This window comes from Populus alba, chromosome 18 (genome assembly GCF_005239225.2).
Source record: "Populus alba chromosome 18, ASM523922v2, whole genome shotgun sequence".
In the NCBI taxonomy this organism is placed as follows: Eukaryota; Viridiplantae; Streptophyta; class Magnoliopsida; order Malpighiales; family Salicaceae; genus Populus; species Populus alba.
The window spans coordinates 5,070,560-5,142,648 of NC_133301.1; the positions used below are offsets into that span (position 1 = coordinate 5,070,560).

Below are 72,089 nucleotides of genomic sequence, written 5' to 3' on the forward strand. Positions count from 1 at the left end.
AACAAGGTCACAATCCATGCATTCTATCATTTCATCTCACATTTCATACAAGTTCATTAATCACATATGCAAGGTCAAGACATTAACTTCATCATAGATTCTAATTTATTTTAAGAATGTTCTTAGGGCTTCAACAAGATCATAATTTAGGCATTTCATCATTTTATTCCACGTTCCATTCATTCTTTCAATTTGGTCGGCCCCTCTTTTAGGTTTACACACTTAAAGTCACTCATATTCACATATTTCTTTTGTAAGAGTCTGTCCTTGTGTTTTTCTATTCATTATTCTACTTAGAGCTTCACATTTTATCATTCCCAAAAGCATAAGTGCATGAACCCTAAGCCTTCTACTTTGGGGTTTCATCGTCTTCTTGTCCTAAAATCATGAGGTAATAACTAGTCAAGGAAGTAATATTCCTCTTACCTCACATTTTTAACAACTCTAGGGAAGGTTTAATGATATTATTCTTCTCTTCCACTTGTTTTCTTCTTTTTTTTTCCTACTGCAGCTGCCGGTCCTCTAGGCTCCCTTTTTTTCATGGTTTCATTTGCCTCTCTTCTCTCTAACTCTCCCTTCACTCAAACATTCAAGGAAGAAAACATGCAACTGGGTTTGGTAGGTTTTTCATTAGGGAAGAGAGATTGTTACAGCTGGAGCTATAACCAATTTTTTAAGAGAAAAAGAGTCGGTCGATTTTTGTGGAGAAGAAGAGACATCTCTTTTTCTCCCTCTTTTATTTATATCACTTATAAATGTGATGAGGGTGTTAGGGGGTTTGATTATTCATATTCTTATCCCTCTTTTCGGTTATCTTAGAGCTGGTTGCTACCCCATAATTCCCACCTAGGATAGGCTAGTTTTCCTTCCTCATTTTCCACTTAGAGTAGGTCGGTTTGTTCTCCTTAATTCTTACTTGGCTTAGGCTAGCCTTTTACATAAATTTTTTTTCAGGTTTTACATGGCCCATGATGCAATGCTGACCACCAATCTAGTTCAAACTATATAGGTTACTTTATGACTACGTTGTTTAAAATGATAGTTCAAGAATGTAATCAGAACACTACATCATTAAGCAATTTAACCAATGGATTCATTTTGTCGGTGTGAGACACGCAAACCGTCAGTAAATTTTTTACTGACAGCCTCACCGATGGAATACATTCATCGAAAATTTCCCATTCCTTCGCTAATTCTGTGGGTAATTAAAAAAACCAAACACCGAGGAACACTGACTATTTTAAAGACGGAGAAGCAAGCAAAAAAAAATTCCCACGTGAACTTTACTGATGGAATCATTTCGTCTGTATATTCAACGGTAATCACGAACGAAATATTTGTCGGTGATTGTGGCATGGGCAATAAATATTTCAAAAATCTCTGTCAAATATCGACAGATATATTCTATCTGTAATAGTAATGGTAAACACTGACGGAATATATTCGTCGGTAATTGTGGCATGGGTGGTAATGTTTTTGGAACTCTCTGTAAAATACTGACAGCCGGGTTTCGTCTAGAAAGCTGTTGGTATTTATTTAAAATATTTTTTTAAAAAATATTTATTAATAGTAAAAAAAACTTAATAACCAAATAAATTTGTTTTAAACATTAAAAATGTAAAAATAATGTTAACTAATATTCATCCAAATATTCATTACAAATTTAATGTGTTTAAAAAACAAAATTAAATTAAAATAGTGGCAGAGGAGGAGGAGGAGGAGGAGGAGGAGGCTAGTTGTTCCCGGGACCGTATGGCTAAAAAAGAGCTGCATATGTATCATTACACATCCTTGATCTAATCTCTATGACCATTTGATGGAGTTGATCATAATTCATCGAGGCTATAAACTCCTCAGACTGGGTGCTTAATACTGATGGAGAGCTCCTAACGGTTAAGACACTACGGGATGACCGGAAGTTTTTGGCCGTAGTGTTGGAGAGCCTGTAGACCTAATTTTTATTGAGTCCACCAAACGATCCTACCCTCATTCGCAAATCCAGATCAAAATCCGGATAGGTCGAAGGATCATCCTCATATCTCTCCCTCAACCGACTATTATAGGCCTCCTGATTCAAAAAAAAATCATCATATTCAATTCAAGAAAATAATAACTTACAAAATAAAATGATTGAACGAAGACACCACGGAGTGTTGAGCACGGTTGTCCACGAACTGTTGCACCTTCTTTTGGTGGTCTTGACTCCACATGTGCGTCTTAACAAACAACTCCATTAGACTCGACTCACGTCCAAGAGATGTAGTCTATAAGGAAAAAAATGGTTACAAGTTAAATATATTTATAAGCAACAACAAATTAATTAACAATATATTTCATTTAAATTAATCTTACCATTCGCTTCGCATGTGCATTGAACGGGATGGAGCTGTCGGTGTGCGTGGTCAATGAATTTATCGGTCTGGCTATCGACACCAGACTATGAGCGCCGTGAAAACCGCTCAGATGTCACGTGCTCAATATATGTCGCCCCTATATCTCCCGAGATGAATGGCGATTTGAATTCCTGCCAAACCGCCACCTCATTCCATCCTTCAAGACTGTTATCCCTCGTATATCTTTTTGCTTTTTTTTTGGTGTCATACCAAAAATCACACAACCTACTTCCATAGTAATGAATTAGAATTTAGAACATAAAATTATAAATAAAAAATAAATATTATTTTCGATGTTACCTAGTTGCCGCATGATTCTTCCATACCCTCCTCATAACATTGTTATCGTACTATCCCACTCAAATTTATGTTATGTATATAAATAATTCATTTAAAATAAAAATAGTACAAGATATAAAATTATAAAAATAAGCTGGAAACTAAAAGTTAACACCTACCTGAAATCACTGAAACCATGTATCGATATTAGTTTTACACTCAGGATGTTTGGAAACCTGACTCCATTGAAACAATGGAATCTCCATCGACAATTTAAATGCCGATGTAATTGTCCTGACAGCCTCAATGTTTGTGAACCTGAAATTAAATAAAATTAATAAAATATTAATTAGTTGTTCATAAATTATGTTATATATATATGTATGTGTATATATATATATATATATATATATATATAATAACTAAAACTAAACAAACTTACATTGAGAGGCCATCCTTTCATTATGCCTGGTACTTGCGGGTGAATTGACCCTGCTGTGAAAGCACACCACCTCTTCACTTTGAAACCGCGCAAGAAGAAGGCAGCATCACAAATTGGCGTAGATGCCTCGCCATGATCAGCACCTAAGGATAAGTCCTCCTCGCTATTAGAAGAACTACCTGCAACCTTTTGCTGACAACGTGTTGTAGATTTCATTCTACGCATCTACATAAATTTCTACGAATAATTACATAATTAACTTTGATTATTTTTTTAAAAATTCGGCAGCACCTCCTATATACTAAAGACTACCCACAGTTTTCAAACATGCAGATCTTTACAATAACCATAACCCAATTGACTCCATTGGAATATCTTATATATAACCTAACATCTATAAAAATTCAACATCTATATATTTTAAACTAACATTTATAGAAATGCATAAATGACAATTAAAATTAATGGAATAATAAAAAACATAACAATCAATAATAGAATAAAATTGAGATAAAACAATGAAATGTAATTCTTCATTTCCAATTAACATTTCAATGGAAAATTCAATAATAACAATTAAAAGAGAGTAAATTATCAAATAATTATTACAATACAAACAATAAAATAATTAAATTTTCATTCAACACATCTACACAAATTTATACGAATAATTAAATAATTAAATTCAATTATTAAAAAAATTCACTAGCATCTCTCCTATATTAGAGACTACCCACAGTTTTTATACCTACAAATATTGATAATTATACAAATATTGCAAAATCAACTCTATACAACCTAACATCTATAGAAAATCATTTATATATTTTCAAGTAACATCAATACAAATTCATAAATAACAATTAAAATTAATCAAAATAATAAAAAACATAACAAACAATAATAACATAAAATTAAGATAAACTAATTAAATTTAATTCTATATTTGAATTAACATTTTAAAGGTAAATTCAACAATAACAATTCAAATTTAACAAAATTTTCAAGGTATTATGGCAATACAAACAATAAAATAAATTTAACAAATAAAAAGAAAAAACTAAAGAACACTACACTAAACAAACAATACACAAAACTAAAGAACACTACATAAATTAAAAATAAATTTAGGAATGAAAAATATTTACCTTTATAGTGTGTTGATTTCAAGATTTTATCTACAAACAATACAAAAAACAAAGAACACAACAAAAATAATCATAATTAAAATAAAAAAAGTAAAAAAAATACAAAGATAAAGAAAGAAGAATACATACCTTTTAATATGTTGAAAACTACCAACAAAACAATAAAATCTCTTGCAAAAACTTAATACAAACAAAATGGAGAAGATAAGATAAAATAAGGAATGGAGAAAAAATAAACCAGGGAGGGGGTAGTGTTTTATACTATAATTTTTCTAATGGAATTACCGACGAAAAATAGAATAATATTTTTTGGGCAGTGGCATTAAATTCCGTTGGTTATTTCCATCGATATTTAATTGATGTTCACGCCAAAAATTTTGAATATCCCTCCAAATGTTTTGTGTCCATCAAAAAATCCATTGGTAATTGTGCCAACCGACCAAGCAGTTTGACAGGCATGCGTTTTTTAGTTGATTTCAACGAGACCATTGTGAGGATCTACTCTTATTTCTCTATTAGTTGTGTCATACCAATAGCATTTTAATAAAAACACTATATTCTGCTTGCTATGATATTGTAGTTCGATGACCTCTTCCAATCTACCGTAGTAGTCAACTTCAAACTCACTAGATGTCGATCCCTTAATACAAACACCGTTGTTGCGTGTCTTTCTTACATTCCCATATTCTTCAATATGAAAGACATATCCATTAACAAAATACCCGTTATAACACTTTACTTTTCTTTTAGGACCCAAGCTTAGTAAAGACAGTGAAATAGCAGCACTACCTCCAATTTGATAAACCTTGTATATCAAATACAATAATAATCAATAAATGGATATTATGTACTAATTGACGTACAATTAATTACATTGCAAAAGATAATGAGTTTGTGATATGACTTACATGTGTTCTAAACCACGTAGCAAATTGTTCATCGTGTAATTAAAAGATCTGGGATTCGGTCAGCTTTGAGTTATTGGACAGTAAGTATCGTCGATGTTGCCTGAAAGATTGTGCCAAATTATATGATTTTATGGTATCACAACATATAAATAGTACACTCTTGACAAAGTTTAAGTCCAACATCTACTTAATAAAAGGTTTGAGCTCATCACAGTTAAATATGATATAATTGTGTGCTTGTCTAAACTCTATTTTAGACAAATACCTTCCCATCACGGCATTTTTAGGTGTGGGTCATCAATGATTGGACAATATTGACAAGTTCCCACTTGAAGGCACTTCACAACCACCATTATGTTGTTGAATATGATTGATCATTGTTCTTAAATGAGGTTCGAAATAGTATGAGATAAATGTTGAGATCTCCTCAACAATATAGGCCTCACATATTGACGCCTCAACATGCGCCTTGTTTTTAACCTTTTTTTTTTAGATTGAACAAGTACCTGCATATAAAGAATTAATAAAAATTATTAATTAAAAAATGAAAAAATGTTTAATTATGAATTACATAGCAACTGTAATATCTAACCTCTTGAATGGATACATCCATTTCTACTAGACCGGTCCTCTAACTTTTACCTTAAACGGTAAATGTACAAGTAGATGCTCCATTGAGTCAAAAAAATGATGGCAGGAATATCATCTCAAGGTTGCATATTATCTCATCAATATTCATTTCAAGCCTTTTAATGTGATCAACATTCAACTTGTTGGAGCATATATCTCATAAAAAATAATTGATCTCTGTGAGTGCATCTTATATCCCCTTTAGCAACAAATCACGAAAAACTAATTAGATGAGTGTTTGCATAAACACATGGTAGTCATGACTCTTCATTCCATATAATCTGCATCCCTCCGTATTAACCAGCCTTGATATGTTCAAGGTTTGTCCATCGGGGGGAAACGCAGACTCTTAAGCCATTTATAGACTAATAGTTATGCTCTTTTCTCTAACACGAAGCTTGCTCTTGGTTTTGCACCCGTGACCCATCACAAACCAACTCCATATTTTTACAGTTATAGAACAACAATACATCTAATCTAGCCTTGATGTTGTCATTTGTCTTCCCCTTCACATCCATGACGGTGTTGAAAATATTCTCAAACACATTCTTTACAATGTGCATGATGTTAAGGTTATGGCGGACGAGATTGGTCTTTCAATAAGAAAGCTCCCAAAAGATACTTCACTTTACCTAATTATGGGTTAAACCAAAACCAGAAAACTTCTGTTTACCTGATTGGAGACCAAACACAATGTTACTATACTCTGACACAACATCATACAATTCTTCACTAAAAAGATGCGGGGGTGCAACATTCTTTTCAACTCTGCCAACAAAGAAATCCTTTATGTTCTTTTTATACCTATGATTTTGTGGAAAGAAACGACGATGACAGTGAAAAAAAAAAAGTTTTACCCCTTTTTTGTTAGTGTGAATGCCTTGTTGTTCTCCATGCAATATGGACATGCTAGTTTTTCATATGTGCTCCAACCAGAAGCCATTCCATAAGCTAGGAAATCATTGATAGTCCACATCAAATCCGCTCTCATAACAAAATTTTGTTTCCTTGAGATATCATAAGTCAAAGCTCTAGAGGACCACAACTACATCAACTCATCAATCAACGATCAAAGACAAACATCTATATTCCGCCCCGGATTGCTTAGACCTGGTATGACCATAGATAAAAATATGAACTCCAACCCCATACACATCCCTGGTGGCAAGTTATAAATTGTTAGTATGACCGGCCAACAAGAATAAGGAGAAGCAAATGACCCGAATGGGTTGAATCTATCTGTACATAACACAAGATGCATGTTCCTTGATTCAGCTAAAAAGTGAGGATATATATTGTCAAAGTGTTTACATGCTTCACCATCAGAAGAATGCACCATCACTCCATCAACCGCATGATGTGATTGGTGCCATCTTATGTGCTTTGCAGTCCTCAGTGACATGAATAACCTTTGTAATCTAGGTGTGATTGGGAAGTATCTAAGTTTTTTATATGCCACGAGAGTCTTTCCCCTATCAATTCTGGGTTTGTAACGGGAATGCCCACATGTCATGCACTCGATCAGCTTAGCATTTTCAAGGTAGTATAACATGTAGAAGTTAGGGCACATGTTAATTTTCTGGTATCCTAAACCGAGGGGTTTCATTATGGACTTAGCAGCATAGAAGTTCTCTTTTAGCCTGCTCCCTTCAGGTAAAATCCTTGTCGCCCATTCGATAATTTTATCATAACCGACCTTACTCAACCCGTGATCTAACTTGATAGTGAACACCTGTGCTACGACCGATAATTTATTGTGGTTCGTGCAGCCATCCTATAATGGTTCGTCACAATTTACAAACAAATATAATTTGACAAAATATAAAATAAACTATAACAACTACAAAAATTTTATACATTCATACTATAAGTTTCTTTGACAAATAACAATCAAATAAGTACATACATTAACAAAAAAAACATATACTAAAAAAAAACAATAAAATTCACATTTAATTGTCAAAACTAAAAAGGATAGATTTACTTACAAAAAATTATAAAATCCATAAGAACAAATGTTGTGACCACATATAAAAGTATAAGAAACTTGAGTTTCTCTTGAAGGGGCTTTGAAGGAGTCTATTCCCCTAGCCTTGTTGCTTTTGTGGGAAGCCTTTTCTCAGTTTGCTTGTTGGTTCGTTGGTTGTTGAGCAGGCTTTGCTGCTGTTAGAATTTTGTTGTTTATGATTTTGGTTGTATGTTTGTTCGAGGGAGCTTGTTCCTTTATACATGCCTTTTCTTATACTAGACTACTTGTAGTCTATGTTGGAGTTTCCCCTCTATGTTTAAGGGAGCTTGTTCCCTTACTTTGTTTCTATTAGTAAATATTCTATAACTTGCTGGTTCTCCAGCTTTGTTTTTATCTATATATTTATTATATTTGATAAAAAAAAAAAAACTTGAGTGCTTGTTGATTAGTACTTAAAAGTGTATTTTTTATCAAGGTTTTATATCATCATTTTGCACTTAAAGTATCAATAACTCCTTAACTAAAGCATGTTTTATAATAACATATATAATAATATAAGATACCTTTAATTTATGGTAAATGTTCATCTTAAATGTAGGCCTATCATATAAATGAAAGGACTGATTGATGAGTTTAAGTGCTGAAATTGAAAGGACAAAGAGGGGGCCAAACTTAAAAAAGAGATGTTGGTTCAGTCCAAACTAGAACACTGTTCGGTAATTAGGTTTGCTTTATATGTTTGGAAAGATAAGACATAGGCCTAAAACTTTCATGTGAAGTCCAAGATTTAAAAAGGTAGTTTTCAAGTCCATATTATAGCAACAACGGAGAAGTCTAAGTCTGTCCTGCAACCTAGACATTGTTCAATGTTGAGCCCATATCTCGAGTTCTAGAAGTCCAAATGACCTCAATTTTTTTTCCTGGTAAGATGAGATAATTTCCTAGAACTTTCATGGTACAGGTGGTTCCAATTTGGACGTTATCAATGATGTTTTGATCAGACAAGAAGATAAGGATTGTCACCAAGTCAAGATCTAGCCACCCACTCAATAATTAGTCATCAAATCAATAGCTCTAAATTTTAGCCTATAAAATGAGGCATTTGCCATGCATTTAGTCATCTTTGTTGTTTAGATCAAGATCATGCTCTTTATTTCTCTCTTTATATTTTTTGTAATTCTTAAGTTTTGCTTTTATTAATATCTTGTTTATGCTTTTCATTTCCCTTCCTTTACTTTGTTAACTTGTATCTTATTTATGTTCTTATTTTGTTTATTTATGTTTCTCTCTTTCATTATGTTTAGCTAAGTTTATTATGTCAAGGTGAAAAGGTTACACTAATGATGTAACAATAAGTATAGTGTAAACTCAACATGGACCTTAATGTTTAATATTAACATGTCTTATCTTTTTATCTTACTAATTCTTAATACCTTGCTTGTTAAATGGTTAATCTAGATTTGTGTTGTATAACACTTGGTACAACAAATGCTTGGCACTTTCATGGCTTAACCGTATGGTATAACCTGCACATGTACTATGAAAGGAACTTGATTTGTTGTTAACATAAGTTATAATCATGAATACCTAACAATATTTACAAGTATTAACATTATTCGAATAAGATAACTAATGTAATCATGTTAACAATTTATAATCCGATTGGAACCTTCTTTGTGTGTGGTTTCTAGTTGAGTAATAAGAGTTTATACTATACTTGTTTGAAATACCATTAGTGGATCCTCTAACCTTAACACTTGTTTTTATCATTGTTTAATTCTCACATTGATCTTCCATCTCAAAATTCTCATCAACTTCTTTCTTCTTCTTTATTATTATTATTATTATTATTATTATTATTAATTATTATATTAATATTACTACTACCACTATTATTATTACCATTAATGTTAGTGTTAGTATTATTATTATTATTATTATTACTATTAATATTACTACTACTACTACTACTACTACTACTACTAGTATTATTATTAGGATTACTATTATTGTTATTATTGTTGTTATTATTGTTGTTGTTATATTATTGTTATTTATAATTTATACAATTAAACTCCCTGTCGTTCAACCCCAATTTTGCCGGATTATTTATTACTTCGACACTCCTGCACTTAAGAAAATACATCAATCTTTTGGTTGTGTCAAGTTTTTGGCACCGTTGCCAAGAAGGTAAATTTTTGTACAAATTATAAATTTTGATATATTTTTCTCCTTTCACTTTTCTTTTATCTAACTTTTGTTTCTTGTGTTTTTTCTCCTTTTCTTTTTCTTTTTATTCTCTTTCTACACGTGTATGAGAGTTTGGTCACGTACATTAAATGATATACTTTGTATGGTATCCTCATCTTTTTTAAAAAATATGGCTAAAGAAGATAACCAGTCACTTCATAATGAGAATAAGGAGAATAACCATGTTAGAACACTTAGAGACCACATGAATCCCACAAGAACAAGTGCACCCTCATACATAGTTTTTCCTCTCGATGCATCTCATTTTAATTTTAAGCCAAGCATTATTCAACTTTTACCTTCTTTTCATGGCTTAGATCTAGAAAATCCATATTTACATTTGAGAGAATTTGAAGAAGTTTGTAACACCTATAATAACTTAAATTGTAGCATGACTACCATTAGATTAATGGAAGTTTAATGATGAATGCCTTGCTTTGTGGAATTTACAAATTTTTTTTCTATTTAAAGCTTTGATTACTAAGAACTAGTAATAAGCTGGTTGGGGGATGTGATTAGTACTTAAAAGTGCATTTTTATCAAGGTTTTATATCATCATTTTTCACTTGAAGTATCAATAATTCCTTAACTAAAGCATGTTTTATAATAACATACCTAATAATATAAGATACCTTTAATTTATGATAAATGTTCATCTTAAATACAGGCCTATCACATAAATGAAATGATTGATTGATGAGTTTAAGTATTGAAATTGAAAGGATAAAGAAAGGGCCAAACTTAGAAAATAGATGTTGGTGCAGTCCAAACTAGAACACTGTTCGGTAATTGGGTCATATCTCGAGTTCTAGATGTCCAAATGACCTTAATTTTTTGGACAGATTTGGTAAGACATAGGCCTACAACATTTTGATGTGGAGTCCAAGATTTAAAAAGGCCGTTTTCAAGTCCAAATTATAGCAACAAAAAAGAAGTCTGAATTTGTCATAATAGCCAGACATTATTCAGTGTTCAAACCCATATCTCGAGTTCTAGAAGTCTAAATGACCTCAATTTTTTTTCCTGAAAAGATAAGACAATTTCCTATAACTTTCATGAGCATAGGTGGTGTTGTCTTGGGTGTTGTCTTGAGACAAAGAAAAGATAAGAAACCTTATGTGATTTATTATACAAGTAAAACTTTAAATAGTGCTCAAATGAATTACACTACCACTAAAAAAGAATTACTTGCAGTAGTATTTTCATGTGACAAGTTTAGATCTTATCTTGTTGGCTCATCTGTTGTCGTTTTTAGTGATCATACAACATTGAAATAACTTCTCTCTAAGAAAGATTCTAAGGCTAGATTAGTGCGGTGGATTTTGTTACTTCAAGAATTTGATATCACAATCAAAGAAAAGAAATGCACTGAAAATGTTGTCACAGATCATTTGTCAAGATTGACAACTGATTCGAGATCTGACATCACACCAATTGATGACTACTTTCCTGATGAATCTTTATTTTCTGTCTCTACAATGCCTTGGTTTGCTAATATTGTTAATTTTCTTTTTTCAAGACAATTTCCAGCTTATTGGAGTACCCAAGAAAAATAAAGTTCTTGAACAAAGTGAAGAACTTTTATTGGGATGACCCTTATTTATTCAAATATTTCGAAGATGCATTCCTCACAATGAGATAAGTGGTGTCATTAAATTTTTTCATTCTAGGCACGTGGGGGTCATTTCTCATCAAGAAAGACAATTGCAAAAATCTTACAAAGTGGATTTTACTAGCCCACCATGTTCAAAGACTCACATACATTCTGTAAGACTTGTGAAAATTTTCAAAAGTTGGGATCTATTTCAAAACGTCACATGATGCCTTTACATCCTATTCTTGTCATTGAGATCTTTGATTGTTGAGGTATAGATTTCATGGGTCCATTTCCTCCATCATTTGGTTTCTTGTATATATTAGTCGCAATAGATTATGTTTCAAAATGGATAGAGGGAATTCCAAGTCAAAATAATGATCACAAAACAGTGATAAAGTTTTTGAAAGAAAATATTTTAAGTCGATTTGGAATTCCTCGATCCATGATAAGTGATGGTGGAACATAATTTTGCAACAAGCCATTTGAGTCTTAATTAATCTAGACAACATAATTGTTCATAGTTCATGTTTGATTTGTTTGAAAGTTCTCTCTAAGATTAATAATGTAGATCCGTCATAATTACTAAACTCAGTTGCTTCACAAGTTTATATACCATAACTCTGGTTTTGATAGCAAATTTAGCAATAAATTATTCACAATAATAGCTTAAAGTCCGCTCTAGCAATTAAAATAAACAATCATAGGAAATAAGTGTAGGAGAAAAACATATTCATTCACCATATAAACTGAAAAGAAAAGGTAAAATAAATCTCACAGTTCTTGAAATTTGAATGTTTTTGTGTCCTTGCAACCAAGAAAAAGAGTTTAGCCTTGCATATTTATTAAGCAACTCATCAAAAAGAAAGATAAATGCATGATTTCGGGTTTTTTAGAGGAAGGTGTATTTTTTTCTCTCTTCGCTGCCACTCCCCTTTCCTTTCTCTCTTTCTTTTTATACCCTAGGAAACCCTAATCCCTTTTCTACAAAAATAGTCCTTTTCTAAGTAGACAATTTACGTTTAAGTAGTTCAACAACTATTTTCCTAAAAAAAGAGAAATAGCCTTGCATAAATCCTTAAAATTTGACTTTGGACTTATAAGAGTTAAATTGTTGAAATAAAGACATGGATGTCAGTTTGGATGCTTTGGGAAGTAATTTGGACTTGTTTCTTCACAAAACCTATTTATTGACAAAATTCATATGGCATTTAGAAAAATCATATCTCTCTCACATGAGCTCCTTTTCTGCTTAAATTTGGTAGCTAATAGGTCTTCGAGTCAGAAATCCAAACCAATTGAGTTTGCATCAAATAGACTTATGTAAATCAAGATATTCAAGTCGGAATGGCCGAATGTTAACATTGACAGAATGTGAGATTGACTTTGAAGGCTGCAATTTCCATGCTCTTTCTTTTTGTATTTTTCTTGCCATATATTTATAGAAAGGTATGGATGTTAGCTTTCTAATTTAACTAGAATCACTTCGTTTCAACTTATAAAGCTCAAGCTCTATACAAAACATCGATCAGAGGTCAAATCTGCCAATCATCTCCAATTTAGTTTTTTTCAAAATCATATATCCAAAAGTACCTTCAAAACATAAAACAAAGAATATCAAGGCATTTTATATATAAAATATAAGCAAAATACTATGTAAATGTGGGTAAAATTATCAAATAATATGGTTGCATCGGTCAAAGTTGTTAATTTCATTCTGTTTCACCTGGAATTACCAGTATATCTCGTACCATTTTAAAATGGAAAAACCAGGAACAAATTACATCTCGCTTTATATCGGTCCATTCTAGATTTCTCGGCCAAATTCTGGCTGAGATGTTCTAGTTTTAATCTAGTCGTTTTGTTTCGTGAATAGTGTATTTTTTCCTTTTGTTTTTCTTTTTAAAAAAAAATCTTTGTTTTTTGGATATTGGACTTCATAATTTGTTGTGGTTTTCATTCTTTATTGTTATCTTAGTCTAATGACCCATGTTACGGGTTTGGCGGGTTAACCTGGTTGCTTTAGTTTTTTTGTCTATTTTTTAATTGATATATATTTTTTCATCATTCAACATCTTCAATATTTGGTTGATTATGAATTAGGCTTTGCTATTTATTTTGATTTGTTTTCTATAAAGTTATTATATTCTCATAACTCGGGTCACAGGTTTGTAAGTTAACTCAAGTAGACTTAGGTGGTTTTATTGTGTCTTTTTTTTAAGATTGATTTCTTTTTCTCAATTTCATCATTCAATAATCAGTTTATTAAGAATTATGTTTTACTCTTTGTTTTGATTTGTTTTATATGGGGTTATCATGATTTCATGACTCGAGACAAGAATTTAAAAGATTAACTGGAGTTAACTCGAGTTAATTTAATATGTTGTCGTCTTTATATTTTAAAAATAGTATGTCATCTTGAGTTATTTTAAGTCAAACTATGGTTGTTTTTTTTTTTTCAATTGTTCAGGTTATTTTTTGACTCGTCGAGTTGATCAAGTCAACTTTAATACTATTTAAAATAATATCTCTACTCAAAAAACATTAGCTATACTTGGTTGTTTCTTTTTAAGTTTAAAGAATTATTTTATTTGTAGTGTAACGCGAGTCAATAATCTAATAGTTATTAAATATGAATGTTTAAATTTTAAAATTATGTTTAGGTACTTTATATTGTATTTGAAATTTAAATAAAATAATTTCAATTCAATTTAATTTTGAATTTAAATTTAAATTATAAATATTGAATGATATATATATATATATATATATATATATATATATATAAACAGAATTCCAATCTTGATCAGTAGATTTTTATCTTGAGATTAAAAATAACCTAGAGAGAAATTTTGACGTAAACACATTAATTTGGAAGGGAGTAACGTGCTTAAAGACTTGAACATGTTAGAAGAAGTACCTGCTACTTTGAATACTTGAAATCACCACCCATTATATATTAATAGCCTGTTTTTTAAAAAAAAAATCTTAATTTTTTTAAATTAATTTTGTAGTATTTTTAAATTATTTTTAATTTATTTATATTCAAAATAAAATTTTTTAAAAATAAAAAATATTATTTTTCTATGTTATTAAATAAACATTAATTTAAAAAATAATCATTACTATATATATATATATAGTAATGATTATTTTTTAAATTAATGTTTATTTAATAACATAGAAAAATAATATTTTTATTTAATAATATATATATAGTAATATTTATATATATATATATATATACTAGACACTTGACCCGCGCGATGCCGCGAGTCATTTTTTTTACATAAAAAATATTAAAACAAATAAAAATTTAAAAATCTTGGGTTTTTCTTTAAAGTTATACCCAAGAAACTTGGGTTTGGCTGCAACGCCTGACCTAAGAGTAATATTTATAATATTAATAATAAAATTAAACTTGCATGACCCAAGTTTGGGTTAGCCTGGCTGCAACACCAGACCAAAGAATATTGGATGTGGGTCTAGATATAAGGTCGTGTCATAAAAGTGTGATAATTAAATAGATTGATTAAAAAAAAACAAAGAAAAAAAATCAACAGAAAAGAAAAAACTAATGAAGAAAAAGAAAAAAAATTGAATTAATTGGGTTAACCTTTTAAATCAGGTTATCCTGTAAAACCTGGGATTCACATCATGAAAGTTTGATAACTAAATAGAAAAATAAATGACGGGTTTACCCAGAATTAACTGGGTTAACCCATCAAACCAAGTTAACCTGTCAAGCCCAAGACACGTGTCATGAAAGTATGAAAGTCTGATAATTAAATAGAAAGAAAATTAACTTTAACAAACTAAACTAAATGAAAAAAATAATTTGTCAAATCAGGCTAACCCATCAAACCCGAGATCCGTATCATGAAAATCTGATAACTAAATAAAAAAAATTAACATTAACAAACTAAATCAAAACAAAAAACAATTCGTTAAAAAAAATTAAAAAAGAAAAAAAAGGAAAAAAAAATAGTTATATAATATAATATAATATAATACAATATAATAATAATTATAATTATAATTATAATATAATAATTATAATAATATAATATAAATATAATATAATACAATACAATAATAATTATAATTATAATAATATAATAATTATAATAATATAATATATTAATAAGTAAATTTATTAGTAAAAGGCGTGACATGCCCGCGCGATGCCGCGGGCTTGTGGCATGCTTGTGCATTATTGTGAATTTATGAAAAAAATCATATAAAAAAAAATTGTTACCATCCACAATATTTTAAAGGAAAAAAACTACAAAGATATATTCTCAACCAGCTCAATATTAAAAAAAACAAAATCGACAAAAAACAATTAGAAAAAAAAACACAAAAAAATGAAAAAAAAAAGAAGATGACAATTTTGGAAGAAAAAAAAGAAAAAAGAAAATAATAAAAAAATGAAAAAAAACATGTGGGAAAGTTAAAGCTAAATTTTCAACCAGCTAAATATTAAAATCACTTAAGAAAACACTGTAGCAATCTATAGTGTTTTGTGAGGAAATATACAACTATAATTCTCAATCAGCTCAGTATTAAAAAAAAATCAATAAAGATAATTTTGACAAATATAAAAAAAACGAAAGGAAAAAAAACATCAATGGAAACACTATAACAATCTATAGTGTTTCATGAGAAAATCTACAGTTTTAATTTTTTAACCAGCTCAATATCAAAAAACAATAAAACGACAAAAACCATTTTAAAAAAACATATAAAAAAAAAGCATATGGGAAAACACTGTAGCAATCAACAACGATGTTTTAAGAAAAAAAAAGAGCTAAATTGTTAACCGGTTCAGTATGAAAAAAAATAAATTTGACAAAAACATAGTTGAAAAAAAAAACATCGATAAAAAAAAACATGTGGGGAAACACTGTAGCAAGACAAAAATCAAGTGGGAAAACACTGTAGCAATATACAGTGTTTTAAATAACTACAAAAGCTAAATTCTCAATCAGCTTAATATAAAAAAAATAAAATCGATAAAGATAATTCTGAAAAAATAGTTATTTAATAAAAAACTATGTAGAGAAACACTGCAGCAATCTAGAGTTTTAAAGAAAAAAAAATTAAAAAAATTAAATTATTAATGAGCTAAATAGTAAAAAAAAAATCAACAAAAAAAATTATGAAAAAAAAATATAAAGAAGAAAGACAATTTTGGGAAAAAATTAAAAAAAAACAAAAAAAAAAAAAACATGGGGAAAGCTAAAGCTAAAGCTAAATTCTCAACCAACTCAATATTGAAAAAATAAATTCCACAAAGATAATTTAAAAAAAAAAAACATGTGGGGGAAACACTGCAGACAAACAAAAACCATGTAAGGGAAACACTGTAGCAATCCATAGTGTTTTTTTGTTTCCTTGAAAAAAGTTACAAAGCTAAGTTCTCAACCAGCTCAATATAAAAAAAAAAAAAAAAAAAAAAACTGACAAAGACTATTTAAAAAAAAAAGAGTCAATTTTGGGTAAAAAAAAATGAAAAAAAAAACATGTAAAAAAAATGAAACAAAAGTGAGAAAAAAAAACACGCGGGGAAAACTATAGTGTTTTTAAAGAAAAAACCAAAAAAACTAAAATTTCAACCAGCTCAATAGCCAAAAAAATAAAATCAACAAAAATAATTCTAAAAAAAAACAAAACAAAATATGTAAAAAATAACAATTTTGGAAAAAAGAAAAAGAAATAAAAAAAAACATGTGGGGAAAGCTAAAACTATATTTATCAGCCAGCTCAATATTGAAAAAATAAATTCGATAAAAATAATTTTTTTAAAAAATATGTGGGGAAACACTGCAGCAAAACAAAAACCATGTAGGGGAAACACTGTAGCAATCCATATTGTTTTTTTTTAAAAAAAAAAAAAAAACTACAAAGTTAAATTCTCAACCAACTTAATATAAAGAAATAAAATCTACAAAGACCATTTTGAAAAAAAAAAAGAATAAATAAATCATAAAAAGAAAAAAAAATGTATAAGAACATTATAGCAATCCACAATGTTTTAAAAGAAAAAAGCTACATAGTTAAATTTTCAACCAGCTCAATATTTAAAAAAATTAGTAAAGATAATTTGAAAAAAATTAAAAAAAAGAAGAAGAAGAAGTCAATTTTGGGTAAAAAAAAAAAAAAAAAAACATGTAAAAAAAATAAAGAAGAAACAAAAGTGGGAAAAAAAAAGCCCCAGAAAAAAAACAAAACAAAAAATTACAAAAAAAAAAAAAAAAAAAAGCTGCTACATAAGAGAAAAAAAATATTATAATATAATAATATAATTATAATTATAATAATAATTATTATTATATTAAGTATAATTAAAAGGCGTGGGGAAGTTACAGTGCTTTCCCACATTTTTTTAGAGTTCTTTAATATATTGATTTGTACTATTAAAATAAAATTTTAATTTATTTTATTTTAATAAACTTCAAAAAAAAAAAATTATCAATATCTAGACAGGAAAAAAAATAATACCAAAATGAAAGTAAACACTGAAAGAGAAAGGTTCATCTTCTTCGTGGTTTCTGTAATGGTGACTGATTAGACTAAAAGACTAGTACTGCTGTGTACCAAGTACCAACCCCCCACACTCAAAAAAAAAAGAAAAAAAAAAAAAGGAAAGGAAAATTAATAAATAGTCCTTTTCATTTACTGCTACTTCAACGATTTTTATGCAGTAACTGTCTATTATAGCCACAGCCCACCATTTTTTTTTTTTCTTTAAAGACTTACAGCGACTTTGCTGTTCATACCTAAAGAGAAGGGAAGAGAAGAAATCTCATCAAAAGATGAAGAAGGCATGCTTAAACCCTAATGTTAAGCTCAAGCTTTCTCTTCCTCCTCCCGATGAAGTTTCTTTCGCCAAGTTCTTGTAATTTTTTCTCCTCTTTATTTATTCTCATTCTAGATATTTTCTTACGTGCATCCCTGAGCTCATGGCTCTTTCTTAATTTCTGGTAATAATTGCAGAACCCAGAGCGGCACGTTCAAGGATGGTGATCTGCTTGTCAATCGAGATGGAGTTCGAGTTGTCTCTCAAACGGAAAGCGAACCTGTAAGAAAAGATGTCTTTGTTGCTTGTGTGATCTAATTAATTAATTAATGCTGTTAAGTTTGGACACAAATCTTATTTTTAGTTAACCATTAATAGATCCTTCAGCCTGAGGGATATGAAACATGCTCTTATCAATTAACGTTGTTGTTCTTGTTTAATTTTTGAAATTAAGATCCCACCCCCGTGAACTGATGACTGCTAGTTTGTGTTTTTCATTTTTTTTTCCTTAACTTTTTATTTCCGTTTTCAGCCACCTCCAATAACGCCTTCAGACAACCAATTGAGTTTAGCGGACATGGACATGGTTAAGGTCATCGGGAAGGGAAGTAGTGGAATCGTCCAGTTGGTACAACACAAATGGACAAGCCAGTTTTTTGCCTTGAAGGTATCATATGATTCAGCCGTTACCTTGCTATATTGTTGGCTACATTTGGCATCCAGAATTTATGTCTTGGACTCTAAGCCTAGTATTAGATCAGTTAATGCCTGAAGTTGCTGTGCTATCCATTGCCAATTAAAGTAATTTATACCACATGTTGCATAGTTTTTTCCACTGGTTTCTGGCTACTGAAAATGACTTCAATTCACAAACATTTTTAACTGTTAATTTGGATAAAGAATAGCTAGTTTTCTGCTGTTGGTGCAGCGGATTTCTTCTGTGCCCTTTTCCCTAATTTAATTTATAAACCCACATCCAATTCCACTCATACTAGATTTTTGAGATTTAAGTTTTGAGAATTAGAGCAATTACATCATAGTTTTACTAGCCCTTAAGTCTTGTATGCTCTGATATTTTGAGTAAAACTCAGTTATGAATATGGGAGGAATAGGCCTCTCACGGTTATTTTGAACATCACTATTACATTATATATGAAGTGGTTTCAAGTGAATATTTCTCTTATAAACTGTACTAATATTTACTTCCTGTGTGTGTTGGGATGCTTATCATCTTTTTATTTCCTGTTTGGTTAATAATCAGTATACCTTTCATTTACTTGGCTAGTTGTAACTAGTTCAAATTTGGCATTCTTGTTCAATTTCAGGTTATACAATTGAATATTGAAGAGCCTGCACGCAAGGCCATTGCTCAGGAACTGAAAATTAATCAGTCATCACAATGCCCGTATGTTGTCATGTCCTACCAGTCTTTTTACGATAACGGTGCCATTTCAATTATCTTAGAGTACATGGATGGTGGATCTCTAGCAGATTTTCTGAAAAGCGTTAAAACAATTCCAGAACCATATCTTGCTGCCATCTGTAAGCAGGTAAAACATGGAAAGTTCATTTTATTCCCGTGTTTCATATATTTATAGCAGATACGAATTTCTCTATCATCAATCTGTTTTCCCATAAATACAGGTGCTCAAGGGTTTGCTGTATCTTCATCATCAAAAACACATTATCCACAGGGATTTAAAACCTTCTAATTTGTTGGTAAATCATAGAGGAGAAGTCAAGATTACTGACTTTGGAGTGAGTGCAGTCATGCAGAGCACGTCTGGACAGGCTAATAGTTTTGTTGGCACATACAACTATATGTCTGTAAGTAATTTGATTGTAAATTTGATTGCTACAGCTTTTCCACTTTCTCTGGCGACCATTATGTGGCCTGAATCTGAAATTTTAAGAATTTTGATGTGTGATTATTTTACAGCCTGAGAGAATTAGTGGGGGGATATATGGCTATAAAAGTGACATTTGGAGCTTGGGGTTGATATTGCTGGAGTGTGCAACAGGCCAATTCCCATTTTCCCCTCCAGAGCTAGATGAAGGCTGGACTAATGTCTACGAACTGATGGAAGCTATTGTTGATCATCCTCCTCCTTCTGCATCAGCAGACCAATTTTCTCCAGAGTTTTGTTCATTTATATCAGCATGGTAAAGATAAGTTGTGCTTGAAGTTTCTTAATGCACCTTCTAATACTTGGATAGCACCATTTTTTTGTTACTTTTTCTTTTTCCATATAAATTTGGCTTTTTTGAGGATGTGCATTTGCGGTTGAAGTAGGATCAAGGAAAAAAGGAAGTCATGAACTTTTTAAATCAATGCCCAATGTTTTCCATTTTTGTCTAGTCTTTTTCTCCATTTTGGAAATATCATTGACTGAGAACTCAATCTGCACTGATTTATGGCATGTTCCAGAGGGCATGGTTAGTGCTGCAAGCTGCTTCTTTTTTTTTTCAATGGGAGTATTATGCTCTGGCACTCCTTTTCATTGCTTCTGTAGTAGCTTTGGGCCTCGATTTTGTGAAGTTACTGATTTTCATTCTGCGGTTCTGTCTTCTTCCAGTGTGCAGAAAGATCCAAAGGATAGACAGTCAGCACATGAACTGATGGTATTTGAAGTCCTATGATTGTTAAACTGGGTGGGGCAATTAGCTGTCTGCCTGTTACTGGCACTCCACGTCCTTTACTCTTTTCTCCTCTCTATCTATATGGAATGTCATTAATACTCAGCAGACTGCTAATATCCCACCCTTCTTTTGCCTCTTTTCAATATGTTCAAAACATGTTTATGCTATTAGTGGACGCTCATGGATCTGACTCTTCTTTTTCTCTTTCTAATTTCAATACCAGAAACACCCATTCATGAACTTGTATGAGGACCTGCATGTGGATCTCGCGTCATACTTTACAAATGCCGGCTCTCCTCTTGCAACCCTTAAAACTTGTGGTAAGTCTAATTTTCCCATTCACATCGTTTCTTGAAATCATTTGGTCTTTTTTTTTTTTTTTTTTTTTTTATTGTTTCTTTTTTTTTGGTATGGATTTCTTGTGAAGATGTAGTTGCATAATCCAAGTCTTATTAATCATTTAATAGTTCGCCTGTGTCTATGTAATTAATGCATTTTCCATGTCGACCATAACTCTTATGAGAATTCATGTCCTTTAGAGTTGAATTTAAGCCATTGTGTTTGACAAAGTGCAGATACTATATCAGACTCTTGAGAGTTATGGGAAGTTACCTATTGAAATTTTGAAGGCCTGAAGAAAGATTCTTAACTGTCATTGTGGCTTGAAATAAATCAACTTGCTGAAATTACAGTGACCAGGGCGGAGGTTTTCAAACCATTACCAATTCACAAAAAGTGAAGATTTACCGTATTACCTCACACCGATCCATGGAACAGAGAGTGTATGGTTTCGAGGCTTTTGATTTGTGATGGATGTCAAGGAAAATAGTTTTCTGTATAACTTACCGAAATAAATTGATTTTATTGTTTGTCTGGTGTTGCCAATGCATCAAACTCCTGTTTGAGAGGTGTCATGACGTTGTGTGAAACTTTGACCTTTCAAACTCTTGAGGAACTTCAGAGTCCTCTTACGATATGATGTCTGTTTTGGGTGGCCACGAGTTTGTTTTTCCCTGACTGATTCCCAATGGCAGAATAGTAAGAATTTGCGGATCAAGAAAAGGTCAATAAACAAGAGTGTTTTCTAAAATCTTGAATTATGTTTTGCTTAAATTTAATATTTTATTATAATTTTGTATTGTTTTGATATGTTGTAGAGGTTGAAAATAATTTTTTTTAAAAAAAATATTTTGAAAAGTATTCTCTATCATATTTTCAAAAACTCTCTTCATCTTAAAACCTCTGCAAATAAAAAATGATATTTAAGAGTGTAGTAGTGATTGTTTTTTTAAAGTACTTTTTATTTTAAAATAATATTTTTAAAAAATATATATTTTTAATATCATCATATTAAAATATTTTAAAAATAAAAAAATATTTTAATTTAAAATAAAAAAAATTTTAAACATTTTCCAACTAAACACTGCCACAATGTTCCCTGCTTCTACACCTGTGAGGGAGTATTTACGGTGTGAGGTGGCGGGTTTGAACAGCTTGAAGACTGGAATATCACGACCTGAAACCTTCACCAAACTCCCAAGATTACATTCTAAGCTTGAAACTAGCTCCAGTACAAGTTGGGAAACACTGAAATGTCTGCCAAGTAGGAATCAAATGAATATGCTGATTTGCAAAATGAGATTTGCAAAAACCAGTCAAGGTAATTCCCATATATTGCAGTTTAAATATGCTGATGATTAAGGAGTTACAGGTAATCCATGGGTGACGCAAGTTACTAGACCGTTCTCCTTCCCAATTCGCTATGAGCGGTGATATTGTCTTGGCTTCCTCTTTGGAGAGCAAGCTTTGAGAGGCACTCTGCCGCGGCTTCAGCCGCAGGATAGACTCCCTCACCCCGCGCCACCAAAGAAGGATTCTTTTTCGAGCAATGTCACAGGCCGCCTCGTTTGTGGATCTGGAATCATCGTGGTTTCAAGTATCTGTCACCTCTGTACAGCCAAAAAAATATTGCTAGATCTTCTTCTCTTCTCAGCATCAGCTTCTAATGAAACAATTTGAGAAGGTAAAAGCTGATCAATATACTTGAGGAAAGGGGACTAAGGAAATAGGAGAGGAGCGTTATTAAGCAGACCTGAGGGCCTCCATGTCCATCGTAGACACCAAATAAATAGGCCGCGAAGCAACCAAGACTCTGATTCATATGCCTTGGGAGACAGCCATCCATTAACATTTGGGTAGGGATTTGCGTAAATCTATGGACAGTAGCAGCAACATCTTCACCCTCAGCATCCACTGCAACTGACACAATCGCTTGAAAATTACTACAAGTACTTTCTTCAACCTCCATTGGAGTTGGTGACTTCTATCACTACATATTTTTCTTCTACCGACACTTCTCGCTTGGCTGGTTTATGGTTTCCTTGAAATTCAAGCTACTTTCATTTTCAGTTTTCATTTTTGAGAAAGGGGCTTCATCTTTTCCCTTCGCTTCACCGTCTGCCACTATTGGCACACCGCCATTTTTGCCCACTCAGTGCACTATTACTTCTGTAACCTTCACTTTCAGAAGCAATGGACGGATCACAAGGCATCATTAGCTTGGTTGGGGGGTTTGATAACAAGGTTGCCCTGTCTGCAACACGCTTAAGCCCCGAAGCGAAGCAATGCAGATTGAAATAAGAAGCAAAAATGATGGGGAAAAAAGCTTGGATTAAATGAGAATCAAAGAAATTAAATAGGTACTAGGAAAATTAGAAATTGATGCTTCTATCCCACCTCAAATTAAATCTTTCTCTACCTTTGAAGCAACTCTTCGAACCTTTGGGCTCAAGAAAAAGAAACGAACGAATCACACGACATAAACACGAGAAGACAATCAACTGATGACACAAGAAAACAAAAGGGGAAAGAACGTTGAAACAAGATAGAATAGCCAAGAAAAACACAACCAAAATGGGTTCCTTGAATCTTAGGCAATCTATCTCAACCTCCCGGGGGTTGGCTCCTGTATCTCTCTATAAATGTTCACTTCACAACCTTCAACTAACCGAAAGACAAGAACACTGAGACACTACTAGGTTCCAGGGATACGTATGAACAAAACTTCTAAATCAATACACTTGTAAATATTTTCAGGAAAAAAACAAAAAGAGACGCGAACAAAGACAATTTAACAGTTTGGGATTTGCTAGACCTTTAGAAGAGGGCAGGTTGATCACGGAGGCAACGCTCAGAAGAGACACGTCATATGGCACATCAGATAAGACTTCAAGATGTGAGACACTCGCATGTACATTGACAAGTCAGCCCCTTAATAAACAAACAAACAAAAAAAAATCAATCAACTGTCTGTTGGGCCACTCAGCCAAGCCCGCACCACTAAATCTTTAGTTTTTTTTTTCTTGTAATTTCATTTTTTTAATTTTAATAATTTTTAACAAATTTTTATGATGTTTTTTAATAGAATATTATTTAATCTTCACTTAGTTTATGTATAAGATTTCATCATTTTTTCTTATATTAGGATCATTCTTTTTATGTTAATTTTTTTCTCTTTTCAATTTTATTGGATCACTTTTTTTCTGCATGTTTTTATATATATAATTTATTTTAAAAAATAATGTTATTAAATATAATCAAGTTTATGGCCTATTTTTCAAGATCATATATTTTGCATCTACATTTATTTCTCAAATTTCTAACTTATTTTTAATTAAATATCATTTATTTTTACTTGATTTTCACACAAAATTATTACATTTTTTTTATAATATATGTAACTTTGTATAATATGTTTTTTCTTTGATTATATTTAATTTTTTTCATGTGTATGTCTATTTCTATTGATTAAATAAAAAAAAATATTCTAAGAAATAAAGTTATTAATAACAATCAGGTATATGACCTGTATTGTGAGACCAAATATTTTAATTTACATATGTTTTTTTCTAGTTTAGTCTTTAGTTATTGTTAAAAAAAAATTAAAACTTTTTTAACACGGATGATTATCAATTTATTTAATTAAATACATAAGTTTTTCAATTTGAAAATTTTTTTTATATCAAAAAATACATTAGAAAAGCCTTCATATTTATTATTTTTTGTTGAAAAAAATTATCCAAACCCACGGAAAGGCATGGGTTCAATAGCTTGTAAAAACTAATGGAAAAACACATTCAAGGACTCTTTATATTTCCATGTATCTCTTTCTCAATCATTCCTCCTCTTATCTTATATTTCCTCTCATCTAGTCCTCATTTTATTTCTTCTTCTTCAATTCCTCAGTAACAATTCCTCTATTATTTAAATATATTTTTACCCTTTACAAAACCTCATATTCAACCCCTTTAAAAACATCTTAAATATAAAAGAATAACTCAATTGGTTAAATTTTAAATTTGTTTTCCACGTATCATTATTTTAAATATTATAAATTTCAGGACCACTGAAAATTTATATAATTGTTAACTTTAAAGTCTCAATAACTTAGTCAAAATACGTATAAACTAATCTAAACATCAATAATTACCATAAAAAAAATTCTTAAACCACCCACCTACCCTCTCTAAAATATCATAACCATCGCCACTTTATACCACCCAAACAGCCTCCAAACCTTCTCCATATTTCATAGAAGATACACCACATCATTTTTGAGATCCAACAACTCTTTAATATTTTCTAAAAGCTAAATGAATCATATTCCTTCATCACTTTCTAAGAAATTTTTAATCTTTATAAAGTATTTATCAACATCCTTTAAATCTTCTTTTATGTCTAAACCTTGATTCTATTTTAATTTTATCTTCCTTTCTTTTTTATTTTACAGTCTAGAAGTGCTCAAATCGTGGTCGAACCATGGCAACCTCAGCAGTTCAAGACAGTCGAGGACTTTTAAAGGTAGAATAAGGATGGAATCCCTTGAAATTTCATCTCTTCCTATCACCCTCGTATTCTATGATTTTAACTTCTTTTTTTTTTTTTTTGTGTAAATCATGTTTTTAAAAAATTTAAATTTTTTTTACATGTTTTGGATGCTTTGATATGCTAATTTTAAAAATAATTTTTTTTTTAAATATTATTTTAATATATTTCATCATAAAAAATATTTTAAAAAATAATTACAACGTAATATTTTTAATCAGGCGCTGACTCTCTTTTCCCTTTTTTGTTTTATTATTTCAATTATTATGGCCGCTACTAGTCAGGAATTTCTAGAGAATTCTTCACTTTTTCTAGCAATAGATTTCCTTATTTGCATCTTGCCCACTCATACTTTCTTTATGTGCACATAAGGCCCTTATGTTCTCTCATTTTCTATATTAACCCTCATACTTTCTCTTATTTTTTACTTTGGCCCAATATTTTCTCTTATTTATACATTCATCCCATAAACTCTTTTGTTTGTTTTTGTTTTATTTTTTTTAATTGCATCCCTCTCATTAAATAAACTCCTTTTTTTATTCAATTAATTTGTTGAATATAACCCTTCCACTCATCACTTGCACTCTTAATATTTAATAACTCTGAAACCTTTTATCCGAGAGTTGACACAATAATTTTCAACCACAAGTCTATTTGATTGTAATAAAAGATAATTTCTCTAACCATCTTTACCACTTTAATATTTCTCTTTCTCCTTTCAATTTTACTATTTAATTTTAATATATGATATTTATCTGTGGGTTTACAATTATTGCAGTTTTATTTCACAAAAAAATAAAAAATAAATCAATATTACAACTATTTTTCATAAAAATTCATCTTAATATTTTATATTTGTAATAATCTAATTGTATAATATTAATTTTATTTAATTCAAGTTAAACTTATCATGGAAAGTTGTATTGTTAACTTATAATATCTTTATATTAGATTTATAAATATAAAATTAAATTTATGACACTAACTAAATATAAAAAAATTAAAAAATATTTTTTTATCTCTTACATTGTTTAGAGCTACTTGTTTATAAAAGAAAAAAAATTGTATTGTTAATGTTTTTTCTTCATTTAAAAAAAGTGAAAAAATATATTGGAAAACTATGGAGAACTTTTAAAATACGTTTTCTAAATTTATAAAAAAAAAGCTAGTTTTTTTAATGGGAAAATATTGCATTTGAATAAAAACAATTTAGTTTTTTTCCTAACTCTATTCTTTTTAAAACATTAAAATATATACTGTTTCTAAAATCAACACAGTTGCTGGCAACCACTCCAACGATTCTTTTCCAATCAAAATAAATGTACACAAAAAAACTATTACATACAGGGAGGGGTATTCAAGAGTATAATTGTGATTATTTTTTAAAATATTTTTTTATATTAAAATGTATTAAAATAATATATATTTTTTTTATTTTTAAAATTAGTATATCAAAATATAAAAAAAAATAATTTTTAATTACAAAAAATTGAATTTTTTTTAAAAAAGGGGGGTTTTCTGAAAATGTTTTGTGGAGAAGAGACAAGGATTCCAAGGAAAAGAATAAAATAAATAAAAAAACAATAAAAATTTGTAGCCCTGTAGAAAAGATGGGAGTCAGTGGAAAGGGCATAATGGTCATTTCATTTTCCCCTCCAATCAGACTTTAGCGCTTGTGCTTCTTTGGCTACCTACCATGCCGCTGCTCCAGGTAATTTCAATTATATATATATATATAAAAGAAAACTCTCAAGGTATAATAATAAAAATAAAAACAAAAAAAAAAAAGAAAAGGAAAAGGAAAACAAGGGGCGTAGAAGGCGATAAATGAAAAGACGAAAGAAGAAGACCCTTAACTACTTCTTACTGTCCAAAAATCCTGAATTTTGGTAGTTGAAGTCTTCATTTATTGATCGATCTAAGAACCAAGATCACAATTCTCTTTCTTTTCACGGGCATCCATTGCTTTGATTGATTGGTTGATCGTAGTTTAGTATAGTTTCCCCTTCCGAAGAAGATGTTTTATTCTTCACTTTTGTTGCTTAATTTCTGAAGCAGGCCAGGTCCGTCCAGCAATCCAACCTCTCCCCGGTAGCTTACATATGGATCCAAGTACAGTTTTCCTTCCTGTCTCTGTTCTACTTGCTCCATACAACGAGAGTAGAATCTCTCTCTCTCTACAACTGGGTGGGGGTTTGCTTATAATTATGAATTGAGTTGGATGGAAGATGGGTATTGTCGTGTACTATGAATGATTTGAAAAAAAAACTGTGATGTGGTGATTTTAGGAATAGTAGGAATGGGAATGATTTTGTGATCATATCAAAGGATTTTGTATATCTCTTAACTAATATGTTAATGTGCTTGTATGAAACGTCAGATTTTAACTGCTGACTTCCTCCTCCTGCTGTTGCAGATGCTTCCATTGACGAGAGAGATGGTTTCAGGAATGGCGTCGAGAAAGTCAAACCTGTCTCTGATAAGCACATTGATCTCCTCAGGCCATCTGCTCGATATTATGCAACATCTAAGGGTACTCTTCTTATTCAGACTTGATTTTATGGTTCTTTATATATATATGTTAATGAGCAAAATGTCAATATAACAACTTATCATGTAAATCTCAATGGTTTGCTTGTTTCTGTCATGCACCATGTTTCTCTATAACGTTGATGAGCAAGTCTCTGCCCTCCCCTCTCCAGATGGGACGGAGCTAGAATGACACAAATTTCCTCCCATATGCTAAGAAATATTCATGGTTGAGCGTCAATGTTGATCAGAGCATTAATGACCCCTTATTTTTTTTTTATTATATATATGTTTTTGGAGATTCAAGTCCTTGACTATGAATCTGAAGCACTCTGATATTTTTAGAATGTACTTCTTTGCCATTAAATAGTATTTCACATTTTTTAAACATAAATTATTTTAGGAACCAATTTTTATCTACCAACTATATCAGGGTTATTGAATCCTGCTGCCTTTTCATTTTCCATCTGCTGATTGATTTATTTTTTTAGTAGCCTTCAAATTTCTTTTTGTTTTTTTTTTCTTTTATAGGAGCATTGTTGCATGTTTGATTGTGTACCTTATGGAATTATTTACCTCATCATATGACTTAATGTGGTGGATTTTCTGCCATTTTGATTTATATTTTACATCAAACTGATGTTTGCACTATTAATTGCTTATCCGAACTGCTGAGAGACGTTGTGCAGAACTGCTGATGGTAGGGCAAGTGACAGATGCAACAGATGGAGAAAAAGGAAAATATACGCTTGTTAGAGATCCTGAGGATTTTCAAGGGATCTATGACAAACCCCTTCCATGCTTTGGCTGTGGGATTGGATGGTTTTCGTTAGTATTCTTCAAACTACCGTGTTTCCCTCCATCCCCATTTCTCCTTTATGATGGTTATCTTTTTTGTTGCAGTTTTCTTTTGGGATTTGTTTTCCCGTTGATGTGGTATTATGGCACATTTCTTTACTTTGGAAATTACTACCGGAAGGATCCAAGGGAGCGGGCGGGCCTTGCCGCTGCTGCAATTGGGGTAAACTCTCTCTCAAAATAATTATTCTGTGGCTAGTGAAGCAACAGGAGTCCGAGTCTGAACTGCATTTAGGAGATGATAATCAGATTCTCATCACTGTCTTCCTTTGTCACTGACCTGATATGTTAAACAGTTACATTTATAGCATTCTTTTTTGGGGGCATTGTCCTCGTGAAACTTTGCCTTGTTGAATTTTTACGCAATTTTGATCCTTGATTTTAATGCTGTTCCTGGTACAGGCAATGTCGTTTTCTGTCGTGCTGCTGGTCATAATAGCTTATTGTTCTCTGTTCTAGACTTGGCAATCCACTTCCAAGTAAGTTCGTATGGCTTTATACATTTAAAAACAGAACAGATTTCAGTCGCAAGAAACTGCATGCGCAATGTAGATAAAATGTTCAGGCGGAAGAGCACAAAGAATGTTGATACGAGAATGTTCCTTCACAGTTGGAGATTACCTTCACGGCTACATTGAAACATTTACAAATTCCTAAACTTTCTTCCTCCATATGCTGGGCATACATAAAGTCCCAAGTGAAGAAAATCTTCAATTAGCTTGAAATTTACTTGTGACTGAAAATAGAGGCATTGTTTATATACAATACATCTTGTGAAAATAGAGGCATTGTTTATGTGCAATACATCTTGTGATTCGTGAAAAGGAACAATTTGGTTGTTGTTACGGGATGGTGCGTGTCCATTTCCTTTAAAATGTTAAATGGAGCATAATACCTTGCACTTTGATGTTACCCTACTTGGAAGGCTCAAAACTCGCAAGTTCTATCATCCTGAGCTCTCCTTGGGATGCTGCAGAGGTGAAGAGGGAATTTGGTATGATTTGTTTTTGTTTTTGTTTTTATGTATTTTTTTTTAAATGTTTTTATATTTGAAAAGGTATTAAATTGATGTTTTTCTAATGTTTTGTTTATAATGGTTTTAATGTAATGATGTTAAAAATAAATAAATAAATTTTAAATTTTTTTTAATATATTTTTAAGTAAAAAATTTATCTTAAAAGGTGTCTACATGCTATACTTTTTAATATTGATAATCACAATATCATTATATTTACAACACAATCACCATTAAAAAAAAAAGGTGTGATGAAGAAGATGTTGGAGAGTGATTTTTTAAAATAATTTTTGTTTAAAAATAATATATTTTTTATTTTTAAAAAATTAATTTTGATAACAGCATATTAAAATAATTTAAAAATATAAAAAAATATTAATTTAAAATTAAAAAAGAAATTTAAAAAGTTTTAATTTTTTTCTTAAAATATTTTTAAAATGAAAAAAATAAAGATAACAAGGGACAGATAATGCTTGTCGAGATTGTTTTTCTGTGCTAAACTGGTTAGACCAGAACATTCATAAGAAAATCTTTTCTCACAGCCTGGCATTAGAATTAAATTTCGGCTGACAGGCTATAGAGCACGCCCATTTCCCAACCAGTCCCTGAAACAGCTCGGTATTTACTAACACAGTGGAGGGATACGATCAGCTCATGCGCGCCAGCCCATGCGCACAATGACTTTCAATCTTAAACCAGTGAAAAACCAATGAAACTCTCCTCCAAGATTATTTTTTTTCTTCTCAAATAGAATCATTCAGTAGCAGTACAAGCCTGGAAGTCCTATATGTCATACGAAAAGCTTCTTTAATAAGACTGCAGGCAAGCATGTAGGCTCCCCCGAACCAGCAGTCCATAGAGAACCCACAGCTCAGAATGATTCTTGATTGAATTGGCTGCTGAACAAATGCTAAGGGAATTTAAGAAATGATCCCAAGAATATTCCAGATATTCCTACTTGTATTGTCCCTTATAATAACTCGCCTATAGAAATTGACATTCTTTTAGTTATTAGAAAAGTAGTTTGATCCTATACCAACCATATTCTATTGCCAAATATTTATCTTATTATAAACTTTTTACCTCTATTATATCTCAATTATTTATTTCAAGAAGCATTTAGGAAGTTGTGGATGATCTAAATTGGAGGTTAGTAATTATAAAAGAAATGAATGCTCTAAATAAAAAGGGCACATGGAAAGTAGTTGACTTTCCAAAGTAAAATAAAAAATTCAAGAGCAAATGGGTTGTATAGTCGAATGCAAAACAGGTGGAAGTATAGAAAGATACAAGGTAAAGTTTGTGGCAAAAAGCTTCACACAAACATACAACATTGCTTATCAAGATATATTTGCTCTAATAGCCAAAATAAACTCAATTTGTGTATTATTATCTTTAGTAGTGAATTTTAATTGGTCCTTAAATTAGATGAATGTTAAAAACATTTCTAAATAAATACTTGAAAGAGCTTTTATATGGCCTCAAATAGGCTTTTAGAGTATGGTTTGAATGCTTTAAAAATATTGTAAGACATTATGATTACTATCAAAGTCAAAGAAAATTATACAACATTCAGGAGAATGTAAAATCACTATCTTAATTGTTTATGTAAATGACATAATCATAACATGTGATGACAATGTCGAGTTGGAAAGACTTAAAAACAAAACTTATTGAGAATTTTAAAATTAAGAATTTGGATGTTTTGAAGTATTTCCTTGGAATGGAGTTTTCCAAGTCTAAAGAAGGTAAATTTTCACTCAACAAAAACATGTACTTGATTTACGTGGTGAAATAGGATTGTTCGGATGCAAAGCAGCTAAAATATTAATTGAATCCAAATTAAAGTTCCAACTTATCAAAATTAAAGAAGTTGTGAATAGAGAGAAAACCAAAGACTTGTGGGTAAATTAATTTATTTAGCCCATACACCCCTAAATATAGCCTTTGTAGTGAGTATGCTCATCCAACTCATGCATTCACCTAGTATGGAATACTTTGATGTCATCAATAAAATCTTAAGGTACTTAAAAAGGACTTTTAGAAGAGGTTTGTTATTTAAAAATATAAAAAAATTATAGTTTAAAGTCTACATCGATACATATTAGGTTGGAAGTATAACTAATAGAAGATCAATTTCTATTTAATTAAGTCAATAAATTGATTTCTAGATAATTGTCTCTGTCTTTAGTTTATGTATTGTAAAATTAGTATTACAAAGTCATATTATTTAAATTCGTAAGTTATCAATCGTAAGATTTTCATGACTAAAGGAGGAAACTTATAGTAATAAAATTTCTTATCATATTATGTCATTAATATTTAAAAATACCATATTGTGTATGAATAAATCTAGTATGAAAATAAACATTTTTTCATTAATGAAGTTTATCTAAATCCATTAGTGTTTTTAACATAAATCATGAATGATTCTTAATATAATAAGATGATTTTGAATCATACATATTAATAACATAATTTAAAAAACATTCATAAAATAAAAAAAACAGATTTAAAAATATTCAAACAAAACAAAGAAACTATATCTAGAGATTAAAATGAATGAGTTAAAGTGTACAATGTTTATAGATTTAATAAATATAATTACATTACAAATTACAAAAAAAATATAGAAAAAAAGGAAAAAACATTATGGATGCAAAGACCTTTTCATTGTGAATTCACACAGTGAAACCTAACTACTCCACTTCTTCTTTCTCTTTTTGTGATTTTTGGTTGCATGGATGAATGAAAACCATGTTTTCTCACCTTTATATATATATATATATATATATATATATATATACACACACATATAATCTCTTCCTCTCTCTTACCGATATTTACCATAACATTATTTTCATTTATTTCTTCTTTCTTTCTCTTTTCATGTCAGACTTTTTCTCTCTCTTTACAATACATATATCAGTTTAAGGTTAGTGATGGCTATAAGATGAAGCTTCTAAGTGCTAGTTTGATTATAAAGGTTGGGTATTTTAGTTTGGAGAAAGCTTGGTTCAATTGAAAAGTGTTGGATAAAATATCAATTTGTGGGTGGCTTTTATTTTGTTTAGAAGAAATAGACTCTCTCTCTCTCTCTCTCTCTCTCTCTACCACATAAAAAAAAAAAAGGTTTGCTTCTTTTTATTTTTATTTTCCTGACACTTCCTTTAATTTTCTCTCACGATCTTACTTAGTTTTCCTTTTTTCCTTTTGGGTTTTGCACTTTTATGTTGTTGTTCATTGATGATTTTGTGTTCATGCTTTTTTCTTTCATGTCTCCCTTGGCTATGTATACTTTTGCATCTTGGATTGGATTGTTGTTGCTTTATCAACTCTAGTAGCTTTTCACCAGCACCTTTCTTTTTACGTTGTTGTTCATTGATGATTTTGTGTTCATGTTTTTTTCTTTCATGTCTCCCTTGGCTATGTATACTTTTGCATCTTGGATTGGATTGTTGTTGCTTTATCAACTCTAGTAGTTTTTCACCAGCATCTTTCTCCTATTATTGGCTTTGCTTTGGTTGTTTCTTTTCTTTCTCTTATTTTTATGGCATCGTTGTATAACTTAGCTTCATCTTTTATCCCATGTTGCATTGTTCTTCTCTAATCTTAGAAAAAAATTGATTGAGCTAACTCACTATATTGTTGGGATTGTAAAGGTTTTTTTTTTTTTTTTGTTTTGGCACCTCCCTTTTAGCTCTACCCTTTTCATTTTGATTGATTGCTATTTTGATTGTTTGTTGCATCTGTTCTTGGTGCAACAATTGCATACCCAATGTTTTGCTTCTCTTATCTTCCTTTTTTCTTACCTTCCCTTGTTGAATTTTTTTTTTTAAAAACATAGTGAATGGGCATATTTAAGACCAATTTAAAAGTAGGGTCTACTCACTTATATGGTTAAAATTTTATTTGAATTTAATCTCCAACAAGAGCTTTTTAACATATAACATTAATATAATTTAAATAAATTATCTATGAATGAGAATTTGATCTCAAAGAACCCTTGGTTAGTATGTGTTGGAGAAACCCAAAACCCTTTAAAAATTGTTATCCCATATAAAAAATAAACAAGTTTTGTTTGTTGTTTATATAGTAGGAAGGTGAAAAGTTAAAATTAAAACCAAAGGATACCAAAGCTTTTAGAGGGGAAGGGGGAGATCCTAAGTAAAGTGGACTTTGGGCTTAAATTCACACATGGGCATGCCTAACCCAGCTTGGCTCGAGCTTGGGGCTTGGGCTTGGTTTGGGTTTGGATTTCTTATAAAATAATTTTTTAGGCTATAAAAGATTATTTTTCACAAGCTTATTTTTTAGCTTGGGTCTAGTCCAATAAGAATTATTATTTCTAGTCCATTGTCTTGTCCAACCCATGAATTATGTCTAATTAATTTTTTCAATGTTTTCCCTAAATCATAACTTAGATAGTTTTTCTAGTTCTTTAAAGCCAAAACTGTTAAATTTAATTCAAGTTTTATTATAGGTAATTAATGGTAGTAAACAAAGAAGTTTATTATGGTATTTTTAAGAATTTGTTCTTAGAAGTTTTGGCTCCAAAGATGCACTACAAAAATAAGGTTGTAGGAAGAGTTTTCTGCAATGTTTTTTTATAGATTTTCTACACTCTTCCTTACCTCTAGTGTTAGTATTTTCTTCTAAGCTTTGAGATTCTTTTTTTTTAATCTAAAGTTTATGTTTGGTTTCTTGAGAGATACTTGAGTCCATTATTTTTTGTTTGTTGATCTTATTTAGAAGTGTATCTAAATAATATAGTATTGTTGAAATTTTAGGAGGCTTAATGTAAACATTCGAGATGCACAGTGAGGATTTAGAAAGCTTTAAGAACAAAAGATATGACATTGACAATAACAAAAGCTTCATTATTTTTAAAATATTTAAATAAGTACTCTTCTTTATTTTAGTTCAAACATACATATTTTATGTGATTCCTATGAATGTTAGGATTGTGATTAAATCTCTTATGAGACTTTGGATATATGTTTAATATGCATGCTAATATCATTATGCATTTTTAGTCTTTAATTGCATTTTTGTCATGATATATATATATTATTTATAAACTTGCAATCTAAACCTGTATGTTCTCTATTTTTTTTTTTTGGTTATCTAATTTAATTAGAGTGCTTTGTTGTGATAAACTAAGTAATCCATAATCACTACTCTAATTAATTTTCTAATATTTTTTTGACAACAATCTTAAGGCTTTGATTCAATTTAATTAAACTTTGTTTAGTTTATCTTGTGAAAAACCTAAATCAATTGTTAAATTGTTAAAGAGGATATTAACATCTTTAAACTTTAAGTTATAATATATATATATTTTAGTTTTTTTTCCACACATATAGATATTTTTTAACTAAATGTTTTGATCTATAATCTTTTGTTTAGTTTATAGCTTTATGACTTTTAGTTTAATTTTATAAGGTTACTAAATATCTTTTAGTCAAAGTTATAGTTATTATTCTAAAATTATTATTTTATACAGTTTGTAAGTTTTGATGCATGTCAAATATCATTTAGAACTAAACTTTCAAAATATTGTTTTTTGTTTAGTTTATACTTGTCATATTTGCAAACTTTTATGAATAATCATGCAAATTGTTTAATTTTCTTAAACATAATATATTGGTATGATGCAAGTTAGAAGGATAATATAATGATTTAAATATATCTATATTTGATTTGTTTAATCATGCATATTTGAAAATACTTAATTTGTTTAGTCTTTTGTAATTGCTTTACATTTTTATATATACTTATTTATTACTTGCTTGTTGAGAAGCCAAAATTTTTATTTATAAAAGTTTTAGTTATTTTTATAGAAAATAAACATGTCTCTATTTCAAAAAGTGATTGTTCTAATTAATGTTGTTTTGGCAACTATTATTTTTATAAAGAAAATTTCACCATCACCTATTTTAGTACATGGTGATAAATTTTAAAATTTCAATGATTTGGACTTCAAAAGGTGGTAACCAAAGATATTATTTTATTTTACTACCTTGAACTTGACAAAGTTATTAATTGAATAAGGACCAACGTTGTCAAATAATTTAACTAATCCTACTATAGTGGCAGCTATGGATGCTTTGAATTACAACGATTTCATATCTAAAAAACCATAATTTAAAAATGAATTGTACAATAGTACATGATATGTATAGTTTGATCTAAAGTGCAAAGATGTTATGAAAAGTTTTGGACGAGAAGTGCATGGCTAAAATGCTAACATGAAGAAGTTTATAATACATAAATTTTTGGATTATAAAATGACCGATTCAAGGATGGTTATAAACCAAGTTTAAGAGTTTTAACTATATTATATATGATATTTATTTTTGAATGCATGACTTTGAGTGAATCTTTTCAAAAAGATAATAAGTTTTTTTAGAGAAAGCTAACTTTCTTGATATAGCTCACAAAGCAAATATTGTGAAACAAATGGCAAAGTTCCACAATAAAATAAAATAACAAAAAATAAAGCTTGTTGTAAAAAAATAAAGAATTACTAAGAAGTTGGATAGCAATTGTTTTATCTACAACAAAACTAGACATTTAACCAAAAATCACAAGAAAAAAAGATCAAGAAATAAAGCTCAATAAGAAACTCATAAACAAAACAAAAAAAGATTGCTTAGGCCAAAACATGACCGAGGTTTATCAGTTTTAAAAATGAATTGATCTATTGGTTTTTCAAATTCAATACAGAAAATTCAGTTAGGAATATGGACATAATATATATATATATATATATATATATATATATTATATATATATATATATATAAATATAAAATCTTGACACCCTCAATCAAGAAGATCTCTAAAAATTAATAACTTTTATTTTTTAAAATATTTTTCGAAAAATTATTTTTAATATCAATATATTAAAACAATTTAAAAAAATAAAAAAAAATTAAAATAATTTTTAAAAAAACTTTTATGCAACCCCATTTAAAACACAATATCAAATAATAGCTAAATCTCCGTTATAAGAAGACCACATCTTAGCAGTAGAATCAAAATTTCGATTTGGCATATGTACAAATAGAAAAGAATAAAAAAAGAAAGAAAAGAAAAATATGAAATCTTGATACCTATATACATGGGAATTATTGCCGATTTATCAGTAAACTACAATTTTAGCTATTACAAGCTAATTTCTTGGCAGGCAAAATGAGTTTCACACCGTATGACAAGTCCATTAACGTTCTATAAATCATGGATTCAGATCTGTCAGGACCCGTTCACTCAGTGGAGATTTCTGTGTTCATTGCATTTTCGACCAAGACTGATGATTGGTCATGCTGAGTAGATGCTGGCTGCATTTCTGATTTCTTCTTCTCTTTGAGAATCACCTGCTTAGGCATTACCTCTAGCAGAAAGCTCCCTCCATTCCATGCAGCTGCTGAAACCTTGAGTATTTGGAAGACCACATGCAATTCATAGGACAAAAAGATGGGAACTGTGAGTGCCATGGTTGCCACAGTAAATATTGCTTGCAACAGAATGTACATCAGCAGGCGATTCTGGTCCCCAAGCAAACCACTCAATTGCCACCATATATTATTTGCTTTCTGGGCTTTTTTTGAGAGCTCCCTAACAGACAAAACAGCTATTAGGAGAAAAGTTTTTCAAGCTCACAAGTTATAATTATATGCATGGCAAAAGATAATGCATATAGTTAAACCATGTGCAAATATCCATGTTCACAGAGAACTCAGAACCTGTAAGAAGTCATGACTTCAGGATCTCTTAATAGCCTCTGCCTACGTAGGACATTGACGATAAGGAAATAAAGAGCTTGCCACAGGGTATAAGCAAACAAGGGCACCCAGAACAACCATGTCAAAAGGTAGGATTTGTCTTCCACTCCATATGGCCATGAGACTCTGCGGGAAGTTTCTTTTGGATGCATGGCTTCAAAGGTTGCAGGATTCCACCACCGAATAGTAAAGAAAACTAACCCTGAAAGGAAAACAGCTCATAAATTCTGGAGAGTTACTAATGATTGACCAAAAAACATTAACTTGGCCCTTCATTTAAAAGGGCTCCAATGGCCACTCCTTGCTGGTTTCCAGGAAAAAATAACAGCTGTTGAGAGCATGAAATTTCTTTTTTTCATTAGATTTATCAATAGATTGAGGGGCATTGGTTTCAAAACTTTGTACAGGCTATAATTTTTTGTAAGTAATCCTATGCTGAGCCAATAACAGAGCACATTGATCCATCAGATAATTAGTTTAGTTGTTTCTTAATCTATAAACCAAGTCACAAAGCATAATACAACTTGCAGGGCTTTTTTGGACACTCTTAAGTATCAAAATTGTCACTCCACTCGCTTCCAGTTTGGAAATGTCATCCTTACATACCCTTGGAGCAGCAGGCATTAAAATGAGATAACATAGAGAAATCTTAATTAAAGAACACTTAGAAACCAAATAGATTTACAATGGGATTTTCAAATGCAGCAGTACATTGGATAATAGGAGAGAGATGGTTTTCTATTATGAAAATATATGCATAATTTGGTCTTCGAAGTTGTAAAAAGGGTAGATTTAATGGTAGAAATTGGATCCAAAATTTGACTAGAGGAGAGTTCAAAATAAATAGAGGCAGAAAAATCTTGGAAAGTTAATAATCACAAATACATTAGACCTCAGAAGTAGGATGAACAATCCTTCTTTGTGCAGAGTCCAGATTTAGTTTCAATTTTTAGCAAATTCAGACATAACCAGTTGTGGCACAAGTCTGATTTGTTTAGATAACTTGCACATATAAGTTCTCTTAAGGAGACATTTTCTCAGTGTTTGCAGGTTTAATTGCCCCATGTCCAATCACAATAGACAACTTTTTTATCCTCTAAGAACCCTCATCAACAGTTATTTAGCGTGATATGATTAAGACATGCTACATGTTGATTTGCCTTCTAATACAGACAGTCAACACTCAAGTTAGCAAAACCAAACAATGAAGTAATACATGAAAATAACTGTAAGTTTGCTCTAAAACGAATTGAACAGCAGAACACACAGGATTTAGGTTTATGAATAAGAAAGCGAATTAGAAGTTTCTCAAACAGAATTTGCTAAGCTGATTTACCTCAAAAATAGTATGAATGCAGAGATCAGCAGTTTATGTAAAATAGGAATACATGCATGGTTTCACTCTATTGGGGATAAGGGGTGTTCTATACAAGGCAACCCAGAGAGAAGAAGGACCATCTCACCAGGTAGAAGATGTATTAGGACACTAATAAGTTTGTCAGCAGAACTAAAAACCAAGCTACAACGCCAAATAATCAATGCCCATGCCAATGGTCCCTACAACATTTAAATGAGTGAGAAGAGGATAAAATGAAGCATTCATCAATTAAAAGGTTGAGTTGCCACAAGCATATTTACTTCAGCAAATGAGAAGCAAACCATGAAAAGCTTTTCATTCTTTGGATATAGAAGAAGGTCGACCAAGAAGATCGTATTGGCATAATAGCAAAAATCCTGAAACCAAAACACTAAAGTCAATTAGTCATTGATGTTCTAGACAACCAAGTACTGACTAGTTAGTAAATAAAACTTAAAAGCAGAGCATTTAGTGACCAGATATCTCAATTTTTTGAAAGCTTTGCAAATCATGCTACTTCAGAAGCATTTCTATTGGCATACTTTAAAAGGGCCCTTGAATTGATGGCATCTTATGTCATGTTAATTCCTTAAGATCTTAACAATCCTTTAGTCCCAACTATATGGGGTTCTGCACAAATTCTGTTACACAATTCTACTCTATCCATCATCTAGTTCCTCAAACATGTCTTAATAAGCTCTAGGTCACAATAGCAAAGACATGACTGAACATATGGCTCCCTAAAAATGACCTTCTTGATGCATACCCTGGCAAAATTTTAAATATAGAGGTTCATGTACCTATGAGAAGTTAAAAAAAAATTAGACAAAAGAACAGCATACCAGAAGATAATAGTGCCATTTCTTGAACCGGTAGTATATCCACCGGAGAGGAACAAATGTGAAATAGAAGAAACAATACACATAAGGGATATCTTGTGGCCCTGAACATTTAACAAACAAATCAACAAAGGAATTCTTGAAAACAATTGACAGTTACAAATTCCATCAATTAAACAGTATATTGTTACTCACTCGCTCCCAAAAGGAAGCAAAAACCCCCGAACCCGAGAACACCAAGAAGATAAGTCACCTACAAAACAAAAGGCAAATCAAGTCCATAACTTTTGTTGCTAACATGCTCATATAACAGCAAATTTTTTTTTTTTTTGTTATATATATAGCAAGACCAGCCAATGTTTATACGAATTCAAAAACAAAACTTTCATGTTTCAACCAAAAACCAATCATGAAATGAATAAAACAAACCAAAAACAAAAGGGCTAACCTTATTAATAAACCTTTCATGTTCCTCGGCTTGTTTGGCAATCTTAACAGCCTGTTTAGACAAGATCTCTTTGGTTTGGTTCGCTTGTTTTGACAGCATCTCCTTTGTTTGAGCCATTTTCTACAACAAAAACAAAGCATGTCCAGGTCGTTAAAACAATCAGAATCACTAAAGCCAACAAGAAAAACAGAGATTTGAATGTTACCTTAGATCTGTCCTTCAGCCTCTGTTTCACCTTTTCGAACGAATCCCCATTTGTTGTGATTATTTCCTCCACAAGCTCTTCGTTGTTTGACATTTTTTTTCCTTTTCTCTTACTATTTGATTTCCTTCTTTCTTGTTTTCTTTTGTTATTGAAAGAGAGAGGCGCAGAGAGAGAGAGAGAAAGCCGAAGCAGAAGGGTTGTTTTTGTTGCTGTTGTTTTTTTTTTTTAACAGGGAAATTTTCTTTTTTATTTTCTCTCTCTTATTTTTTTTTTAAATACTGTTTAGAGAATGTATTTTATATAAGTGTTATGGATATGGTTTTTTAAAAATAAATTTTTTAAAAAATATATTTAGTTGTGATTAGTTTGTTTTAGATAAGTATTTAATAAAAATTTTGATCGAAGTTTATATATTGCAAAAAACCACATGTAAGGTGTTTGGATAAAATTATGGTCATATTGATCTAGGTAATTATATTACCAAAAACAAAAACCATTTAATTATTTTTTAATTTTCAATTGCATCAATTTGCATTTCATTGACATTAAATTTTACAAACCATCACACCAATTACAACACTTTTTTTTATTGTTCCATTAAACTTGCTACAATCTCATCCCGAAAAAAATCCATATGTGAAGGCCTATGATTTCCATGAGTTTGTGACCGTGAAAACACATCGGTTAAAAAATTATTGGGAACAAAATCAGGATGACGATCAAATTCTCTAAATGCAATATTTTCTTGTGACTTTCTTCTAATATAGTTGTGTAGTGTCATAGATGCCACTACATTTTAAACTTGTGCTTAGTAAAGAAATGATAGTATATTCTGTAAAATTCTACATTTTTTTTCCACTCTAAATGTATATTCAATGACACAACATACTAAAAAGTGAGCACAATTGAAAATTTCTTCTTATGTTCATGGTTGGTCTTACCTGTGAAATTTTTGAAAATAATACCTCTCATCTCTACATGGAACTAAAAGTCCGTATTTATTTAAATATCCAGAACAACTAAATAGTACTTCCCTACAATAACATCTACAAACTTTGTTAATTACTTATCAATAATAAAAATAAAATTACCTCTTCTTGAAATAAATAATATTACATATTTTGGTTTGTTAATACCTTCTGGTGGCTTAAAAAATTTGACGTTAGGATTGTAAATTGGCTCTAGAAATATTCATGTGTCATGTGCTCTACCCTCTCATCCAACCCAAACAAAAGTGAATTGCATGTCAAAGCTAAATGTAGCCATAACATTTTGTGTAGGTACACCTTTTTCTACCGATAAATAATATTTGATTTTATGAAGAAACGCATGCCCACATATGTGTGCCATCAATAGCTCCTACACAATTCTAGAACAAAAAACTAAAACGAATAAAAACAAGTGAAATAAGATATAACCTAAAATTATCAAAATTAGTAATCCATAGAATTACATATTAAAATACTATGATATTGTTACCTTGAAATGCGGCATATATCTTGGATTATTTTCAATTTCCTGTGGTGTGTTTAAAAATTCAGGATCATCAAGTTTAATGATATCCATTGCAAGCAAACATATCATGCGTAGAACTTCATTAAAATATCTACTAACAGTTTTTCTAGAATGTTGAAATATTTTCTGCCCTTCTCTATTTAAAGCACCTAATGATAATGCAAACAAAAACATTCCAACCTTCTCAAAAACACTCATCCTTCTTGATGCTTTTAGCCAAGGTTGTTAAAATCACGAGTTGAATTTTAAAATCTTATGATTTTACGAGTCAACATGTATTTAACGTATCAAATCAGGTTAAAAATCGAAATCGGTCAAACTCGGTCAAAATCGGTCAAACTTGGTCAAAATCGGTCAAATCGGACCGATTTTACGAGTTTGACCGATTTCAAGTTTTAATCGCAAAAGTTAAAAAATTTACTACCTTCCTGTCCGAGTCCCCTGACACTCCACTACATAGTCCCCACCCCTTAATCTTCCCTTTCCTCGTTGCCCCAAATCTCAAATTTTCAATCTTAACAAACTAACACCAGCATTAAAGGATCTTGGGTATGAGAAAGCCTTATACTGTATTTTAGGTTGGGAAGGCATGATTGGAGGATCGAAACCATGTGAAGATAGAGGTAGATGGTGATGAATCAAAAGAGTAAAATAAGAGATAGGAATACTTATATAGAGAGAAATACTGTATTTTAGACTAACCATTTGTTAACTTTAAAGAGAGACGACAAAGACTCAGAGAGAACTTGAAATACATGTCTTGCTTGGTGGGATATTTGGACATTATTTCTAGGAATTGTTACTAACATAAAAAAAAGTGGAAGGTGAGGTGGCATTGTTCAATCTTATTTTTTTCTTTTTGTATTTTTAAGTTATTTAAACCATAAATAAAATTTTATTTGAATTATATATTTCAAGGTATTTGGATACTTGTATTGTTTATTTCATTTTATTTTAATTGTGTTATATTATTATTTACTGTTTGACTGAAATTGTCAATATATAATTAGTTAAAATATTTTTCTTGTGATTTTACGATTTTACTATTCGAGTTTACGATCCGAGTTTATATTGTATATTTTGTGTCGTGTCAAAAAAACGTTTTTGACAACCTTGCTTTAAACCCATATTGGCTTTCTAAATCTAAGTAAAGACTTTCAAATGTTCTTGCATCCATCCTACACATGTTCACACATCTTCTCCAATGTTCATGCAAAATTTCATTCAACCATTGTGTCGCACCCTCACGGCATCGCGACGACCATTCGATTGATTTCGGGTTATTTTTGTTTTTTGTGTAAAGGAGTCGCCACCTAGTATTATGGTCACTAGGAACCCTAACTGGTCTTTTAGAGATTCTAAGGCAAGGGACTGGTTACGTAAAGGGAAGGTATTAGCACCTCTAGTACGCCCTACCTAAGGTAAGCTGCTTGGTGTTTGGTTTGCTCTATAATTGCTATGGTGTTGGTGTTTTCTAATCCCATCAGTTTTCCTAGGTTTGATTCAAATAAAATTTATTAGGATAGAAATCCAAGGAGATTCCATGTGCTTCGAAAGCTCATTTAGTATTTCAAAAGTTTGCGACTCGTAAATCGCAAGGAGGAGGGACAAAAAAATTAGAAATCTAGGGCGCTAAAAAAAAACCTATTTTTTTTTTAGTATTTTATACTCTCATGGCTCGTAAACCGTGGAGTAAATTTTTTTTTTGAAATGTCCTCGATTATAATCAAGGCTTCTTTCAAGGATGTGTGCGGATTTATTACTCCCAATAATATTTTGGATATTCGTCCTTTAAGGATTTCTTTATCCAAACATTAGCGGTGAATAATAGATGAATTCCCCCTAAAATAGGATTTTTATATTTTTTGGAATATTGGCCAATACCCTTTGGAATTTTACAAACATGTTGTAATATCCAGAAATGCAAGAAAATATTTTTTTTTGTTGTGTTTATGAAATCCATGCAAAAAACATATTTTTAAAACTTCCAATATTTTTTGTATAAAAAAAACGTTCAAAAACATGTTAGGGTATTGGCCGTATGCAACATACAAGAAAACTTTTAAATTTTATTTCATCGAAACACAAGCATCACAATTAAACACAAGAAAAATCACAATAGAAGCTAAATAGCCGTTATATATAATATAAGATTTATAATGAGTTTAAAGCAATAAAATTTTTTTTTTCAAAGCCAACTCAATGCGCAGACAGCAAGAGCAAAATAAAGCTAGGGAGCAATCACAAAAAAAAAAAAAAAAAACAAAGGCCGGTTGATTTCTTCTCCAGCGGGTGTAAGGAAAACAAAAGGAAAGTCCCTAAATGTAAAAGTTCCTAAACAAGAAAGACAAACCCTTTTTACATGGACAACAACTGAACTCAAAAATCATGAAAGAAATAATAGGCAAGAGTTGGTTTTTCTAAACAGAAACCAAATATTCAGAGGGAAGAAACAACTTTACAACCGCATGCCTAGTATAAAATAACAAAGGAGGAGAGATTGTGGCTTATACCTGCAGCTCCTGTTTGTAGAAAATAAAAACCAAATACTGAAAGACAGCTCACGTATGCCTCCTTAGTTACTAGAAAATGACGGACGAAAATAGAGATGCTAAAACGGACGAAATATTTCAGCTATGTGCTAGTAAATATCTGGTTTCCCCGTTGCCTACCTCTCTTGCGTTTTCCTTCAAAACTGCAGCTCCTGTTTGCAGAAAATAGAACCCAAGGCCGAAAGACAAAGCTCACGCGTGCCTCCTTGGATGCTGGTAAATGACAGACAAAAATAGAGATGCTGAAGCGGACGAAATATTTCAGCTATGTGCTGGTAAAAGACTGGTTTCCTCGTCGCCTGCCTCACTTGAGTTTTCCTTCTCTTTCTTTTGCTGTGTTTTTTTTTCTCTCCGTTTTTCTCTTATTTTTCTGCTCTCTTTTTGCTATTTTTTGCTCTCTCTCTTTTCTGCCCCCGTTAGGTCATTAGAGGGGCTTATATATAGTCTAAATATGTCTATATTTAGGAAGGATTAAATGCATTAATCCTAGGACGTAAATCCCTACTGATTTGCAGTAAAAAAAACGCAAAAGGAAGTTGCAATATTCTGATTTTGTGCTGGTACATTACGTCTGATTTCTTTCCAGTTTTAGAGGAGGGTGTGGATGTTTTCTTTCCTTCCATAGGGCCAGCTGCTCCCTTTGAAATGAGGCAAGAAAAAACATAGTTGCAGCTCCCAAAATCAGGCATGATGATAAAGGAAAAACAGCAGGAATTTGCAGCGAAAAAAAGGAAAGAAAATCAGCTGGAGGGTGAAGCTGCAAGGTCTCATTTTCCTTATTGTTGTGGAAAAAATCCTGTCATTTATGATGATCCATCCCCCTCTTCAGCTTTCAATATCCTTCTTCAATTCAATCCCTCATTTTAACAATTTTGGATTCAGTCCTTGGTCCAAAAAAAAATCCTTCGAATCAACCCCGTGAACTTGGGCTATATCCTTCCCGCGGCAGAATTTTTTGCCTTCACGTTAGATATTCAAATGGGAATATCTTGAGCTTCTGATATTGGAATCAAGTGATTCAAAAGCCAAAATTATTCTACGCGTCTAGGACTACAACTTTGATGAAGGAGTCGAAGTCAGATAAAATCTTTTTACAGAACAGAATCTAGCAGTAATTTGGTTGGTCAAAAGGGATCTCCAGGTCTAACTCAAAAACTGTCGAATGCCTAGAATCCTGATATTACTGAGAGTATGAACTAAGAACAAAAATCACAAAAACTAGGCCAAAAATAGAGTTTTTTTAGTGCAGACTCGTGTCAATATCCTTCTCGCGACAGAATTCTCTGCCTTCACGTTAGATATTCAAACGGGAATACCTTAAGCTTCTGGTATCGAAATCAAGCGATCCAAAAGCCCAAATTCATCTATGCATCTAGGACTACAACTTTGATGAAGGAGTCGAAGTGAAATAAAATCATTTTATAGAATAGAATTTGACAGTAATCTAGTTGGTCAAAAAGGTTCTTGATCTGACAATGCTGAGCATCCAAATCTGACTAAGAATATGCTCTAAGAACAATGATCCATAGGACTTAATAAAGGTGTATGTCAATTTGTCAACATGTAATAAGTGACAGAATATACCTAGGATGGTCATATATCGTATGAAACCGAGTCAAAATCAGAGCCTAAGTTGAAACAAAAAATTGCGAAAAAAGCAGAACCATTTTTTAGTGCAAATTCTGAAGGATTTATTCAACCTTAAAAACAAGATAATGAAGGAATGAATTTAGCATTTTGAAGACTCCTGATCAACCTAAGAAAACCTGATGATTTTGGTAGTAAAGGGGAAGGCTAAAAAGAGCAGAAAATAGCTCACAACAGGTTTTTTTTGAAAAAAAATATTTCTTATGTGCTTTTGTCAATCTTCTGGCGAATATGAGCTAAACTCCTACACTCTATTCAAAAGATGTATACACCGTCTCTAGCACGTGGGGATCCAAAAATAAATAACAACACACTGCATTCCTATATTGTACGAAACCATAAAAGGTTCCTTATAAACATAATTATTATAGTACAATGCAAGTGCTCCAGCTATGTATAATACTAGTTTACAATGATCAAACTCTCTTATCTAAAAGGACTCACCTTCATCATCATTATTGCCATCACCATCATTGTTGCTACCACTTTCACCATAACTAACATAATCGACAAAGCGATTCATTACTTTACCATAATTGTAAGACCCGAACTTTCGGGATTCGGGTTGTGACAATAATCCCCATCAAATAGCACATCAAACCATTAGGCATCCATATTTATAATAGAAGATAAAATATTGTATTTGTAATAAGCATAAATTACAGTTAAATTTAAAATAATTCATACAATATATAAGATTTAATAATTTAATTCATACATAGTAAGACACTATATTGATTTTAGATTAAAATGAATGGTTTGCTAAATGTGTTATGTACAAATGATACATTCATGAACTGTTAATTATCAATGCAACACCTGGTAAGTGTTCAATGAACAAATGAAACATTAAAAAAATAGTGCAACTACTTAACTTGTATATGTATTTACTATCCTTGTAACATACAACAATGACAATTATAAGAGTAACTTTTAACTCATGTTTTTTTTTTTTTTTTATCAAACAATGACTAAAATAATGTTTACAATTAACTACTTTTAAAGGAGAACTTGTACACAATAGGATGTAAAACAACTTCTAAAAGCAATGTGTTTGAATATGAGAAAAAAAAGTTTGAAAATAACACTACAACAACCACTAATACTTGAATATATATATATATATATATAGAAATGTATGCATGTCCACCTATAAATTGAGTATTAGTTGTTCAAAATGGCTACTTAACATTCAAAGCTGCTAAACAATCAAATCCATTATGAAAAAATGAAAACAACATAACACCTAACAATCAAGAGGTTGTGACTAATAAATCAATCTAAAACAAGTTGAACAAATAAAAAATCATAGTAGAAAAGAAGGGATACCAATCATTGTAAGATAATATACATTAAAAGAGATTGACATATATGTATACTTATATTTTATTTCTAAGAAATAAGATTTCAATGGAATGAACATAACAAAACTAACCAAAAAATGACAAGATGATGGTGACTTTCCAATTAACTATGTCACTGTGTTAGATGACATATCTTTACAATATAATGTACGTTGTAGAAATACCTATATAACTGTAAATACTAGCTAAAATATAAGAGGATTTCTTATGAAATGCATAACCTGAATTAAATCAACCCAAAAACACAAAACAAGCAAAACCAATTTTGGTAGATTGTGACAATTTACATGAATAACAACTTAATTGGGGACTTGTTCTCAACATAAATGATGCTAACACAGTCATCGTTGTTCAATTAGATTATTTGATAATATACAGTTACAGTAGGGCTAACAAATATCAATACAATTACTACACAAAAGCATTACAATAGCATTGTAATATATCAATATAAGACATTGCATTCATATTTCAGAGAACTTAGCAGCAGGTCATTAGGAACTATATAAAGAACATAAAATAAAAAATTCACAACACGATCCATTCAATGTAAAGTTATCATGTCATTGTGATCCTTTCAATAACACAACAGTAGGCAACAATTACATTGTTCTCCCCTCTAACAAGCTGTTAAAAAAGTATAACTTATATTAAAATATGGTTCACACAACATCTTTGATAAGGATAAGATAAAAAACAGAAAAATAATAGTAATTTCAAAAAAGAAATTGTAAATAATGACATCACTTAAGGAATTATCGTATGTAAAATCAGGAAACTCAAATGAAAAGATAGAAATTGACCACTTTTTTCTACTGTTTTGATTGTCATTCATACATTATTTTCAACCAAGAGTATTTCCTCTCAAGATTTCCCATTACTTTTCATCTCTCTTTCTTGCTTCATACAGATAAGAATTTTGTTGTGAAGGTGTGTATTAGACTTCCGAAGTCAACATCATGTATTGAATGAAACTCTTACATTACCTCCTCAATGCTACACCTTTTTTGTTTCTTGAAGTCACTGTACAATTACTAGCCATCAAAACACTCTTAACAAGTCGATTTAAACGTGAGAATAACTTAGCTCCCATTTCAGATCCCTTTTTTTTAGGTTGAGGTATAGAGGTTAAAATAGGTTTTCTCTTAACACACTGTGGTTGCTACTATTGTTGGCGACTTTACAACCAGCTACCATCCAACTAACATTTTTCACAAAATCAGGAATAACATCCTCATCTAAATTGCCACTTCCTTCCTTGAGATTTTTATCAACATTACTTAAATTTCCCAATCCATCATGACCTTGATCTTCTTCAGAAATCATTCCTTAAGATAGAGCCCATGCATGTTGTCTAGTTGCGATAATGTTACTGACCATTGTGTCATATTTGGCACGCAATGTTGGCTCTATGTTGACATGCTTAAACTTTCTTGCTTCTCTAATTTCCTAACAATAATAAACAAAATATAGTCAAATACAAGTTAAGATTACATGATTTTAAGGAAAACAAAATCCATTTAAAATAGTTAGTTACTAAAAATGGACCTAGATTTTAGGCATCCACCATTCATCAGATGTAGAGATTGTAACAAGTTCAAAGCTCCATCCAACACCAGTTTCAAATATTAGCCTTTTCCAAATCCTCTAGTTCTTTTTAATTCCATCCCATTTATTCTTCAGTTATGATTTAGTGAATGAATGTCTAGTTTGTTCTTTGACTGTAGTGATAATATATTTTCATCTAGCTTTGTTAAAATGAGTATTAGGCTTCATCTCTTTCTTGATAACTTTGATGCATATGTCACAAAATATGTGCAATATTGCCTTGGTCCAAGAAGCTTTGCTATGACTTTCCGACCCATCCATATGTTTCTTACAAAGACTAAAACTAAAATACAATAAGTTAGTATGTTAGGATGAATGTGCAAGCAGTATGCATGCTACTGTTGGATTGCAATACAAACAAATAATATATGTGTAGTTACTAAAAGTTTGACAGAACATGAAAATGGTATTCAGTATGTGTGATATGAAATTTTTTGAGACAATATAGTTAAAACAAAAGGTATGAAAAACTTAAAAAATACAAAGATGCACATATGGTGATATTTAACTTGCTTTTATACAATTCAAAAACAAATGCAATCATAAAAGAGAAGAGAAAGTGGCAAACATTCCATTAAAGCAAATAAAATTAAAGATGGTCACCTCTCCAAGCCATTGTAAGCAATTTAACAAACCTTCTTCTTCTGAGTCTTGATTGCCTTGAGAATATAAAACCAAAAACATGACACGTATAAAAATGATAGTAATGGTGGAAAAAATACTAATCATTGCCCACTACCCTACTATTCTATATTAAAATTTTAGTCATGTGCTACAGGTTAATCATTCATTCAGACTTGTAATCTCTCAAGTATTAATCATTTTCACTTGCACCAAGTAAGTTAGAGGAGCATTGTAGGAGTGTAAATAAACCGACTGTAGTAGTGGCATGAAATGACCAATTCAGTTGTTAGTGAAGACCATTTTTCATAATAGTGAACTGGAGTTCAATGTCTTTTCTATAGGCTTGTGTTGCAATTATGGAAGAGTTTGGGGGATGCTGTGTAGATTTAGGTGCTCTGGTTTCTGTCCAGATTTAGAGCTTAGAAGAGGTTTCTGTAGGTTGGTTTCTCACGAAAAAAAGAAGGTCATTTTTTGCCTTTCTTTACAAATGGTAAATAAAACCACCGGAGACTTTATGGTAACTTCAGGCAAACATGTTAGGAATATTTATGAACACCAACTAAAAAAGCATGTAGACACTGCTACATAATAACTATGTTTTGAATTTAATTTTTTAGTGGATCCCGCAGTACAAAACTCAATTCTTTTTGGAACCAAACATATGTTGATTATGGTTCACCACTAACGTGAAAGCTACCCAAAAAAAACATAGTCTTAGTTACTCTAATAATAATTATATTATATTGTATAATAAAAAATAAAAGAAGGTTATTTACAAAATAGAAATTTATTTGATCAATTAAAAAAAATTGAAACACCACAGTTCAAATTTAATACAAAAACAAAGAGATAACCCTTTTTTTCTTTTTACTATTCACAGGGTATGAAATAGTTCAGTTTAGTCCTTATAGTTTTTACATTTTCATTTTTGGTCCATGATTTCATACTTCACTCTTAAATTTCATTTGTTTTACATTTTAGACCTTAGAATTTTAGAGGAGAGAGTCGTTGGAAACTTAAAGATGATAGAAAAAGTAATTGGTTGATCATTTTTCAACCACCCTTTGAACATTGGGTGTAAAATAGTTCAGTTTAGTCCCTATAGGTTTTACATTTTCATTTTTGATCCATGATTTTTTTAGAGTTTTACGTTTCACTATTAAACTTTATTTGTTTTATGTTTTAAACCCTAGAATTTTAAAGGAGAGAGTTGTTAGAAATTTGAAGAGGAGAGAGAAAGTAGTCAATCAACCACATTTCAACCTCCAAAAGGCCAAACTTGGTGTCAACATGTCCGTCTTGAATAGAGGGGTTTAATGGAGGCATTGTTTCCCTTTAAACATGTCGTAAAACACAGATCAAGACTCGTATAGATTTTTTATTTGGTCATATTTTAATTTCTTTTTAATGTATTTAGGTGAAAACATTGAAAATTGGGTTTTTGGGTTCCAAGAACTTAAACCCCGACTTTCAATGGCCAAAAAAAGGAACTAGAAGGTGACACGTTGTCTACTACAATAAATAACACATCTTATGCTATAAAATTGAGACAAACAACTTTGTCATTAACCTTGTTCAAAGAAAAAAAATACCCAACCAAATGTATGAGCCTAAACTATTTTCATGGTCATAATAAGTCTTTACTTAAAAAATAATATTTATAATTAATAAACATATTTCATCAAAATAAAAAGAAATTCATTAATAAGAATTTTTTTATCAAGAATATTTTTCTTTCCTTTTAGTTTGGATCATTATAGTTTATTTGAATTTTTTTTTTCTTCTAATTATCATTTTTTTTATCGAATAAACTATGTTGCTAATAAAAAACATTTTGGTGTGAAATAAAAAATACATAAATTAGAAAATACAATTTTGGAAAAAAATGAAGCATTTCTCTCCTATATAATTTTCTTAGTTATCTTTCATGCAAATGTCTATTTTTATTATCATATAGTTAAATAAAAAATAGATTCAAAAAAAGCAAAGTTATTAAACTTGGTTATAAACCCTTGATATGTAATTGTAGGAATTGTTTTAAGACATTATAATGAATTTAAATAGGTATTGAAATTTTTATCATATAGTGGCAAATCTTGACAGAAGAAAAATAAAACAAATATATAAATGTTAACAGATATGAAAATTAAGATAATAGAAAAATAAAATTAAATTCTTAAGTGGATATGAGAATTTTGTTAATTAAAATAAAATAAATAGAAAAGGATTAACTTGGAGATTTAATGAAAAAATAAAGGTTAGGCCAATCATATGGAGGAATGTAGGAATAACAAAATTTGATTTAATAATTGTCAAATATTATTTATTAAATGTATTGACATGGATAATTATGTTTTAGGGAAGGGTTTGTGTTAGTGATGTATGTTTTGTGTATACAGGAGAGTGGGTTTAAACGAAGATGTGTATTTTAAATTGAATACTTTTATGATGTTGTGTGTAAGTTAAGTAAATAGAAAAGTTTTAGAATTTAATTAATATTAAATAACCTCTCATATATATATATATTGGAAGAGGAACGTGTGAATGTTAGAGAATTAGTAAGTTTGTGGAATTTTAGAAATGTGTTAAAGGATTATATGATTTAATGTTTTAAATATCTTGAATGGAAGTAAGAATCAGTAAATAAATGATGATGAAAAATTAAAAACTATAGGACTTGTATATATAAATGGGAAGGGTATTTGGCTTATATGATTGAATTAATTGATACAACTAAAATATCATCAATGAAAATTGAGTAACTTTGACACTAAAAATAATTAACATAAACTAAGTCATCCTAATACTGAAAATCATCAACAAAAATTGATTTGCTTCAATTCTTTTCCCTATGTTTATGCATATAGTTATACCAAGTTTTCTTCCTAAAGATTATACCTTAACCTAGTTATGGATAGAAACTACAACCCAATTCACCTTAAAGAGTTTACAAAGTAAGGGTAACATGTAATGTCTCAATTCCATTATAATCTCACCCATTCATCAAACATTGTTAAGGAGGATCTATTAATCACTATTATCTTTATGAAGGTCTTTCTTTCCTATTATCTTCTAAGATGACGGAAGCCTATGTCACTTCCCTAACAAGCATACTTTGTGTTCTTCATGTGGTATCATCAAATTCTCATCTATTATAGCATGATATAAGATGTTTTACACATTCCAATTTACAAAGTTCTATTAAACATGTTCAAGAATCATATTCATTTCCATAATCTCATCAAGTTCATTACAATGTTGTCAAGTGGTATACAATTAAGTTCAAACATGAATATTTTTAAGGATTCTCCTACCTAAGCTTTCATGAGGCCGAAACATGGGGCATTGACATCAACTGTTCATTTTATCATTCTCAACAATATTATTCCAAATCATAAAACACAAGCTAATAACTATTTTTATATTACACATGAGTTTAATTTCTACCATTTAGTTTTTTTCTCTAAGGATGCTCATCACACAAAGAACTTCCTTCGTTGTTCTTCCTCTTGGCTGAAATGTAACATTTTCTTACTTTCTAGTTTACTCATGTAAATTATCATTTCAATTACAAACATGTTTATGTTATCATGCATTAATCATACATCAATCTTTTAAGTTCATAATCAAGCAAGTTCTACAATTAATGATGCAAAACAAAGGTAATAGCATTTATTAAAATTTTATTTTAGCCTAAGCATTTTCCTAATTACTTATAAAGGTCATAATTAACATATATATTGTATCATTCCATTCCATCTTCCTATCATCCCTTCAATAAGCTAGTCTTAATTAGGGTTTGTTCTTCAACATGCATCAATTTGTTTTGTTATAGAATCTAAAATTACATCCTTCCTATCCCAATTTTCCAATCTCTTCATTTAATTTTTTGCAATCAAGGGTGAAGAACCTTAAGTCACCTTATTTGGTGTTTCCTTCTTTTTTTGCTTTAAAATCTCAAAATAAGAAATATAAGAGTAGGTTACCTTTACCATATGATTTTATACAGGTTTTAGGAGAGGTTTTGGTGGTTTTCTTATCCTTGCTTTTTGTTGTTCAAGTCAGCCTTCTATTCCCTTCCTCTCTTTAATGTTTTTGGTTTCTTTTCATTCTTCAACTCTCCTCTCACTCAAGTATTCAAGGAAGGTGACATGTAAGGGTAGTTTAGATGAAAGTTTTGCAAGGGAAGGGTTGCTCTAGGGTTGTCCTACCAAGTTATAGGGAGAGGAAAAATCATTTTTTCCCTCTCAATGTATTTATACCCTCTCTTAAATGAGGGTAAGTTTTGTTCGGATGTTGGATACTTTTACCCTAGTATCCTTTTAGGTTATTTTTGATCGGTTCCTTTATGTTTCCTCTCGGTACTGACTGATTCAATTTTATTTTTTTAACGGGGTTTTACATTCTCCTCTTCTAATATGATTTTCATCCTTGATATTAAAATTTGTATTTCATACTTGCTTCTTCAAATAATCCAAACTATTTCTTTCTCATTTTGGATTCCCTCTCCCAAATTTCCTCTTCAATTTGAGAGTTCCGCTATAAGATCCTAATGATAGGGATCCTTTTATTTTGTAATTCTCTCTCCCCAATCTAGAATCTTTATTGGTTTTACTTTAAAAGTTAAATCCTCCTTAACCTCCACTAGAATCTAGGGTAGAACTTGTGCAAGGTCCATGTTGGTCTTTCACAACAAGAAGACATGAAATTTATTATGAACTTTGGCTAAATATGGAGGGCAAGTCTATTTCGTAGCTTGCAGGTCTGATACATCGTAGAATTTCAAAGGGCTTGATGAATATGGGAGTTAACTTCCTCTTCAAACTAAATTTTAATATATTCTTTAACTGGGTCTTTTTTAGAAATACTTTGTCTTCTGTGTTAAACTCGAGGGGTCTCCTTTGGATATATACATACTTCTTTTGTCTATCTTGAGTAGCCTTTATTTAATCTTTGCTAATTCTTACATTTTCGGAAGTAACTTGATTAATTTTGCACCATACAGTTTTTTGTCTCTGACCTCTTCTCAATATAAGGGAGTTCTACACTTCAATCGTATAAGGCTTTATATGGGGTGATTAGTACTTAAAAATATATTTTTATCAAGGTTTTATATCATCATTTTGCACTTGAAGTTTCAATAACTCCTTAGCTAGAGCATGTTTTATAATAACATATCTAATAATATAAGATACCTTTAATTTATGGTAAATATTCATCTTAAATGCAGGCCTATCACATAAATCAAGGGATTGATTGATGAGTTTAATTATTGAAATTGAGAAGACAAAGAGAGGGCTAAGCTTAGAAAAGATATGTTGGTTCAGTCCAAACTGGAACACCATTCGGTTATTAGATCATAACTGGAGCTGTAGAACTTGGATTTAGGTATGCTCTATATGAATGGAAAGCTAAGACATAGGCTTAAAACTTTCATGGGAGTCCAAGATTCAAAAAGGCCGTTTTCAAGTTCAAATTGTAGCAACAACGGAGAAGTCCAAATCTATCCTACAGCCCAAACACTGTTTAGTGTTCAACCTATATCTAGAGTTCTAGAAGTCCAAATGCACCAATTACATCTTTTTTTGGAAAGCTGAGATAATTTTCTAGAACTTTCATAATGAAAATCTGTTCAAATTCTAACGTTAGCAATGACGTTTTGTTTAAACAATAAGATAATGATTATCACCAAGTCAAGATGTGGCCACTCATTAAACAATTAGTCATCAAATCAATAGTTTTAAATTTTGGCCTATAAAAGGAGGCATTTGCCATGCATTTAGGCATCTTGGTTGTTTAGATCAAGATCTTGCTCTTGCTCTCTTTCTTTATATTTTTGTAATGTTTAAGTTTTATTTTATATTATATTTTTCTTAATATCTTATTTATGCTTTTCATTTCCTTTACTATACTTACGTTCTTATATTGTTTATTTATGTTTATCTTCTTTATTATATTTAGCTAAGTTTATTATGTCAAGGTAAAAAGGTTTCACTAATAGTGTTATGATAATTATAATATAAACTCAATATGGACTTCAATGCTTATATTCTAAACAACTTGCTATTAACATGTCTTATCATTTTTATCTTATTAATTCTTAATACCTTGCTTGTTAAATAGTTAATCTAGATTTGTGCTGTATAATACCTGGTACACCAAATGCTTGGCACTTTCATAGCCAACCGTATGGTATAACCTACATTTGTGCTATGAAAGAAACTTGATTTGTTGTTAACATAAGTTAGCATAATGAATTCCTGATAATAATTTTAAAAAGTTTGGTGTTATTTAAGTAAGATAATTAATATGATCATATTAATAATTTATAATGAACTATTAAAGATAAATCATCCTATTGAAACCTTTTTTGTGTGTGGTTTCCACTTGATTAATAAAAAAAGTTTATACTATACTTATTTCTAATACTATTAGTGGTTCCTTTAATCTTAGCAATTATTTTATAATTATTTAATCCTTATATTAATATCCCATAAAATTCTCATAAACTCTTTGTTTTATATATATATATATATATATATATATATATATATATATATATTTTCTGTAATTTATATAGTTTTACCTCCTTGTGGTTTCGACCCTGGTCTTGATTTGTTGTTAACATAAGTTAGCATAATGAATTCCTGATAATATTTAAAAGTTTGGTGTTATTTAAATAAAGATAATTAATATGATCATATTAATAATTTATAATGAACTATTAAGGATAAATCATCATATTGGAACCTTCTTTGTGTGTGGTTTCCACTTGATTAATAAAAAAAGTTTATACTATACTTTTTTCTAACACCATTAGTGGATCCTTTAATCTTAGCAATTATTTTATCATTATTTAATCCTTACATTAATATCCCATAAAATTCTCATAAACTCTTTGTTTTATTAAATATATAATATTATTTGTAATTTATATAGTTCACCTCCTTGTGGTTCGACCCTGGTCTTGCTAGGTTATTTATTACTTCGACACTCTTGCACTTAGGAGAAGATATCAAATCTTTTGGTCGTGTCACGAGGTCATCCCTATTTTTGCCCGACGATTATTATTATATATGAACTCCACCAATGCTATATGTTCTTCCTAGTTTCTTTTAAATTCTAAAGCACACAATCTTAACAAATCTTTTAGGATGTGGATGACCTTTTCAGATTGACCATCAGTTTTGGGATGAAATGTAGTGCTCATATCCAACCTTGTTTGAAGGACATGTTGTATGCTCGGCAAAAAACAAGGGGTGAACATGAGATCCCGATAAGAGACAATTGATATTAGGATTCCATGAAGTCGTACTACCTTATTAACATAAATTCTAGCGAGTTTCTCCACCGGGTCCATCATCTTCACTGGTAGAAATAGAGCAAACTTTGTTAAGCGATCTACAATGACCCATATTGCATCATTTTCGCCTACAGGTAGGCCAAATACAAAATCCATGGTGATTCATTTCCCACTTTCATTTATATCATTTCTCGTATTGCATCTTTGGCTTTAGTGAAGCTAAAAGCCCCTCAACAAGTGTTGTTACGTTAGCTATTTGATAATTCAAAGATGTAGTCCCACACATCATGATGCAACCATATTATTCGATAGTTTCACCCACATTTAACTAGTGTTTTGCCTATGTTTTATATATAAAATGCCTTGATATTCTTTGTTTTATGTTTTGAAGGCACTTTTGGATGAAAGATGCAAAAAGGAGTAAATTGAAGGTAATTGGCAGATTTGACGTTCAGTCGATGTTTTGTGCAGAACATGAGCTCTAAATGTCAAAATGAAGTGATTCCAGTGGCATTAAAAAGCTAACATCCATAGCTTTCTGGACATCTAAGGCAAGACAATAAAATAAGGAAGAGCATGGAAATCGCAGCTTTCAAAGTCAAATCTCGCAATTTGCCAATGTTGACCTTCGGTCATTCCGACTTGAATATCTAGAGCTACAAAAGTCCAATTGATGCAAACTCAATTGTTTTCGATTCCTGACTCAAAGGCCTATAAATGCTCCAAATTTCAGCCAAAAACGATGTCATATGAGGGAGATATGATTTTTCAAAGATGACAACTGAATTCTGCCAGCAAACAGGTTTCATGAAGAAACGAGTCCAGATTATGTTCCGAAGCATCTAAACCGACATCCAAGTTTTTATTTCAGCAATGTAGCTCCTCTAAGTCAAAGCTTGAAGATTTCATGCAAAGCTATTTCTCCTTTTTTAGGAAAATAGTTATTGAACTACTTAAATGTAAATTGTCTACTTAAGGGAGGACTATTTTGTAAAATAGAGATTAGGATTTCCTAGCATATAAAAAAGAATAAGAGAGAAGAGAAGGGGGGCAGCGACCCAAGAGGAGAAAAACGCCCCCCTACTCTAAGAAACCCTAAATCATGCATTCTTCCATCTTTTTGATTAGTTATTCAACAAACATGCAAGGCTAAACTCATTTTCTTGGTTGCAAGGACACGGAAACCTTCAGATTTCAAGAACTATGAGATCTATTTTACCTTTTCTTTTCAGTTTATATGATGAATATGTTTGTTCTCCTATGCTTATTTTTCCTATGATTGTTTATTTTAATTGCTAGAGCGGACTCTAAGTTATTATTATAGACAATTTATTGCTAAGTTTGATATCAAGACCGGAGTTGTGGTATATGAACTTGTGAAGCAACTGAGTTTAATAATTGTAGCGGATCTACGTTATTAATCTTAGGGAGAACATTCGATCAAAGCAACATAAGCAGACAACTTAGTTGTTAAGATAGTGAATTTATCTAGATCTTAAGGTTGCCATTGGATTAAATCATTAGTGCGGACACTGTGATTATTTGTTGGTTAGGGTTAGTTATACGGCGGATCCGTTAATTAAAACAACGTTAAGAAAAAGATAAAAATTCAAGAATATAAACTGGGAATTTCATTTCAAGGATCAGTTCTGATTTCTATAGGTGGATGTGTGATTGCAACCAAGGTTTGTTCTCTTGATAATTTTCTGATTTTATTAAATTTTGTTTGATAGTTTTCTGTTTTATTTTTCTTTAGCCTATATAACATCCAACCCCCCCCAAATTGCATAACGTATAACATAAAAATCTGAACTAAATCTTCCTCGTGGGATCGACCCCTTGCTTGCTCTATACTATCTTGTGTGTTGTGTTTGAAGCTAGGGTAATTAATTTGTGCGACCGCGACATCACAACTAATTTTAGGATCGGAAAAAAAAAGGGTGAACATGAGATCCTGATAAGAGACAATCGATATTAGGATTCCATGAAGTCGTACTACCTTATTAACATAAATTCTAGCGAGTTTCTCCACCGGGTCCATCATCTTCACTGGTAGAAATAGAGCAAACTTTGTTAAGCGATCTACGATGACCCATATTGCATCATTTCCCTACAGGTAGGCCCGATACAAAATCCATGGTGATCATTTCCCACTTTCATTTATACCATTTCCCGTATTGCATCTTTGGCTTTAGTGAAGCTAAAAGCCCCTCAACAAGTGTTGTTACGTTAGCTATTTGATAATTCAAAGATGTAGTCCCACACATCATCACTAATATAATGCCAAAACTTGAAGCCTTGTTAGGTGATGTTAATTGACATAAAGAAGTCTCCACATGCAAATTGTTGAAGTAATCACTTTTCAGTGTCAATAAAAAGTTCCATGTGCCCATTTGACTTTTATGGTGGAGTTACTTGTAGTTTTCAACTTAAAGTAGAAAGTCTTTTGCCCTATGTGCATTTCAATACTGCCATTCACTTGAGAATCAACTTAGTTTGCATATACAAATTGATAATGGATTTTTTTTAGTGGTACAGTTAAAGAATCTTCAACAAAGTGTCATCGACTTGACTCAAAATTCTTGTTGCCTTCAGGAGCAATAACAATGATCATGTTCTTCTTAGTTGCTGTTAAGAGGTTGTTGAAAATGTTTTCTTGAAGTGAATATATGAGAGGTAGAGATGTCCATAGTATAGTCGTTAAAAATTTATGGACACAAATTTGAGTACATGAAAATTAAGCAAGCACGCATGTACAAATATTTAATTTTTTAAAGATTTATGACTAGGTACAATCAATATTTCAAATATTCTTACAAAAGAATAAATAATCCTCTTATTTTTCATTTGAGTTTAATTTATGGTGAGTTGATTTATTTGTGAAATAAATCCAAGATTTGTGCTTTGCAAGAACAAGAATTTAGGCATGTATTGCAGAATAAGACTTGGTAATTCGATGCTTTGAAGAGTACCTTTGATTCATCTTTAAAGTATTGTTGAAGAACTATTATAGAACGTTTAGGTTTGATCCAATAGAGTTTCATTCTTTGTAGACTTCAAAGATAGATGAAGGAGGCTTGAGAGCTTTTGAGACAACTTTTTTGCCTAAAAAGTTTGTCTTGAAAGAAATTTATATCTCTAAGAAGAAGTTTTTTCTAGGTTGAGGTTTTTTATTTATATAGATTTGTAAAGGCACTCAAGCCTTTTGCCAATGTTACATAACATTATTTTATTGTTTAATTTTTTAATTATAGGATCTTGTATCTATAAAGAAAATACCTGAACTAAGTCCCATGTGTCAACCTTTTTATTTACCAAGAAATATATATAAAAACACATTTATTTTCCATGTTATTTATTTTAATTTTACTAATATTGTTTTATATAAAAATAAAAATAAAGATAACACATGGTAAATTTTGAATGGTAGAAAACTTTTATTTCTAATATCATACTTTGGGAAACAACACTTAATCAATATGGTAGATGACGATGTTTTTTCTATTCTTGAGTTAGGTGGTGTTTGATATTGTGATAGGAAATGCTTTTTCAAAGTATTTTTTGTTTGAAAATACATTAAAAATAGATTTGTTTTTAATATTTTAAAATATATTTTCCATCAATACATCAAAAACAATCCAAAAAAATATAAAATAAATAATTTTGAAATTAAATTTTTTTTTTAAAAAAAAGTGCAAACTAAGCCGTAAAAACAAACGATGCCTCAAAAGCAGAAAGGTGTTGTCAAATGAAATTTTCTTGTACATGTTACGAGGAGCGGTATGGACATAGATATCATCACGAGTGCTTGACGGTCCCCCATAATACGCTCACTTGAGGATTCTTACTCCAGCTATTCCAAGATTTTGTTTTAAAAAAAAAAATTAACATTTTTTATTTAATTTCTAGAGCCCAAATATGGTATATACTGGAATTAGGATGTCTAGAAGGCTAATATGTCACTCTTTAAAAGAACTAGCTCATTCATAGAGAAGGGCTCTCTATTTGGACAAATTGGTAAACGATGTAGTTTTCATATTAAGTAATGAGCAATTAATAGTTTTAAATCAAACGGTTTGTTTAGAAACTAAACCAAACTAAAAATGAACAATCAATTCTATTTATTTTTTGTCGAAATAAATACAAGAAAGGGAAGAATTTAACTAAATAATCATTCTATGTCATTCACTCTTTTCTTTGAACTTCACTTTGGTGATCTGTCATTCGGGCAAGTCGATAACTTTAGACAGTACCAATATCATAAAAAGTGTTTTCATAGAAAACATTTCCTTGGAAGAACACTCCCTTTCTTAACAATTAGTGACGGCCCCTAAATCACCAAAACAAGTCCCCTCCCTCCCTATCTCAGGTCTTTTGGTTATTTATATTAACAACTAATAATATGAACACATATAGTGCTTTACATGAATTAAAAGAGAACTGGAATAGGATTTCTATGATGAATTTCTGAGTTTATGATAGTTTCGGTCCTGTTATTGCAGGGGAGGCTACATAAGTACGACAACAATCAAGAGCAACTGGGCATTTATAGGCACTAGGTAGGTGATTGACACCTTGATAACTACTTTTTAAAACTCAACAAAAAGATGTAGAGGTGGGAAAAGTGATAAATAAAATGAAAATAGGAGTTGAAACCCCTTTTTCAGTTTTTAAAAGATGGAATGTTGGCAATAGGCAAGCGAATGTACTTAATAATAAGATCTTTAAGGACAAGATATTGAAGGAGGCCCATGCGTTTAAGTTTGTTGATCACCCTAGCAATGATAATATGTACAAAGATTTTTTAAAAAAATTATTTGTGGCCGATATGAAAAATGGAAGTGGCATAATATATGGCCAAGTGTGGAGTACTCCAATAAATAAAAATTGAGCATCGAAAGCTAATAGAGCCATTGCTGCCACTCTTGATACCTGAGTGGAAAGGAAAAGACATTATCGTAGATTTTGTTTCTAGACTACCTAGAGGCAAGAAAGGAAATGATTTTGTGTTATAATGGATTAGTTGACTAAGTCTACATAATTTTAGTCTATGAAGATGATAAATTCTTTTCATAAATTAGTGAGGTTTTATGTAAATGAATAGTAAGATTACATAGGATGCTTGTTGGATTGAGACACTAGATTTACATCTCTCCTATAACAAGCCATAGTCCATGGCCAACACACCACTACTGTAACAATTTCTATCCTTTTTTTTATTTCAATGTTGTGTACTTCTAAACACTTTTTGGTTTTTAGGTTATAATGGGAGTTAAATATCTCAATTTGAAGCCTTTTTTTTATTATTTTATAAAAAGCTAAATCATAAACATAAAATTTTTATGAAGAGTGTCGCACCCTCGCGGCGGAGCGGTGACTTTCGATTGAATTTCAGGTTTTTTTTTTTGTTTTTGTGTAAAAGAGTCGCCACCTAGTATTATGGTCACTAGGAACCCTAACTGGTCTTTCAGAGATTCTAAGGCAAGGGATTGGTTGCGTAAAGGGAAGGTATTAGCACCCTTAGTACGCCCTATCTAAGGTAAGCTACTTGGTGTTTGGTTTGCTCAATAATTGCTATGGTGTTGGTGTTTTCTAATCCCATCAGTTTTCCTAGGTTTGATTCAAATAAAATTTATTAGGATAGAAATCCAAGGAGATTCCATGTGCTTCGAAAGCTCATTTTTCCCTTAGTATTTCAAGAGTTTGCGACTCGTAAATCGCAAGGAGGGACAAAAAATTTTGAAATCTAGGGCGCTAAAAAAAACCTATGTTTTTTTAGTATTTTATACTCTCATGGCTCGTAAACCGTGGAGTAAAAAAAAATTGAAATGTCCTCGATTATAATCAAGGCTTCTTTCAAGGATGTGTGCAGATTTATTACTCCCAATAATATTTTGGATATTCGTCCTTTAAGGATTTCTTTATCCAAACATTAGCGGTGAATAATAGATGAATTCCCCCCAAAATAAGATTTTTATATTTTTTGGAATATTGGCCAATACCCTTTGGATTTTTACAAACATGTTGTAAAATCCAGAAATGCAAGAAAATAATTTTTTTGTTGTGTTTACGAAATCCATGTGAAAACACATTTTTAAAACTTCCAATATTTTTTGTATAAAAAAAAAACATTCAAAACATGTTAGGGTATTCGCCGCATGCAACACACAAGAAAACTTGTAAATTTTTTTTATCGAAACACATAGCATCACAATTAAACACAAAAGAAAAATCACAATAAAAGCTAAACAACCATCATGTGTGTGTGTGTGTATATATATATATATATATATATATATATTCTAAGATTTATAATAAGCTTTAAGCAATAAAAAAAAAAAATCAAAGCCAACTCAATGTGCAGACAACAAGAACAAAAATAAAACTAGGAGCAATCACTAAAAAAAAGGCCGGCTAATTTCTTCTCTAGCGGGTGTAAGGAAAACAAAGGAAAATCCCTATATTTAGAAACAAAGGAAAATCCCTATATGTAGAAATTTCTAAACATGAAAGACACACCCTTTTTACATAGACAACAGCTGAACTCAATATCATGAAATAAATAATGGGCCAGCGTTGGCTTTACTAAACAGAAACCAATTATTCAGAAGGGAGAAAACAACTTTACAACCGAATGTCTAGTATAAAAATAACAAAGGAGGAGAGATTGGGCATTATACCTGCAGCTCCTTGTATATTGGTAACTGACAGAAGAAAATAGAGATACTGAAGTGAATGAAATAATTCAGCTATGGGCTGCAGGTCTCAACATTTTTTTCTGCAGAAAATGAAATGGAAAACCAAGCGCACGTTGCTATCAAGATTTAGCAGCAAATCTCCCTCTCCGTCTTCTCTTTTTGCTCTCTTCTTTCCTCACAATAACACCCGAATGCAAGAAAGAAAATCCCTTTATTTACTGTGTTTTTTCTTTAACTCTGCCTCTCTTGCGTTTTTTTTTTGTCTCTCTTTGCTGTGTTTTTTCTGCCTCTTACTCTCCGGTTTTCTCTTATTTTTCTGCTCTCTTTTTGCTGCCCCCATTAGGTCATTAGAAGGGCTTATATATAGTCTAAATAGGTCTCTATTTAGGAAGGATTCAATGCATTAATCCTAGGACATAAATCCCTACTGATTTGCAGTAAAAAAAATGCAAAAGGAAGCTGCAATATTCTGATTTTGTGCTAGTGCTTTACGTCTGATTTCTTTCCAGTTTTAGAGGAGGGTGTGGCTATTTTCTTTCCTTCCATAAGGCTAGCTGCTCCCTTTGAAATGAGGCAAGAAAAAACATGGATGCAGCTCCAAAATTAGGCCTGATGATAAAAGAAAAACAATAGGAATTTGCAGCGAAAAAAAGGAAAGAAATCAGATGGAGGGTGCAACTGCAAAGTCTCATTTTCCTTATTTGGTGTGGAAAAAATCTTGTCATTTATGATGATCCAACCCCCTCTCCAGCTTTCAATATCCTTCTTCAATTCCATCCCTCATTTTAACAATTTTCGATTCAGTCCCTGGTCCAAAAAAAATCCTTCGAAACAACCCCGCGAACTTGGGCTATATCCTTCCCGCGGCAGAATTTTTTGCCTTCACATTAGATATTCAAATGGGAATATCTTGAGCTTCTGATATTGAAATCAAGTGATTCAAAAGCCCAAATTCATCTACACATCTAGGACTACAACTTTGATGAAGGAGTCAAAGTCAGATAAAATCTTTTTACAGAACAGAATCTAACAGTAATTTGGTTGGTCAAAAGGGATCTCCAGGTCTAACTCAAAAATTGACGAATGCCTAGAATCCTGATATGACTGAAAGTATGAACTAAGAACAAAAATCACAAAAACTAGGACAAAAATAGAGTTTTTTTTAGTGCAAACTCAGGTCAATATCCTTCTCGCGGCAGAATTCTCTACCTTCACGTTAGATATTCAAACGGGAACATCTTGAGTCTCTAATATCAAAATCAAGTGATTCAAAAGATTAAATTCATCTATGCGTCTAGGACTACAACTCTGATGAAGGCGTCGAAGTGAGATAAAATCTTTTTACAAAACAGAAACTGGTAGTAATCTAGTGGGTCAAAAGGGATCTCCAGGTCTAACTCAAAAACTAACGAATACCGAGAATTCTGATATGACTGAGAGTATGAACTAAGAACAAAAATCACAAAAACTAGGCCAAAAATAGAGTTTTTTTAGTGCAGACTCGAGTCAATATCCTTCTCGTGTCAGAATTCTCTACCTTCACGTTAGATATTCAAAGGGGAATATCTTGAGCTTCTGATATTGAAATCAAGCGATTCAAAAGCCCAAATTTATCTACGCGTCCAGGACTACATCTTTGATGAAGGAGTCAAAGTGAGATAAAAATCGTTTTAGAGACAGAATCTAGCAGTAATCTAGTTGGTCAAAAAGGTTCTTGATCCGACAATGTTGAGCATCCAAATCTGACTGAGAATCTGCTCTAAGAAAAATGATCCCTAGGACCTATTAAAGGTGTACGTCAATTTTTTAATATGTAATGAGTGACAAAATATACCTAGGATGGTCAGATATGGTACGAAACTGAGTCAGAATCAGAGCCTAAGTTTGGAATAAAAAATTGCGACAGCAGCATAACCATTTTTTTAGTGCAAATTTTGAGGGATTTATTCAACCTTAAAGACCAGATAAAAAGGAACGAATTTAGCATTATGACGACTCCTGATCAACCTAAGAAAACCTGATTATTTTGGTAGTAAAGGGGAAGGCTAAAAAGAGCAAAAACAGCTTAAAAAAGGTTTTGAAAAAAACAACAATATTTGTTTCTGTGCTTTTGTTAATCTTCTGGCGAATATGAGCTAAACTTCTACATTCTCTTCAAAAAAGGTATACATCGTCTCCAGCACGTGGGGTCCAAAATTGAGTAACAACAAATGCCCCCTCCTTACAATGCTTACGAAGCAGAACTTATCAAGCACTTTGCGTAGTAAATGTTGTAAAGATAAACTGTCTGATCCTTATAAATGTCATTGTTTTTCTTAAACAATGGTCTCCCTATCAAGTGACCTGCATATTTAAGATTTCAAGGAAAACTCCATTTTTGTTTTTTCAAAATGGTCCGATTATCGGGTGACTTACTCATCCTAAAATTCTTAGAAAACTCCATGCTTTTTCTAAAAAATGGTCTCAAAATCGGGTGACCTGCCCACCTTAAATTTTTTTGGAAAAATCCATGCTTTTCTAAGAAACGGTCTCAATACTAGGTGACCTGCCCATCTTAAAATTCTTAGAAAACTCCACGCTTTTCTAAGAAATGGTCTCAATATCAGGTGACCGGGCCCCTCTTAAAATTCTTAGAAAACTCCACGCTTTTCTAAGAAATGGTCTCAATATCGGGTGACCTGCCCATCTTAAAATTCTTAGAAAACTCCACGCTTTTCTAAGGAATAAATCTCAATATCGGGTGACCGGCCCATCTAGAAATTCTTAGAAAACTCGCTTTCCTAAGAAACAATTTCAATATCAAGTGTCCGACCTCTTTTAAAATTCTTAGAAAACTCCACGCTTTTCTAAGAAATGGTCTCAATAACAGGTGACCTGCCCATTTTAAAATTCTTAGAAAACTCCACGCTTTTTTAAGGAATAATCTCAATATTGGGTGACCGGCCCATCTAGAAATTCTTAGAAAACTCCACACTTTTCTAAGAAACGGTCTCAATATCAGGTGACCGGCCCCTTTTAAAAATTCTTAGAAAACTCCATGCTTTTCTAAGAAATGGTCTCAATAACGGGTGACTTGCTTATCTTAAAAATCTTAAAATTTTTGTTCACATCATGCACCTATCTATTAATATTATATAAATTGAATTCATTTGAATTAACGACCATCTTTGATAAAAGAATCGAATAACATAACCAAAATAATAGCAATTATATAGAAAAATAAATTACAATGCACCGATAATGGTTGCGACCAAAACCACAGCAGAGGCAACGATGATTATGAGACGTTTCCGGGACTTCCGGCTTGCTCTGCTTGCTCATCTACTTAGCTATAGCTTGTGAAAGAGTTACCTTTATATATATATATATATATATATATATATATATATTATATATATATATATATATATATATATATATATATATATATATTCTTTGTAGCTCATGATTTTATTCTGTATCGTGGCCTCACATAGTCAACCAAATAATGTAAATTTTGGAGCATGTGAATATATATTTTCCATGCACAGCCTTTATGGGGTTGGCATTAGGAATTACTGTTCATTTTTTAATGAAAGAGCTAGCTACCAAGTCATTTTTTTTTCTTTTTCCCGTCTCCATTTGCTTACTTCGGCTCGGTTACATGGTATGGAGAGTTGTTAAATTCTGACTTCTCACTTTATTTCAAAATGAATTCTTGAATATATACATCATCTACAGATCTATATTATGACAGCTATTAACTACACATAAATAGGTATTATTGCTAGGTTCTGATTTATAGGTAAGGATATTTGACTTTTTGTTTTTACTCCCTACAAATCAGCTTCAAATCTGCCTTAATTACTTCAGAATCTTCAACACTCCCCCTCAAGCTGGATGGAAGAGATCTTTCATTCCTAGCTTGTCTAAGGTGTTTTTTAACACAGGATTCTGAACACCTTTAGTAAGTATATCAGCAAGTTGTTCCCCGGTAGGCACATAAGGAGTGCATATCAATCTACTCTCTAACTTTTCTTTGATGAAATGTCTGTCTACCTCCATATGTTTAGTTCTATCATGTTGCACTGGATTGTGTGCTATTGCAATGATAGCCTTATTGTCACAGTACAACTTCATTGGTTCATCCCACTTGATTCTTAAATCTTCTAAGATAATCTTCATCCATAGTAACACACAAATTCCAAGTGCCATTGATTTGAATTCTGCTTCTGCACTTGATCTTGACACAACACTTTGTTTTTTGCTTCTCCATGTCACAAGATTTCCTCCCAGCAGAGTACAATAACCTGATGTTGATCTTCCATCTGTTAATGCACCAGCATAGTCTACATCTGTATAGCATTCAAGGTTCAGAGTACCATGATTTTTATACAAAATTCCTTTTCCAGGAGTAGACTTCAAGTATCTGAGGAGTCTATACACTGCCTGGAGATGTGAATCTTTCAGGTTGTGCATAAATTGACTCACCACACTCACGACATAAGCAATGTTTGGATGAGTGTGAGCTAAGTAGATGAACTTACCAACTAACCTTTGGTTTTGACCCTTGTCAGTTGTGGCTCCTTCCTCATCATTCTCAAGTCTGTGCTTTAGATCAATAGGTGTTTCACATGGTCTGCAGTCTACCATTCATGTTTCCTTTAAAAGGTCAAGAATATACTTTGTTAAGAGATAAAAATCCCTTTTTCTAAATGTGCCACTTCTATGCCAAGAAAGTATTTCAACTTCCCCAATGCCTTGATTTTAAATTCTGCTGAAAGTCTTTTTCTCAACTTATCTCTTTCCACATAGTCATCACCTGTTATTATAATGACATCAACATAAACAATTAGAATAGTAACTCCCCCTGAAATGGAGTGTTTGATGAACAAAGTATGATCTCCTTGGCTTTGTCGATATCCCATAAAAACCATGGCTTTGGTGAACCTTTCAAACCAGGCTCTAGGAGATTGTTTTAAGCCATAGAGTGTCTTCTTTAGTCTGCAGACCTAGTTGGGAAGAAGGGAGTGATTGAATCTTGGTGGTGGATCCATATAAACATCTTCTTCCAACTCTCCATGTAAGAAGGCATTCTTAACATCATATTGCTGCTTACACCATCCAAGATTAACAGATAAAGAAAACAGAATTCGAATGGTGTTCATCTTAGCAACTGGAGCAAATGTCTCTTGATAGTCTATCTCAAATGTTTGTGTAAATCCTTTTGCAACTAGCCTGGCTTTATACCTTTCTAGGTTGCCATCAGCTTTATATTTCAGGGCATAAACCCATTTACACCCTACTGTTTTCTTCTCTTTTGGTAACTCAACTATTTCCCATGTTTGATTCCTCTCTAGTGCATTCATCTCTTCTCTCATGGCAGTTTTCCAATCCTCATTTCTTAGAGCCTCATGTAAGGTTTTTGGGATAGGTATAGTGTTTATTTTTAAGAGAAAGGCTTTATGTGATGGTGAGAACTTTTGAAATGACATAAATTAGCTATAGGATATAAGGGATTCTTAGTGCATTCTCTTCTTCCTTTTCTAATAGCAATTGGCTGATCCAGGTCAGGAATAGGTAGAGATGAATGAGAAAGTTCATTACCTTGCTCTGGTTCGGATTCTTAGGCTTGCAAAAGAGTCAAATCAGGCTGTATCCTTCTTCTATATACCTGAAGAGGTCTGTCAGCAGTAGTTTCTCCCTACAGAGTAATATTTGGAGACTCACAAGATGGTGAAATGGGAGATGATTGCTGCCTAGATGGGATTTGGAATGAAAAAAAATGTCAAAGTCATTGTTAGTCTTATCTTCTATGTTGTTTTCCTCCCCCTGAAGAGAAGATTTGTTGAAGAAAGACTGATTTTCATTAAAACTTACATCCTTTGACACAAGAAATCTCTTTGAAGATGGATGATAACATTTGTAACCTTTTTGTGTGATGGAATATCCTATGAAAACACACTTAAAAGCTCTAGCATCAAGTTTGTCTTGTTGATGTTTATGAATGTGAACATAGGTGACACACCCAAAGATCCTTGGGGGAATTTTAGAATAAAAATTATTCTTTGGAAAGAATTCTGACAAATAGTTTAAAGGACTTTTGAAACCAATAACTCTTGAAGGTATTTGATTTATCAAATACGTAGAGGTTAAAACTGCTTCTCCCCAATAATGTTTTGGAACTTGATGTTGGAAAAGTAAAGCTCGAGTAGTTTCAAGGAGATGTCTATTTTTTCTTTCTGCTAACCCATTTTGTTGGGGAGTAATAACACAAGATGATTGATGAATAATCCCTTCTTTTTCAAAGTATGGTGATAAAATCTGTTTAAAGTAGTCCCTAGCATTATCAGTTCTAAAACCCTTAATGCTAACCCCAAATTGATTCCTTATCATAGTTGTAACGTTTGGAAGGATATGACTCACATCAGATTTTCTTTTAAGAAGGTAAACCCAAGTCATTCGGGTGCAATCATCAATAAATGTTACAAAACCTTTTGCTCTTGAAATATTAGGAATGTTATATGGACCCCATATATCCGAGTGAATTATAGTAAATGGAGACACAGATCTTGAATCACTTATAAGAAAAGGCACTCTATGGTGCTTTGCAAATTCATAGATTTCATAATGAAATTGCTCAACATCAAGATTTTTAAATAAAGATGGAAACATGTTCCTAAGAGTCTTAAATGATAGATGTCCTAAGCAACGATGATGATTCCAAACATCAGTTTTATTAGAATTAATTGAAATGAATGATAGAGAAGGGGAGTTACTACTGTTGTCTTGCACTCCAAGCATGTACAGCCCATCCTTGACTCTAGCTTGTCCAATCGTCCTCCCCGTAGCTAGGTCCTGAAATATGCAGTGATCAAGGAAGAAAGTTACACTACAATTTATGTCTTTAATTAGTTTCTGGATAGACAACAGATTTACAGTAAGATTAGGAACATGTAATACTCTTTTAAGAGTAAATACAGGATTAAGAGGGATTGTTCCCTGGCCTGCAACTGTGGTTAGAGATCCATCAACCACTGTGATCTTCTTACTGCTAGGACAGGGTTGATAGGATGTGAAGGCATCTGCAGAATAAGTCATATGGGCTGTTGCACCTGAGTCAATGACCCAGATGCTGGAATGGTTCTTGTTTGAGGCACTAAAGACATGAGAAACTTGAATTTTACCATTTTGAGCAAGAGAACATGATCCAGATGGTTTCTCCATTATGTTGAGTAAGGTTCTTAAGCGTTCAATTTCCTCTTTATTGAATCCTCTCACCTCTGGGGTGCTGGACTCATGTGCTGTCTCTTCTGAATTTGTCAAGTGTGCATATCCTCTTGAATGGTTCCATTTGTGTCCTCCATTATGCCCCATCCTTGGTGGTTTTCCATGGAGTTTCCAGCAAGTCTCCTTTGTATGACCTGATTTCTTGCAATAGTTACAAAACTGATCATCTTTAAAGAATTTTCTCCTTTCAGTCTTCACCACTTCTACACCATTCATGGCATCATTTTTGTTTTTGCTGGCATTACTTAGGTTTCTGCTATTAGTTATCATCATAGCAGAACCTTCAGTATTTGGGACCTCAAGCATCACAGTTCTCCTTCCTTCTTCAGCCCTTATTACCGAGAATACCTCATTGAGTGAGGGCAAAGATTCCTTTCCAAGTATTTGGACTCGTATTTGATCAAATTCTATGTTGAGTCCTGCAAGAAATTCAAAGATCCTTTCTCTTTCTACATAATTCTTTAAAATCACAGCATCATCACAACACTGCATCTTGAAATCCTGATAATAGTCCAATTCCAACCAAAAACTTT

The 72,089-nt window shown here is 31.3% G+C and overlaps 4 protein-coding genes, 1 long non-coding RNA gene and 1 pseudogene across 5 annotated transcripts in view; 2 read left to right on the top strand and 4 right to left on the bottom strand.

The window, feature by feature from the left end:
* The first annotated feature begins 18,119 nt into the window (after nucleotides 1–18,119).
* Nucleotides 18,120–21,929, top strand: LOC118046037 (mitogen-activated protein kinase kinase SIPKK). The gene is made up of 9 exons (XM_035054801.2): nucleotides 18,120–18,514; nucleotides 18,613–18,697; nucleotides 18,948–19,082; nucleotides 19,741–19,965; nucleotides 20,060–20,242; nucleotides 20,355–20,578; nucleotides 20,992–21,037; nucleotides 21,279–21,375; nucleotides 21,631–21,929. Exons 1-9 carry the CDS (start codon nucleotides 18,432–18,434, stop codon nucleotides 21,648–21,650), a joined length of 1,098 nt encoding a protein of 365 aa, XP_034910692.1. The 5' UTR covers nucleotides 18,120–18,431; the 3' UTR covers nucleotides 21,651–21,929.
* On the bottom strand, nucleotides 20,823–24,590 carry LOC140954980 (uncharacterized). The gene is made up of 2 exons (XR_012168700.1): nucleotides 23,148–24,590; nucleotides 20,823–23,057 (listed from the first exon to the last, which is right to left on the bottom strand). It is a non-coding gene; the product is annotated as an uncharacterized lncRNA (long non-coding RNA).
* A 3,110-nt stretch (nucleotides 24,591–27,700) lies between these two features.
* LOC118046038 (uncharacterized) lies at nucleotides 27,701–30,238 on the top strand. Its single transcript, XM_035054802.2, has 5 exons — nucleotides 27,701–28,051; nucleotides 28,356–28,472; nucleotides 29,158–29,296; nucleotides 29,372–29,489; nucleotides 29,729–30,238. The coding sequence occupies exons 1-5, from the start codon at nucleotides 28,042–28,044 to the stop codon at nucleotides 29,783–29,785; spliced, it is 441 nt and encodes a 146-aa protein (XP_034910693.1). The 5' UTR covers nucleotides 27,701–28,041; the 3' UTR covers nucleotides 29,786–30,238.
* A 7,090-nt stretch (nucleotides 30,239–37,328) lies between these two features.
* LOC118046039 (glycerophosphocholine acyltransferase 1) lies at nucleotides 37,329–41,208 on the bottom strand. Its single transcript, XM_035054803.2, has 8 exons — nucleotides 40,977–41,208; nucleotides 40,772–40,891; nucleotides 40,519–40,576; nucleotides 40,327–40,427; nucleotides 39,766–39,861; nucleotides 39,591–39,684; nucleotides 38,089–38,329; nucleotides 37,329–37,960 (listed from the first exon to the last, which is right to left on the bottom strand). The coding sequence occupies exons 1-8, from the start codon at nucleotides 41,067–41,069 to the stop codon at nucleotides 37,609–37,611; spliced, it is 1,155 nt and encodes a 384-aa protein (XP_034910694.1). The 5' UTR covers nucleotides 41,070–41,208; the 3' UTR covers nucleotides 37,329–37,608.
* Nucleotides 41,209–48,866: 7,658 nt separating this feature from the next.
* Nucleotides 48,867–49,923, bottom strand: LOC118046040 (uncharacterized; annotated as a pseudogene).
* Nucleotides 49,924–69,278: 19,355 nt separating this feature from the next.
* Nucleotides 69,279–72,089, bottom strand: part of LOC140954992 (uncharacterized) — a 2,905-nt gene continuing 94 nt past the window's right edge. The window contains exons 1-3 of the mRNA XM_073406383.1: nucleotides 70,693–72,089; nucleotides 69,941–69,970; nucleotides 69,279–69,677 (exon numbers count right to left, since the gene is read on the bottom strand). The exon at nucleotides 70,693–72,089 is cut by the window's right edge and continues 94 nt beyond it. Of these exons, the coding sequence (XP_073262484.1) occupies nucleotides 69,279–69,677; nucleotides 69,941–69,970; nucleotides 70,693–72,089 (1,826 nt within the window). The remainder of the gene's footprint in view (nucleotides 69,678–69,940; nucleotides 69,971–70,692) is intronic.

Bases quoted from the DNA above. Each gene is read 5' to 3' on its own strand.
- LOC118046038 (XM_035054802.2), top strand. The intron at 28,473-29,157 runs GTACTCTTCTTA...GACGTTGTGCAG, and splicing joins ATATTATGCAACATCTAAGG to AACTGCTGATGGTAGGGCAA. The intron at 29,490-29,728 runs GTAAACTCTCTC...TTCCTGGTACAG, and splicing joins TTGCCGCTGCTGCAATTGGG to GCAATGTCGTTTTCTGTCGT.
- LOC118046037 (XM_035054801.2), top strand. From the start codon at position 18,432: ATGAAGAAGGCATGCTTAAACCCTAATGTTAAGCTCAAGCTTTCTCTT. The intron at 18,515-18,612 runs GTAATTTTTTCT...TAATAATTGCAG, and splicing joins GTTTCTTTCGCCAAGTTCTT to AACCCAGAGCGGCACGTTCA. The intron at 19,083-19,740 runs GTATCATATGAT...GTTCAATTTCAG, and splicing joins GCCAGTTTTTTGCCTTGAAG to GTTATACAATTGAATATTGA.
- LOC118046039 (XM_035054803.2), bottom strand. From the start codon at position 41,069: ATGTCAAACAACGAAGAGCTTGTGGAGGAAATAATCACAACAAATGGG. The intron at 39,862-40,326 runs GTATGCTGTTCT...TTTTGGTTTCAG, and splicing joins AATGGCACTATTATCTTCTG to GATTTTTGCTATTATGCCAA. The intron at 39,685-39,765 runs GTAAATATGCTT...TAAATGTTGTAG, and splicing joins TTTGCTTCTCATTTGCTGAA to GGACCATTGGCATGGGCATT.